This window comes from Pelmatolapia mariae, linkage group LG8 (genome assembly GCF_036321145.2).
Source record: "Pelmatolapia mariae isolate MD_Pm_ZW linkage group LG8, Pm_UMD_F_2, whole genome shotgun sequence".
Lineage (NCBI taxonomy): Eukaryota > Metazoa > Chordata > Actinopteri > Cichliformes > Cichlidae > Pelmatolapia > Pelmatolapia mariae.
In genome coordinates this window covers 6,466,687-6,538,775 of record NC_086234.1, presented here as the reverse complement: position 1 = coordinate 6,538,775, position 72,089 = coordinate 6,466,687, and the positions used below count along the sequence as shown (strand labels likewise).

General features: G+C 40.4%; 1 protein-coding gene across 2 annotated transcripts; it reads left to right on the top strand.

The window, feature by feature from the left end:
* The first annotated feature begins 34,638 nt into the window (after positions 1-34,638).
* Positions 34,639-71,310, top strand: etv4 (ETS variant transcription factor 4). 2 transcript variants are annotated; one of them, XM_063482606.1, is made up of 12 exons: positions 34,639-34,818; positions 35,432-35,522; positions 35,666-35,713; positions 42,504-42,557; positions 58,816-58,945; positions 60,384-60,566; positions 60,663-61,087; positions 65,237-65,305; positions 65,902-65,949; positions 67,378-67,550; positions 70,052-70,153; positions 70,817-71,310. In XM_063482606.1, exons 1-12 carry the CDS (start codon positions 34,762-34,764, stop codon positions 71,042-71,044), a joined length of 1,608 nt encoding a protein of 535 aa, XP_063338676.1. In that variant the 5' UTR covers positions 34,639-34,761; the 3' UTR covers positions 71,045-71,310. The 2 variants fall into 2 exon arrangements, with proteins under 2 accessions (XP_063338676.1, XP_063338679.1); XM_063482609.1 differs by lacking the exons at positions 34,639-34,818; positions 35,432-35,522; positions 35,666-35,713; positions 42,504-42,557 and adding an exon at positions 56,035-56,159.
* Positions 71,311-72,089: the final 779 nt, after the last annotated feature.

Sequence of the window (72,089 nt, the reverse complement as noted above, 5' to 3'; positions counted from 1 at the left end):
AAGGTCAGCGATTCACTCTTACATGTGGATGAGTGAATCGCTGTGGGCAGTGGGCAAGATGAAAGCGAAATTCCCCCCGATTCATCCATCAGCACATTAAAGCACTGTGTGAATGAGTGAATGTAGCCTGTAGGTAAAGGTTATCAAAGAACACTGCAAAAAAAAAGTCACACACTCTAATAGTTCGTTACAAAAGTCTTTCGCTTTGATGAAAGCACACATTTGCTAAGCTTTTACAATGTAACAATGTTTATTTCCATTCAGAGTTGCATGGATTTTTTTTTTTTTGCCAAGATTTTGTTTTGGTGATTGGAAGGTCAGACCACTCTGTAAATTCTTCTCCACACATCCCAAAGGTTCCCAGGGAGGTTAAAGTCTACACTCGATCATGAGGATGCTCTCTGAACCACTCCTTTACAACTTACGCCCAATGAATCCACTGATTAAAAAACCTGCTTTTTCAGTACACTCACATAACGAGCTGACCTCATTATTTGGGCACATGATAATAATATGTTGCTCAACCTAGACTTCCACTTCAGTGGACAGCTCTTAACTTTTTGCTAAAGTTAAATCCAGGTGCTGACTTTTCTTTTTTTTTTTTGGCTGGACAGTACACTATGGCAGCTTGTTTCCATATTACGCTATCCCAAAAAATAAGTTAATTAATTAAAAAGTTATTTATTGACTTAAAAAAAATTTAATGATGGAAATAAGCTTTCATAGTGCAAGAACCAGTCCATCCATCATGTTAAGCATGGACAATGTTTTAAGTAATAATTCTTGGCTCTGTAAAGCGTCAAACATAGAAGATAATATAATCATTACTCAAGCCCCACCCACCTGCCATTCAAACTTTCTGTTTGTTATTTTTATTGTTTTTATAAGCTATGAATCATGCAAACCTGCTCCAACAGGCTCCAAACATAATGATACTGAGCTGGAAATTCAATTAAGTTGTATTTATATAGCACCGGTTCACAACAGTCGCCGCAAAGGTGAAGATACTACAGTATTAGGGTGAAAAGGGAGTTCTTCTGCTATGAGAAGCAATTGGGGAGGAAGCACTCCCTTTTAACAGGAAGAGGCCTTTGGCAGACTTTGTTGGAGGTGATGGGGGGAAAAAGAACATACACAGCACACCACAAACAACAAATAAGACTAAACTAAAAATGAGCATAACAGGCCCCCTTTAAAGTCGGGCTTTTGAACATGGGAGTGAGTGTGGACTGGCTTCCTGTGTTAGCCACCCTCAAGTGGCTATTCAAATTCGTGGAAATGTACTTTTTGGTACTTCTGCGTTGCCACTTTGCTTTTTTTGCATCATCTAGTGCAGGATATGAGTAAAAGCTCCCATCTAAGACTGGTTTCTTGATTTTCTGCAATCATCAGAACAATATGTTTTCAATGCATGAACACAATCTGTACAAAAGTAATACTGGGGTTTGGCACCTGTATCCCCACTCCTTCTATTGCTATACAATATTAATATGTTTACATCAATCTGTCTGCTTAGCAATGACTGCTGTGATACAAAGCATGAGGTCTGTTTTATTTATTAATGGTAAAATCTGGGTTCCAAAGCTCTAACCACAAATATTGAGCTTTCTTGATATGAATAAAATATTCTCTCCACCGTTCCCCGCTAACTTGACTCTGTTGGCTCGAATCCCGCCAGATCTTTCCTTCTCAAACCTTTTCTTACTTCTCCACTTTCTCATTAGGAGAAAAGAATACTTGAATACTTGCATTCAACTTTAAGAAAAAGGCAGAGAGAAATAGTGCTTCTGTCAATCTGTCATGAGGACGAGACACAAGGTCACAGTACTGTGTTATTCTACACCCACAGGCTCTGAGACTGGAAAAAGAGGGACCTTGGTGAAACCTGCTCCAGCTACAGTCTGTTCCAAAAAATCCACTATTATTACCTGATTCTCCTCTCTTTGGCCTCTATGCTTCCCTCCAGACCTCTTTCTAACAACCTCTGTTTATCAGAGGAGGCAAGATTTCACTCATCTCCTGGACAATATTTCATCAGTCTGAAGGAAAGAGGCAGACCAATCAGTTTGAGAGACCTGACAAATGCAATAAGCCAAAGGTTTATTTCAGTGTTCCTTCTAAATGGGTTTTAAGATATTGTATTACTCTGTTTATATAAGTCTATTTCTTAATGATATCGAATATGTAGATACGTACATGTGTGTGAGTGTTTATGTACGTCAGTCTGCGCCCCCGTGCACGTGTCCTTGCGTTGGACACTAATTGTTCTTGATAGGCTCGGAAAAGTGACATCATTACCAGATTGTCTGGATTTCCCGCAGAGGTCAAACGAGTGGGCAAGACTGAAACACTGCTCCATGATGTGGTGAATGAAAGAGATATGAGGTAAAAAAAAAAATATATATATATATATATATATATATATATATATATATATATATATATATATATATATATATATATATATATATATAGGCTCTGCAGCACTACCATGATAACTTCATCAGTGGTGAATGTAACCAAGTCAGACACTGTCGATGATGGAATATTTCTGTTGACCTCAGACAGGGTTTGGAGTGTGCTACACCTCTTCAGGTAATATTGTCTCCAAAATAAAAATATTATCCAAAGCATCTAAAAGACAAGAAACAGAGGGAGAAAGAGGCAACAATTAGACGCCGTGCAACCTCAGCTTCTGTTTCTGATCTCCTGCTCTAATCACAGACTGTGTAAACTCTGCATGTAGCCGCTATGATCTCACTTACTGGTTTCTGTACTCTATATATTTAGTTTTGGACGTTGCTGTGTCTGTTCTTTGAGGGTGGAGTACAAAGTTATCAGCATTTGTGATGGTCTGTACCACACACATATATTATTAGTCAGATAATTCTACTGAAACGCTCCAAAAGACATCAACAGCACAAGTTCAAGAGACATTAAAGGAGGCCAAGAAGGACTGTCTTCTCCCATCTGTCACTCAATGCAGCCACACTGCTGATAATGAAAACTTAACAAAATCCAAATGGATGAGTTATTCAAATCCTCCCACATACAGTTGTTGTAGAAAGCCAGATATTTTAAGATGTTCATATTCATGGCTGAAGCTGAGGAGGGTAATATTGGAGTCTATGAGGATTGCCAGCCTCAAGTGGCCAGAGGAACCTTTGGCTCCAGAGGTTTCAGTTAGGATATTATGTGTCATATGAAATATAAAACATCCAGAAAAGAGAGACAGTTTCAGGAAAAAGTTAGTGAATTACCAGAAATTACCAGGATTCCTGCACTGATTACTCAACTAGAGAAACACCATGACTACGCTAATAACAAGTACAAGTTGTACCTTTCATGTCACAGCGAGTGGACACATTTTAGGCTGGAAAAGTAACTGATCTTCTGTGCTAATGATTTATTTCCAGGCTAACTGGATTTCCAATTAAGGATCAGTGTGGAGGCGTATAAATGAAAGCATGCAAAGTGTAGAAACTGAAAAAGTCTGATCTTCTCAAGAAAGAAAACAACTTTTAAAGACCCTCGGTGAAAGCATTATGGAGATGCAGGAGGCTACAAAAGCACTTCTTAACGTTGAGCAATACATATTAAGATATATTGTCTATAATTTCAAAATCATCACTACTTTCCCAAGTAATGATATGAAGAGCATAACATTCAGTAATGAAAAAAATAATAATCACAGAGGCAAAAATGAAAAGCTAACAGCAACACACCTGCAGAAATCACTTGCTAAAAAAAATTCACTCTTAAGAAAAACACTGAGTATGAATGGTGTTAATGAAAGGACACCACAAAGGAAACCACTGGTCTCCAAAAAGGGGGAAAAAGTGCAGCAGCTTTCAATTTTGCAAAAGACCACCTGGAAGTTTAACTACACTTCTGAGGTGATGTTCTGTAAGTACAAACCCTCAACAACACAAAAATACCAGCGAACCAAAACCTCATGATGAGAGGTGGAGACTGTAAAAGGTTCTCTAGCTCCTCAAAAACTGAAGAACCTTTTTGTTTTGACGATGGCTTTTTGTACAGTTTATGTGGGTCTTTAAATAAGAAAGCCTTTGACAAATTACTGTTTTAATCATCAATTATTCTAAAAAAAAATAGTTTCGGATTTCATTGAGTGGCCTCTGAAAAATATTTTAAAAGCCTGTTACAATTTACCAATTTCTGAGCTGACAACTTTAAATATGTTCTTAAGTTGTTGATTAATCTGATTTTTTAAATCAATCAATCCTTGGATCAAAACATGAAATAGTAACCTACTTCTCTAAAATGTCTGAGATAAATGGCTGTGGAACCACATATAAAGTATGACATAGATAATATGAATATACCAAATATCAAGCATGGATTATGACCTGTGGTTGGAAGTTATTAGTGTAATATCAGTTCATGTGTGAACACATGCAGGTACATCAGTGCATCAGTGACTAACACTAACTGAAATGAGTTTTATACACTCTTAAAATCCACAACTTGGACGCTTGAGAAAAGCCAAGAAAAACTTGACTTTTACTTGGCTTGTACTGTTGATTTATTTGTATTATTTGATTTATTTGTATTATTATTTATATATTATTGTTTGTTTTTTATTGTTAGTAATATGCGAATTCTTACCTTTTTTTCTAGTTACTTTTTTTTTAACTACAAATACATTTGCGGCATGTTTCTTGTGCGATAATCATATTTTAGTTTGGATAAATATTTCAAAAGTAATAGAATAAAACCAACATTCAAACCATCTCAGTGGGGAACTCAGTTTAAACTCAGTTTTGAGATAGTACTGACCAAAAACTACTTTTACTTTTAGAATTTATTTCAATTTCATGGAAGAAAAACAGTACAAGTAAAACATTAAACAGCTGAAGCAGCAAGGTTCATCTTCACCCGTGCACTACTGTCATCTAAAGGGGAAAAACATAAACACAGGTGCAGTTTGCTGTAATATGCCGTGTAAGGCAGGGCTCTTATTTCTGGAAAAATAATTCACTGACTCCACCTTGTGGTCAGTCACATCAGTCTTTGTTTCTTTGATTGGATACAAAACCAAATACATAGGGGACCACTGCTTCACAGATGCCTGTAGGATAATTTAAGCTGTCGTTAATTATTAGTTAGCATATTGACTTAGAAATTACAATGCACTCTATGAGGAATAAATAAAGAGAAATGAGAAATATTAGGTGCAAGTAACATTACAAAAAGCTTCTTTTGAGACAGACATTCTGATTGAGGTGCAGAAAGCATTAAGGCCCTGCATAACTTCACAGGTTTTCTCAGGCTGGAGTTTTGTTGGTATCTGCATGAAAAAATAAGCTAGGTGGAACAGCAGTGGATTAGTTAGCAAGAAGATTTGAACTTCCTTCTTGGATGAGCTGGTTGTGCAGAGTTTACACGATCTATCTATATCTGTACGAGCTTCCTCCAGCTACTCCAGCCTCTTACAATCCAAACACGTAGGTTAAGTGATGATTTGATATTAGATGTGAATGGAGGGGATGTGCAAGTGAGTTGCTGTCTTTCTTACTGTCCCAAATGTACCTTGTTCCAACTTGATGATGCTATAAAAACCTATGATGCTGATAAAACGTCTAAAACCAGTGGAAAAAATGTCAGGCATAGTAAAAAAGCTTCAAAGAAAATCGTCTTTCGAGGCCTCGCAGGTTTAACACTGATTACATGTATACTTTTTCATTTCAATCACTTCTTTATTGATCTGCTTTTATGTGATTCCTTTGCAGATCATTGTTTTAAAATCTTATGCTTGTTGTCCTTTAGCTGTCTTGCTTATTGCCTGCCTCCAGTCGTTCATTTATTTATTTGTATATTTTATTTTTGAGTGTGTGTACTTGTGTGATTTTAATGTTTGGCTTTCTGTTTAAGTCTACCTTTGAGTACCCTCAAAAGCAACCTGAGAGACACTTTCAATCCTTCACTTATGAGAGCTTGCCCACAGCTTTTAAATCCATGTAGGTACTTTGGGCTGCTCCCATCTTTCCCAACGGTCCCCACCAGATGGGATCAAAATGTTTGATTTGGTAGGGACTTTACACCAGATGTCCTTCCTTTGGCTGGGTTTTGTGTCTCCTCCTGGTCTCAGAATGGGGATATTTCATGTATAAAGCAAATTTGTTATTACCAATACCTCAAGGAACCACCAAGCTTTTAATGTCCATGCATGTATACTGATTTTTTTATTACCTTACTGTTACCCCTAACTAAACGTTTTGTTAATGTGGGACACTCTATCTATCTATGCTAAATTAACAGCTTTTTAAATGTATCTAATAGAGTTCATAAAGTTAGGGAGGGATAAAACACAAACTCCTGCTTTTATTAAAATATACTACAAAATGCATGTTATAGTACTTACTAGATTTGTTTGCTTCTCTCCTCTTTGTCTTCTTCAAAGCACGAGTTCAATTTTTCCATGTAACAGCCAGACATTGGTTTATAGGTAACTGACAAAAAAAAGGTTTTAGGAACACATTATGACTTGTTGGTTTAACTAAACTGAGCGATAAAACACTGAGACACAAATATACACAGTGCACAAATAGTTTCTTTATGTTAATAAATTATGTAGCTTCAAATACTTTGGATGAAAACAAATGAAAACGATACAACGACAAACAGGACAGATAATAAGCCACACACACACACACACACACACACACCGGCGCCATGTTGTCTTGATGCAAAACATGTAGTTAGCTTCTTTCAGTTATGAGTGATCGAAAAGGTGAAGCCCTTTCTGTCTTTTTTCTGGCCTTGATTTCATACTGCGTGGACTATTGCAATAGACTTTATGACAGATTGGCCGACTGCAGTTGGTCCAAAATGCTGCAGCTCGACTTTTAACTGGCACATGCAGGCAAGACTACATTACTCCCATCATACTGGCTTCTTCTTCACTGGTTAACTGTGCGGTTTAGAATTGATTTTAAATGGACTGGCACCCCACTATCTCAGTGATCTGTTAACTATACACACACCAGCTAGATCACTAAGGTCTGCTGACAGTATCTTCTTGTCGTTCCCAGATCCAGGCTGAAACACAGAGGGCTTTTGCAGTAGCTGCTCCGAAACTGTGAAATAAACTGACCCTGCATATTAGAACCTGTCCTGCCTTTTAAAAGCTCATTTAAAACCCCATTTTTATTCACTGGTTTTTAAACCTCCCTGCCTGTGATGTCATTCTTTTGATATTCTACAAAAGAATGACACAGCGCTTTGGTCAGCTCTCGTTGTTTTTAAATGTGCTTTATCAATAAAATTGACTTGACTTCAAATATTTTGAGATTGATTGTTATCTCAGCTGGTTCATATAAAAAAGACGAGTAAATAATGAAAAAAAGTGGTAATTCATAATTGATATAGATTTTTCATAATGTAGCCCAGTTTTAATTCCACTGTTATCTTGGATTTAAGTGTATGTGGATATCTTTTATGTTGTGTCTGAGTAGTAGGTGACTCATACTGCATAAACATTCATGTGCAAGCCTGCAGGAAAATCATGCTCTACTATAAGTAGCCTCACGGTGGCGCCTCTGACTACAATTTGACCTGCACTGACTGAATAACCGTTCAGGTCATCGGCCCCTGTTTCTTTTGAAAGGCTTATTACTGGAAACAGCCAGCAAACAATAACCAGACCAACATCATAGAGATGCTGAACATGTTCCACAATCATTAACATGAATATGACAGACTGCTCACGCAGTTACCACCATCCATCCTCCAAAAATATTTACTCAAACCAAACATGGCACCAGCAGTTTATCTCTCACACACTGTGTTGCCGGGGGATGTCACCAATAAACCTTATCGTCTTCTCTCAGTTGATCACCTCTGCCATCTGCTCTTGCTCACATTTTGCATTGCCAGTCACTTGCTCAGGTAGCTACATGGTGTTAAAGTGGATTTAAGTAATCACTGTGTTGTTTTATTCCAGTCTTTTTTCCATTTCTTTGGCACTTTATGTTGTGTTGACCTAGAAGCTGCACTGATAACAAGAAAGGAAAACACAAAGACTGCACGTCCACTTCTTCCTTTATATTAAAAGTAAAATGCAGTACTGTGCAAAAGTCTTGGGACAAATTCTCATTTATTTATATTTTGCTACCAAGAAGCCAGATTTTACTTTTATATTTTAAAATGATCTTGAGCAGTAATTCTTAAGGCTTCAAAGTTTTCCTTTGGACATTATGGCTCAAACAGTGACCTGTAGATTATTTCAGCATAAAAAGAAACCTAACTCCTGGAATGAACCAGTGTTGTTTCTACATAGAAAAAGTAAAGAGCTGATTTTTAAATCATTTTGTAAGCATTTTATTACTAGTAGCATGTGACATAAAACATTATTTCTTACTTTTCTTTAAAATAATATATAAAAAATTTTCAAGGAAAGAAAAGTTTGACAGTAGATAAATGATAGTATTTTTTTCCACCAGTACAGTACAGGAATCTGTAAAACACGTTGTAGGTCATGGTTTGAAGATCTTGTTGATGAATTTATGAACTATGGAATTACGAACTGTCAGATTTCCATCTGCCATGTAATACCACCTGGAAAGCATCTAATTGGCAGCGGCTTAATTTTGTTTTAGTATGACAATGATCACACTGTGGACAAGCATACCTAGATAGAAAAACAGGCACGGACTGACCTCCCCGGGGCCTGGATCTCAACATTATTGAAGTGTTTATCAAATGCAAGGTGGTCTTAGCAAATATTAACATTCAAGCTTTTTGCCTAATGTCTGTATGTTTCAATAAACCACTGCACCCTTTTCTCATTTTCCTAACAAAGTATAAAGAAATGAGAGATTGCTCAAAGACTTACAGTAGGGTAATGTATTAAAAAATACTTGAGATCAAGGAAAAGATAAGTTTATGTTACTTATAGGTAAATAATGTTATACGTATCTTATACCATAGCCAGCTATCATATTTTATCTTTGAAATCAAATCTTTGTATTTGAGTTTTGTTTTTAATTTTAAATAACAGCACTTATAAAGGGGTATACCTGATGCTTGCTAGCTCACCCACAGACATCACAGTGATATAACTGTGTAGTTATTTTAGTACTTGGGGCAATGGAAATACTTCTGGACCAGCACTGACTCACATTTTCGGCTGATAGCAGCAGCATTACCATTTATTTGGAGTCGTGTGTCTATCCACAGGCAAATAAAAGTCTAATCTTGTTTACGCTCTTCTGTTCTCCATTAACTCTCGAAGGAAAAGTCAGGTTTAGCTGCTCAGTTTTTAGCGACTCAGTTCTCCCGCACAGTCCAACAGTCTTCCAGCCGATGATTTGGACTCACTGCTTTGATGTAGGCCAAGTTTCTTTTAGCATTATCAAACATCTCCTAACATATGACACACAAAGGGGAGTTGACATCCCCTGTCCAGCTAAAGCCAAAATAAAGGTGGCTGTCGCAAATGTTTTCATCAGCTTTTTTTCAACCTATAAACGTACTTACTCTCTTTGCTATCAGTTTTTAATTCATCTGTGACAAACCCAACCCCAACCCTACTTCTACCTATGACCCTAGGCAATCATAATAAATCATTGTTGTTTTTATTAAATAGTTCTTCCAAGTCTTGGCAATCAGGGAACAGAAAATATCATTCTGACACACATCAAACACTAGATCAGTTTTTTCCAAAAAAGTCAGTTTTGCCTTTCTCCGAAGTACAGGCTTAAGGTTGGGAGCCTGGGATTAAACAAGCCTAATCCCCAGAAATACCTCAAACTGATATATTTGTTAATATCTCAGGAAAGTATGAGGTGCTTTTTTTGTTTTTCAGTTCTAGTTCTCTTTAAAAATGACTCTAGGCTATAACGTGTAGTTAAATTTCTGTAGCTGTGATGCTGTTGAATATAAAGCTTACTGACTCAAGTCAATCAGTCTTTCTATCTTTATCACACAATCAATTCCCATGTGAAACTGGACTCCAAGCCAGATCAATCGGCACGGCTGTCAAAACAGATCCTCTGAAGATCTTAAATAACAAGTGCCTGAATAACTCATTTAGAATCACTTGTGATTATGCAATGTTATGTGTAACCGAATAGCACAGGGAAAATGTTTTCACTGAACTAGACCCTCCCGTATCAGGTGTACTATGTGTCATAATATGGCGTTATTAGTTTAAGGGATAATGGAAGTTTGTTGTTTTTCACATGTCGTACAGTGGTAGGTCAGAAAGAGAGGTCACTTAGCAGCTATAAAGGCTCAGTGTGAGGCACAGTCCCACAGGTTCATCCAATGGTGACTATGAATATCTAGGACTGTCTACAATGACAAGTTACTTCAGTTTGAATCAAAATAATGACTGGTACTGGTATCCATAAAGCTAGACAGTCAGCGCAGGGTACAAAATGTAGTATAACTTAAGTATAAATCAGAAATGAATAAAAGTATATGTTTGAAATAATGGGTTGAGCATTCTTTGTCTCTGTTTACTTATTAGCTGCATCGCCCATGAGAAACTAACGTGAAAGATATATGATACACCTGCACTTGGATTATGCGTATATGTTAGGAATGTGTGGGAAAGGCTGTGAACAATACAACCAAATGTATGGTTTAGCTGAAAAGGAGGAACTTAAGTTGTTATTATAGCCATTTTCAGTGTACATCCTATTCACAGTGGCTCAATAAAATATCACTGAAGATATTAGGATTCATCCGCTGGGGACTAGGAATATCTGTAGCCAACAAATGTCATGGCAGTTCATTTAATATTTGAGAGATTTTGAAGTGAACTGGGTAAAAGCTTGGGTAAAATGTTCCTATTCAAAAACTAAAGATCATAACTCAACTTCCAAAGTAGAAATAAAAGCAGGGTTTGACTCGTCTGTCTTGAAACGTCAACTGCATCTCCCATGTGAAAGTAGCTCAAAGGACACATGATACACCTGCACTTGTATTATACATATATGACAGGAATGCGTGGGAAACACTAACAAACCATAAGCAATACAGGCTGTGAACAAAACAACCAGCAAATGTGTAGATTACCTGCCAGAAAATAAACAGGTTTGAAAATGTTATCCATAAATTTTGACTCATAAGCTTGTCAAAAAAAAAAACATCTTCTGCAATATCCTTAAAGCAAAGGTTCAATTTGTGAATAGTTGTGCTCGGTAACAATGAGTGGGATCCCAGTAAAATCCCTCTCCAGTGTTGCCAGTAAGGTGATTATGGAGTATCATTTCCTCTAGCTGTGGAAACCCATTTTCTGGGTCAGTGGACCCCACCAAAGGACTGATTGAGTCTTAATAGGGGCTCCCTCAAGCATACATTTGCTCTCCTTGTATCTGAGACAATGGGCCCAACGCACCAGTTGAGCAACAACACCCTTACTGAGAAATGCTGTAACATCAGAAGAATAGAGCACTTAAGCCAACAACGCAGCAATCTCATACAGCCTCAGCTGGATTTAAATGTTTACATTTTAAAGTGAATTAATGGAAGATTTTCAATTAAAAAAAAACCCTGAATAACCAAATAATACGTTATTTCGAGCATTTTGCTGAATGGTTCAAATGTCTACCTCCAGGTGGCAGTCAGTGTGATATTACCATATGGAGGTTGCTCCTAGAACAATATCATAGTTGCTCCAGAAGCATCAGAGCTTCTGGTCAGCGGCTCAAACTCATTTAGTCAACATAATTTAATTTTAAAGTAAAGATGCTTTTAAGGTTAGATAAAGAGTTCAGGATAAGGTGAAGGCAAGGGTGAGAATGGGTTTAGGTTAAGGCAGGGTTTCTCAAGAGGTTAGAGCCTCTGCAGGTGTGGCGTGAAGGAACAGAAGGAGTGAAACTGAGCTGAAAATATTTTTTAACCTCCAGTATAAGCAAAAAAAAGTTTATCAGCATTTATTTCCCTAAAATAAGCCTTCTTTATTGTTCATTTGTGATTTAAAGTAAAGAGGGGGAACGTGAACTTCATCACTTCTTAAAAATTGTCAATGCATTAGGAATTCATTTGAGAGCCATGCAGGGAGCAGATTGTGAAAAACAAAGAGTAATACTGACTTTACATACTTTTTGACTTTTAGTTTACATTTTTTGTATACTTACTGTATAGTTGGATTAGGTTTAGGGCTCACTAGGTAAAACTGGGACACATTTTTCTCTAGTGAAGTTGCCACAAGGTCACCAAGCCTTAGGAAACTCAACTATTGGTTGGGTTTAGAAAGCAATCGTGAACTTTTATGGCTCCAGTGACGGAGCAGGTCAGTTCTCCCATTTACTCTGAAGTGTCCAAAACACTAAAATCAGTGTTGTTCCTGCCATCCATGGCAGACCAGTGCCATGGATGGCGGTTCCACAGTGTGACTGGGTGCATTGGGAACACATTGTAAAGTGCAGACCAGTTACGGTAATGGTTTGGACTGAAATTGACCATTTCACAGCTTTAAATATGTTTTAGAAACCCTTGGAGGCAAATATCCCACATGTGCTTTTTCTCCACAACTCACAAATTTATAACATCAAATGACCAGCATGGGTTTCTGCTGGATGTCCTATGTAGAGCTTTACAGACCATTATCTTCATGTTGCAGCTATCTATCAGCAGTAATAGTGTTCAAAATATGTGGCTCAGCTGGTCAGTGGGCTTCTCTTGATGGTGTTTGCGGTGCTATTGGTACTATAGCTTAGCTTAGCTGCAAAGAAGACCAAAGTGAGAATACAGGAAAAGGATATAATTTCTTTTTCACCTCAAAATTAAACACACAATTTTGCTTGAAATGTTTACAAATTTATTAAAAATCAAAACTAAAATATAACATGTACATAAGTATTCACAGCTCAGTTCTTTGTTGAAGCAATTACAGCCTCAAGTGTTTTTGAGTATGATACTACATGCTTGGCACACCTATTTTAGGGCAGTTTCTCTCAGTCTTCTTTGCAGAACATCTCAAACACCATCAGCTAGGATAGGGAATATCAGTACAAGGCATTTTCTAATCTCTCCAGAAATGTTCAATCTGGACCAACACCCAAAATTATCTGTGTAACAAAATATCTAAGCAAACAGACACAGACATGCTATAATAAATGTCATGATGTTGTAGGCAAGAAAACCATGATGAACTATCAATTCTAGAGCAGAGGTTAGATGATAGCAAACGTCATTTAAATATAAGATGTATAAGATGCTACAGTAATTAAAAAATTCAGATAAAAATAATAAGAAAGTCAAAAATAAAACATGGTGCTTCTTCAGAAAAAGTCAAAAGACCACATCCCAAAAGCATTACAGCAAATTATTCAAGGTCTGGCTTTATGTCAGTGTGGCGAAGACTGCGCTTGACCTCTTTATTTTCTTCTCCATCTACTCATGATTTGCCCTCAGAAGCACTCACGCATGGCATCAGCAGTGGAGGAGGGAGAAGAGGGAGGAGGAGGAAGAAGGGAGGGATCCGTTGCTCCCTCTGTAACGAGATTCCCAGCTAATCAGTGACTTTCCTACCTTATCTTTGCTATCAGGACACTCGGGAGGCCGAGTAACCCAGGATGAGCTGATGTCATGCCGAGATGGGTACAGAGGGGGAGGAGTGTGTGTGTGTGTGTGTGTGTGTGTGTGTGTGTGTGTGTGTGTGTGTGTGTGTGTGTGTGTGTGTGTGTGTGTTGGTGTGTGTGTGTGTGCGCGCGCAACCCATCCATTTGTGTGTGCCAAGGCCATGTTTCAGACATAGTTTGTGTCTGTGTGTGTGTGTGTTTCTCTGAGATCAGGAGATGAGGTTAAGTCATATGACTAACGGTGCCCCTATGGACCTCATGATGTAACACAGGCAGACCTGGTGAAATGCGTGTGTGCGCATATGGTTCAAACCACTGTGAGGACATTGCTACCACGTGGGGACACTTTGGCTGGTCGACACAACGTCAGTGAGTGTCCTTTCAACAAAAGAAGCAGTGTGTGTGTGTGTGTGTGTGGCCAACACTGTAAGGGTTTTGTTTCATTTTGTGTGCTGCAGTGTGCTCTCAGAGGTGTACTGTAAATGTACAGCCAGACTGTGCCTGTTAAAGTATGTCAGTAACTATACTTGTCCTCAGTTTACTTTCAAAAGTAACTTGTTAATTCAGTTCAATTCAATTTTATTTATACAGCGCCAAGAGAAGGAAGACAGGATAAAAGACATGCTGTGGAAGAGAGCCAGAGATTAATAACAAGTATGATTCAATGCAGAGACGTCTATTAACACATAGTGAGTGGAAAAGCCGACTGAAGAACACAAACCAAACCATTCGATATTTGTAAAATTTCAATGATAAAATCACATGTACATAAGTAACAAGTAACAGCACAAATCTCAAAAACCAAAACTTAATAGGAAACTTTAGATAGAGCTGCTCTCATTTCTAGATGTTTGACTAATTTATTAAATACCCCAAATCATGACTGTCCAGAGTTGGGACCAGGAAGCAGGGTAGCAGTCATACATGCTGCTCTGCAGCTGCTCTTTGGATGTCCCCATCCCCATTGGATGTCCCCATCCCCATACAGACTGTTTCTGCTCCCATGAAACCAAAAACCAGCAAAAGTAAAAGTAATAATAATTAAAAATTCACAAAGAACAATATGACATCCTCAATCCCCCAAAGGGTAAATCAGTTACGTGTACACTATTATTCATACATTCGATCTCTCTCTTCTAAGTCCTTCAGAGTTTCTATCTGATTTCTGACTTTAATCACATTTCATGCTCGGTTCTGATAAATTAATTGTGATTTTATGTACAGGTTGAAAATGACAGTCTTAACATTGCATTTAATTATTTATTAAACTCAACAAGCTACTCTCAAAATGTATCCGATCCCATTCATTGTTTTAATCATACTCTGGATCTTGTTTAGATATACGACATAGAACAACCTGAAATCCAGTACAGTAGATGTCTTTCTGAAAGTGCTGTAACTAAATTAATGGAAGTGACTCCTCCGCTGTTATCTTCTTCAATGCCATGCACACAATGCGGAGCAGTTATCTAAACTCTAAAACCACAGAGGTGGAATATCTTGTTAATAGAGTTACATCCTCACTGGATACAATTCTGTTTAGTGTAGTTCCTTGAAAAAGAAGGCAACAAATCAGAGACACTTGACTCCCTGATATAATGCTCAAACGTGAACATTAAAGCAGATACGACGTAAGCTGAAGAGGAATTGGTTGAAAGATCTTCATTCAGCCTAAAAAAAGAGTGTTTTGCGCTGTAAAAACATTTTTCTTAAAGCTAGGACATCTGACTATTCCTCACTGATTGAAGAAAATAGGTTTCTTTACAGCACTGTAGCTAGGCTGACAAAGACCTTCTGTTGAGCAAAGTATTCCTTTAACCTTAACTAGGAAAGACTTCATGAATTTCTTCCCAAGAAAATGTAACCATTAGAGAAAAGAATATTCACAGCCTTCACTTAGATGTATCCTTAAGTACAGAAATTTTAATAATGGCTTTACTTTGAGTCTTTCTATCCTATTGAGTTTTCTCATGTATCTTCAATAATTTCCTCCTCTAAACCATCAATGTGTCTTTTAGACCCCCATCCTAAAGACTGAAGTTTTATTATTAATTAATGCTTCAGTTTTAAATATGACTTTGATCTTTATGAAAAGGCTATGTACAAGGTGGCAGCAATTAAACGATTACTTGAAAAACCTTACTTCATCAAGCTTAGCTAATAACAAATTAGTTTCTAACCTTCTTTTTACATCAGCAATTCTTGTAAGAGTAGTTGCACAGGAACTGCACTAGTGAAGGTTTAACATTACCTTCTTGTGGCCTCTGATAACACCTGCTTGTCTCTGACATCCCTGCTTGTCCTGCTAGACCTTAGAGCGGCGTTCGATACCCTTGACCAGAATATCTTACTACAGACATTAAAACACATGGTTGGTATTAAAGGAAATGTGCTGCAGCTCTTGGAATCATATCTATTTGGACATAAATGGAAAGTTTTCTTTACACACAAAAGTTAGTCACCAAGTTCCACAGAATTCTGTGTTGGGACCATTACTTTTTTTTTTTTATACAAGCTTCTCTTAGGCAGCATGATTACAAAACACTGTATATGTTTTCATTCCTATGCAGATGATACCTACATTTATTTATCCAGGAACACATATAGACAGAATTCAACTAGTTAAAATACAGACATCTTGAAGACATAAATACCTCGATGATCTCTAATTTCCTGCTTTAACTTCAGATAAAACTCAGGTTAGTGTACTCGGTTCTAAATATCATGTCTAACCAGATACTTTAGATGGCATTACCTTGGCCTCCAAAAACACTGTGAGGAATTTCGGAGTTTGGAGAAAGTTTCTTTGTTTTGTTTTGTTTTTAACCAGGCTCTGTCTTTCAGTGAGCACATCAAACAAATATGTAGGACTGACTTCATTTGCGCAATATTTCTAAAATTAGAAACATCATGTCTCAGAGCGATCCTAAGAAGCTAGTTTGTGCATTTATTACTTTTAGGTTGAACTGTTGTAATTCATTATTATTATGTTGATTTTAAAGTTATCTGAAAAGCCATCAGTTGATTTAAAATGCTACAGCGAGAGTACTGACCGAGACTAAAAAGCGGAACCATATGGGAGGCAGAGGCTTTCGCTTCCAGGCCCCTCTTCTTTGGAACCAGCTCCTACTTTGAATTCAGGAGACAGACATCCTCCCTACTTTTCAGATTAGGCTTAAAACTTTCATTTTTAGAAGTTCTAAAATCTTTTTCCTACTTTCAGTTAAAGTAGAATAGCTGTTACCCTAGCTCAGCTCAGTCAGCTCAGTTTCACTCAGCACTGGATTTACAGTGTAGACACACGGATTTAATACAGTACAATGGTATCAAGTCTAAGTTCATATTTACATATCTAATCATATTTACAATTTCAAGAGTGAACTTAAAACCATATTTCTTATTTGTTTTTGTGTTGTTTTGTATCTTTTTTGGTATCTCTGTAGGTTCTCTTTGTTAGATCATAGAGCATGCAGTACATACAGTATGTGCTTTCATTGAATTACCTCAGGCATTAGGTATTTTAAGGTCCACAGTGTATGTCGAATGATACGCCCACAAAGACCATTATACAAAGAAAAAGAGAAACTAAAACCATGACCTGCATCGGATACACTCCTCGTGTCTTTGGAAAGAACTGAAAAAGAGTTACTTTCAGGCAGACAGCTGCAAGCAGACAGGCAGGTAAGTAGAAAGGCAGGTAGACAGGCAGGTCGATAGAGAGACAAACAGGCAGACGAGCAACATCTCCCTGATTGCCACAAGAGGTGTCCCTTACATTGCCCCACTCTCCAGTCAATGGAAAAATGATCTCACTCCTTCAAACGCCTCTGACTTCATACCCTGATGTTAGACTGAGAAAGGGCTGACATCAGTGCAGCTTTACCTGAGCAGAGCAAATAAATAATAATGACATGAGTAGGGAGTGGCCACTTCAAACCAGGCCAAGTTTTCTCAGGGGAATATTGTTTTTATTGCATCATGTTGCATGGTGTTATACATGCAAACATGGGCTGGGGAACAATTACAATAAGGTGGCATGAAACATGAAACTGCTCAAAAACTGTTTCAAATGCACGTTTCTTAAATACACGGCTAGGCAATCTTTAAACAGGGACTCTGGGAAAATCTGGTATTATAGTCTTAAGTGGTTCTTATTTATTTTTTGTTTCGATTTCAATTAACTTTCAAGCATGTGCTCCAAGTGCTGGTTGTATTAATACATTCAACCAAGATGACAAATACTAACTCTAAAGACATTAACTGTGGGCTTTTATTTTCTCGTGTCTTTGATTTCTTTTCACTCCAACAGAACTCCAAACAAACCAAAGTGCGTCACCGCAAACAGTGTGAGAACGTTAGTCTGTTTATTGGCCAGATACGTCTGTGGCGGGAGCAACAAAAGTAAATACAGGAAGAAGATGCTCTGTTCTGGATTTACTCCCAGCATTTATATTTATCTGGCAGTGCGTACTCTTCATGTCTATGGTCTGTTGCATCCCACAATTCAAAGCATCTTCAGTTACAGTAAGGTGTTTAGCTGAAATTTGAGGTATTTACCTAGTAGTGGGGTCAGCTCTAGGTTACATTCTCACCATAAAAAATATTTTTTGAAGTAGACCAAGACCAATTCCTCCCAGGGGTCTCTGTGAGGTTGTTTGGGTCCACACCCAGACCCCGAGTACATTTACTATATTCAGATTTGCACAAATGAACCACACTGAGCAGAAAAATGGACCGGAGTTTAAACAAACTGAACAGCAGAGATGTGAAAGCACCTTTAATTTTATAAGGGCTGTAGCAGATTTCTTGTTTTAAGCTTTTATTTTATTTCAGGATAAAATAATCTTGTGGATCTTTTGTGCAAGCTATTTAGGGTACCTGTTAGCAGCAGCTGAGTAGACTGATGCGAAACGTGTGCAGGTGTTGTCCCATATTGATGTGGCAGAACTCGGAAAACTGGAGGTCTAAGATTCAAGGTTACTAATAAATATTTCTACTTAAACCGTCTCTTCTAGCCTTAACCAAGCACAAAACATTAGCTTCCTAGCTAAAAGACAAGTGTGCACCTTTCAAACACTGCATTCTTCCCTCTTTTAAAGTGTAAATACTCGTAAATGTAATTTACAATCTTAAAAATATTAGGAGCAAAACAACAGATATGACGGTTTAGATGAAAGTCTTGAGAGAATTTGGTCTATTTCACTTTTTACTTTTGCTTTAGCTTCCAAATATGTTTAACTAACTATGTCACTTTAATAATTATTATTATCATGAATTTGTCCGTCTATCTAATCAGTTGCAGTCCACATGAAATCCAATCAAATATGATGTCGGGGATAGACAGATGTGTCCTGATAAATGGCAAACCCTGATTAGAATTGAACATGCATAATGTCACATAGAGCTCTATTTTTAGAGAAACTGTTTATAAGTTGCGCACTTACTTCTGGGGACAAACTGTTTTACTTCACTTGGAATTTATTATATCAGGAAACCCGATAAGTAAACAGTATATGTTTATTGGTTACACTGGCTAAGCACATTTTCAGTATCAGGTCAAAGTCCCAAAGTCTACATTCATACAGCCCCTCCTATCAAGTCTCAGATGGCTCAAGACTATCCTGTGAAATCAGCAGGAGCTTAAATGCTTCTTAACCAGTTATAAACATTGCATAGGTTCATAGAAGACAGAAGTTAAAAGTTGGCATTGATGGACCCCAAGTTATTAATACCTACGTACGTCTGCAAGCATTCGTTTTAACAAGGCTTTATTAGCTTAATATCGATTTAAGCTGATTTGACACATGCATTGCAGACCTGAACTTTTTTTGTGCATGATCCAACTGAGCTGCATGGGAGAATGCAAAAGCCTGATTCAGTTAGATCTAACATAAAATGGTCTTAAATGAACTTAGTACCCAAAGGCTGTGTCATGTTAGACTTTTGTAATCTAAGAATAGAGCAGGGAACTGTCGTCTATTCTTACATGGCCAGTAAATTCACAGCGAGCATGTAGGGCATCCTGTTTCCTCCCTCCTGCATGCTCCACTGATGCAGCACCCTCACCAAACTCAAATGAAATATTACCAGTAATATTAGTATTGCATTTAATTCATTTTTGTGATGACTACTTTGTGGTCATTTCAACACTTTTCCTAAATTTTGCTCAGTGTCTTGCGACACTAACAGCCTAAAATAGAAGCCCCCAACTACTACAAATTCATTTTTATTGTTACTGACAGGCATCCAGCATGTGTTAAAGAATATTTTTCATTGATGCAAGATTGTAGAATCTCCACTCCCAAGGACAAAGCTTATGTCAAAGGCCCTTAAACCACATCCTCGCTGCTCCTGGACAATCAGACCTACATATAGTGCATACTCCTCTATCAAGGGCAGTCATTCACATTCCTGCTCTGGTGATGGCCCAGATGGCACAGGATGGCGTGGGTGCTAGTCTGACATAGCCTGGTGGAGAACTTCAAAGACAGTGTGGCGTGCCAGGCATTTCATACATGTGGAGCATTAGCTGATTCTTACAGGTGCAAAAGGTCACCTTGTGTCTTTGGACTTCCTGTGACAGTTGTTTGCAGGGTGTGTGTGAATGTGTGTTTGAAGAGGGGCATCTCTGTAGTGATGGTAGGGATGTCTCATGTGATTTACTTTTTAACTATAGCTGCAACTTCCATGTTTACAAATATTTAATATCCAATAATACTTTATTTTTCATTGTTTGAAAATAAAGGCAACATTTGATCTAGAAACATTATGGAAGGGTTTTAGATAAAGAACATCACTTGAGTTGGTGGGTCAGCCAGAGTGAAATATCTCGACAACTACTGAATGGATTGGGATGAAAATTTATAAACACGTTATGGTCTCCAAATAATAAATCCCAACTACTAGAAGGCTGAGAGAGAGGATTTGGCTATGTTCACATATTTCACGCATGTTTCACGCATAAACTCAAGAAATTGTTGGGAGAATTAGAACGGGAAATTTCTTTTGCTTGAATGTAGCTTACAAGGGGAAAGAAATATTTCAGGATCATCTGCCTCCATCTCACATGTCCTTCTTTCCTACATCCACAAATCTTCTCTGCGGTCTCGCTTCCTCCTGTCAGGCAGCTCCATGTTCAGCATCCCATGTATTTAGATACTTAAAAGTCATGGTTGTACACTGTTTATTTACCATACACCTTCTAAATGAAATATTATTGTAAAATGTGAATAAAAATTTTGATGTTTTTGACAGGACACAGGCTGAAATGTTGAAAAGTGTGGTTGCCGAGTACACTACCAACCTATGAGGTATAATGTTAGTTGCATTATGTTAGCTTGAGCATTTATAGAATGTTAGCAGACACTGACAGCAATTTATCCTATGAAGCATTGTTGATTAGGACGGACCATCATCCACTTGCAACATTTGCAGAGGATAGACGAGGACATTTACAGGCGAACCATAAATTGTAGTTCCGCCGAAAAAAAAGATTGGTGCTGTCATAAAACTCGTTACTTATTTCCAACTATCCTTTACATTACAGTCATATTGTAGCAGCAGTTTGCTATTGTCACTAAAAGCACCGCTTGCCACTGTACTTACTGAAACTGTAGCAGGCTCCAATTTACAGGTGTGTCCATCCACCAGTAACAATGACTTGTGCTTATTTTTAGCGGTGTGCATTGTGGATCAACCTCTTTTCAAAGTAAACTAATGGGAGACCAGCGTGCGAGGGAAGCTGTCACTGGTTCTACTTTCACTTCTCCGAGATTAGTTATGATCTGCGCTTTGTTTCAAAACCCAGTTAGCTTAGCAAATAAATGAGCGTCAGTGATTTAGCATTGCAACAGATGAGTTTCCTCTTGATAACCACATTGGGCAACATGTGTGATGTAGAGGAGATCGAGTAATAAAACTACTTTAGTACATCATCAAGGAAATCTCTGACAATGATAACAACAGCTAAGTCGACCGGGCTCAGCAGCACTTTTAGATTAGCATCTGTGAGAAATCACTTGGTTTATAAACACTCCCCCGCCAGTGTTCACCGTCACTCCCTTGTAGATATTGACAGTCACACACTGTGTAATATGGATGATTTTTTAAATTAATATATTTTATTTTATTTTATTTTTAAAATCAAGATTTAGGCTTGTGTTTCAGAGGTCATGAACAACTGTTTTGTTGTTTTTATTTTTCTGTATTTTGTGTGGAAAAAAAATCTACACAGACAACAAAGAATATACAGAATCATATAGAAACTTTAAGAAATTCCTTGGGATAGTTTTCCCTGACCCTCACATCCTATTAAACTCACAATCACCCATAGTAGGACATCTGCGGTCAAGCTGCGTTATCAGGTCTCCTAGTACCGGATAAACCCAAACTAAACACAACCACCCACTTGTTCAGGCCTCCAAACAGGCTTGTGTGTTGTTTTGGTGGAAAGATCTGGAGGCATTGTTTACACCACAGAGTTAACAAGGATTGAGAGTCATTACAAGCAGGAATCCAAGAAAATTAGACAGGCCCCCTTGTGAAAACAGCACAATACAGGATTGCAAAACCATGAAACCCCAGCAGAAAATGTGGAGCACAGCTCAGGAAAGCTAAAATAACTTGTTATTAATCTGGTTTTGTTCTTTCGTTCTCAATGCCAGGCATCCCATAACAGACATCTTTATCATCAGTATGCCAAACAGTCCTACCATCTACATGTCCTGCCTTTGATTTAACAGAGGAGGTTTTGATGAAGGGGAGCCCATGCCCCGAGGCCAGCCCCACTGGTTTTCCCCTTGTATGGATAGATAAACCAGCTGCAGCCCTATAAATGACATAACATGGGATTTTTTTGTCTCCTGAAATTAGCATGGAAATGAAGTGGAAAATGGGATATAAATGGAAATGTGGGTGAAGAGGGGGCTGGTGGCAACAATAAGAGGGTTTACTCAAAACCAGCCCGATGTGAGCAGTGGGAGAGTCAGAGAAAGAGACATAACAAGGCTCTCTGTGTCTTCTCAAAGCTATCCTGCTTTTAGGACAAAACAGCGTCTCCCACAACTGACTTTGGTCTCCATGATGGATGTCTGGCTAGTAATAGAAGCCCAGTTTTATGGTGTCAGTATGTCAACCATGGATAAAAACGCATTTGAATGTATCTTTAACAGTCTATAAATGACCGGATGCAATTGCAAGTGGTTTATGTTGCGAATAATAAGTAAAAATATCCTCCTTCTTTAAAGAATAATTAGTTGTGATAATCTTTTGTATGTCTTTGCCATAATATAAAGAGTGTAGACTCGGTCATCATCGTACTTAAAAACTCAAAACACTAGATTAATTTAATCTACTTTACTTTCTTCCTTTTGCATAAATGACTGAATCTGAATATCACAGTTCTTTCAACATTTTATTAACTTTTTCTTCTTCTTTTATTTATTTACTTTTGATTTTGGTATGACACCGTGTAAAAATAACATGCACACTATCATCCATGATGAGGAATGTGCATTTGGGAGCATGTTTGGTTTAGTTGACCACCCCTTTCAGTTGGCTGTCTGCAGGCAAATACCACTGCAAACAGACCCGACTGTGGTAGTATAAATTAAGCATTAGGAGTACGAATGCGCTGGAGCTTTATCTCTGAACCGTACCTCCATAGACTGGCCCTTAAAAAAAGTTGATATCACCCAGCTGTTTAAGTACTGCTTGGCATAAGTCATTATCTGCCATGCAGCGGTTAGCACTGTACACCTCACAGCAAGAGGGCAGAGTCGATTTGAATCCAATCTGGGGCCTTTCTGTGTGCATTTGGCCTGTTCTTCTTAAGTCTGCGTGGATTCTCTCTGGTCTCACCAGCTTCCTCCCACAGTCCAAAGATGTGCGTGGGGTTAGGTTAAGTGGTGATTGTAAAGGATTGTAAGGACATAGAGGGGGAAAACACAAATAAAATCAAATAACCAATAAATACGGGATACATTACATTTATGTTTATGATATATTTTCTCCCATTTCAAAGCATTAAAATTGGTATTTTCCAGTGTGTATGTATGTATGTGTGTGAGTGGGAGTATCTCTGTGGGGGAGACTTTAGAGTCAGCTTTGTGTTTGTGTTCCTGGCAGCTCAGCTGGGACGGTGCAGCTGCATGGCAGCCACTTACAGGGCCACCAGTCAAAAACAACCCTATAAATGCTATTGTGCTCACCTGATTGATCTTTCACAAGCTCAGGGCAGGCCAGACAGGCTGACTTTGGAGAGGAATGGCAGGGAATGGTTGGTGAACAAACAAGCGAGCCAGTGTCTGCAGCAGTGGAGGTTGGGCCGCAGGTGGCGAGGAGGCACGCTTGGGTTGGCGCACTAGCCTTCGTCAGATGCCAACAGTGACATTTCCTGACTATGGCTATACACAAGCAGGCATCCCAGCAACGGTGCAGCGTCCTGGGGGGAATGAAGAAAAGGACTTTGGGTGGATTTTACAGCACACATGGGCTAAGGAGGAGGGGGAGTGCACATACATGGTAGTATGCATTAAACATGAAACAGACACTTCCTCATAAACACACAACCTCTTTTAACCTCTCTCTTTTCACAGACGCACCTCCGATGAAGCTCATCTGCTGCAGCTGAGGCGAGTGAAGCCTGTCTTTGGTGCTGACTGCACATCACTGCCAGGAATTCCACAGGGTGGTGCACGGGTGGGAAATCACTTGGTATGTCTCTGTGGTCTAAAACCCAGCAGGCAGTAACAATCCTCTGCACATTGCCAAAAGGCGTAAATCAAAATCCTGGAACCAGCCTCAGAGTTAAGAACCAAACATGTCAAGCAAAGTGAATCACAAATCAGCTCTCAGCTTTCTTGTACATACAGGCTCAAATGCAGCATGATCACCATCAGTTTGTCAAAGCGTAGCAACGTGATATACAGTCTTTTAACGCCTTAAACAATAGGATCTTTTCAGGAAGGTTCCAAGTTTCAATAATCCCGCATGACCTTTGGAGGAAGTGTCCTGTAAAATCATACAGCAAACATAGCTGGCTCTATTTTGTCTAGAGTTATTTTCAGGTATGTATTGTTTGCAAAGGAAATTGTCCTGGATGTAAATCAGGCACCTTGGGTTTTGCACAGGCAGGACACGAGGCAGCCCTGGGAGGTCTAGATTTGGCAACATGGCATACTAAGGATGTGAGATAGTTGGGAACGGAGGTGGAGCTGATATTATTTTTGGTCACCTTGGGGGGAAAAAAACTGGAAAAGGTGTTTTGCGTGTTGCAAGGACATGTAGGACATGCACACAGGCAGTACACACAGTTGTTCTTGTTTGCATTATGAATGATTTTCCAGTTGGCATGGCATGTCAGAGAGGCTGCTCTTCCTTGCAAGCCTATTCCATATTCCAAACAAACCGAGCTCCCAGCGTCCAGCCTCAGAGTGTTTGTTTTAACAGTCCACTGTCCGTGAAGACATCTGATGTATGCTTCAAAATATATAGAAGAAATGGCTATTTTATTTCTGTTTTGCACTAGAAAGTTTGAGTTTGGGTCATTCAGAAGATTAGAATGTACAAACACCAGAAGGATTATGAAATACACTTTTCTACTGCCAGGTTGGACCGTTTTACCTTCAGAACTGCCTTAACTGTTCACGGCACAGATTCAACAAGGTGCTGGAAACATTCCTCAGTCATTTTGGTAATACTGACAAAAGTGCAGCAGATTTGTTGGCTGCATACCAATAATGGGAACCAAATAACGCTTGGGTGCATAAGCAATGCTCAAATGGTACTGAGGAGCCTAAAGTGTGCCCAGAAAATATCCCTCACACCATTGACTCATCATGTCCAGCCTGAACCTGACCTTTCCATCCAAATGCATCAGCATAAATCGATCAGGCAACACTTTTCTAGTCTTCTGTTGTCCAATTTTGGTGAGCATGTGTGAACTGTAGTCTCAGTTTCCTGTTCTTATGTGATAGGAGTGGCACTCGGTGTGGTCTTCTTCTGCTTTTCTCTGTTTTTTTCCCAGTAGATCAGCAGTTTCTGAAATACTCAAACAACCCGTAAGTTTTTCATTCCGTCATGTTTACATATATTTAAATATTTAGTACTGATTAAATATTTAAACGTTTACATAAATATTTACTTAAGTAGCACTTAATCACAACAATAAGGCTTTTGTGGACCAAAGAAATCTTTTCATTGTTCCAATATTTCTTGGAGAAAGTCTTCGCTTCCTTGTGTATCGTCACTTCACACAATTCCTTAGAAGCCCATTTTTCTTTTCATGTTCTGACTCCAGTGACTAATGTTGGTGGGATGGGACTGGTCTAGACATAAGCAAACATTATTGCAGTGTCGGCATATCTGAAAAAAAATCCATGTAAACATGAGCTGAGCAAGTAACACTAAGGAGAAATGGACCAACAAGGAAGGCTTCACAAAGCAATTTTTACTCAAAGTGTACATTTTTACTCACATTTCTTCTTAATTTGCAATCTTTGGTGCTCACACACAAAGTGAGCACAAGAGAGAAAATTAGGAAACTGAGAGTTCAGTCTTCATTCCTGTTGGTAATATATGCAATTCTTGCAGCTCGTTTTCTTTTTCACTGCCACTTTCCCATGCTATAAAGATTTACATGAATATTGTGCTCCAATTATATACCTGCATGTGTTTTCTGAGCCTCTACTCTGCTTCCTTTAAAGTCACTGTGTTCTGTCACTGTCCCTTTCAGGCCCTCTTCCTCCCACTCTCCAAGTCATTCAGATTGTCCAGAAAAATATCCACTTACTCAGCTCTACCACCAGTGGGTTATAGTCACTATCGCCTAACTTCATCTGGGATAATGCTCTATGGTGTTGCATCTCATGGGAGTCAAACCACCACATTTTGCATACCTGGCTAAAACACTACTTTTACAAGTCCATTGTCAGCATGGAAGCCACAAAAGACAACAAACACATGTGGTTGTTGCTATGCTAACCTCCAGCTCCACCTTAGCATCCCTGTTCTCAGTAGAATCAGAAGAATTACTAAAGAAGACACCGTGTTACCCTCACTTAGACCTGTTTGATTTGAAAGCACCCTCAGCCATTTGAAAACACTTTACATTTTGAGAACCTTACAACGCTATAGATAGAAACTCTATGATCCAGTGATTCACTACGGGCAAGAACTTGGTGACAGTAGAGAGGAAAAGCTCACTTTTAATAGGAAGGTATCTGCAGTAAGGAGCATGGCCAAATGGGTCTTGTTAGAGAAATAAGAAGAGACAAAAGAGGAAGACAGAGAGACGACTAAAAGGACAAAGCACACACTGGGGGAGAGTGAAGGCCGACTGGTTGAAATAGACATGGCATACTAGCATATAAATGCATGGGGAGGGAAAGAAAGGAGCATAGAGGAGAGATCCTCAGGGGAGGGCTCTCAGCAGGATAACTAAAGGGTGATTTAGGGTCGTCTGATCCAGCCTTAAGCTTTCTCAAGAAGAAAAGTTTAAAGCCTGATCCTAAAAGTAGAGAGGGTGTCTACCCCCTGAACCCAGAGTGGTTACAGAGGGTATCTATCCCCTGAAAACAAACTGAGCGAGGAGCCTGACATAATCTATTTTAACTAAAGTGAGTGAATACAGTAAAAAGAATGAACAAATAAACATAGTTTTATTTGCAGGGAAGATTTGCAAGCATAGATTGAACCCATATGTTTTAGTTTTGGATTCCCCTTAACAACCACTGCCCAGCAAAGCAGAACAATAGCTGTTATGGGGAATCTATTACATTCCCAGTAAAGCTGCAGCTGCTGCATGCAAACTGTCGACAAATGCTTGGTGGAAATGGGCAGCTTTGTGAAATAAACTGACAATGAAGGTTGCTAGCAAACCCACATATATACACAGGATATGTTGAATTCATATTACTCAAGTAATGGAGACCAGGGTCAGAGTGTTTTTGTCAGAGAATGACTAATGGTTTGCAAGTGCTCAGGGTGGCGGCTCATCACATAACATTAGGAAGTAGAGTTAATATTTAAATCACTTCATCTTCATTTACAGCATAGAAGACAAGTCAACAAATACCATATCAACAACAAACTGCTTTAAATTTTAAAAAGGTGCTCTCTATTTAAATTTCATTGCAAATGTTTTGAGAGACAAGAGACAATTCTATTCTATTCTATCCTAGTATATCAGAATAAATAAATCTATGTTTTTTGTTTTTTATTCCCAAGTTAATGTTTTCCTACTAAGTCACAGGCTTTCAACAACTACCCTTTCACCTTCCCCTAATATGCTACATATACCCCATAACTGTTAAACCCACTCGTTGGAGTGTACTAGGTTGGACTTCAGAATTGCCTCACTTCTTTTTGGCATAGATTCAACAAGGTGCTGGAAACGTTCCTCGGAGATTTTGGTTCATATTGACATGATAGCATCAGAGTTGCATTAGACAGTTGCTGCAGATTTGTTGGCTGCTCATTCATGGTGTGAATCTCATGTTCAAACACATTCCAAAGGTGTTCTATTGGATCGTGGTCTGTGACTGTGGATGCCATTTAAGTACAATAAACTCATTGTTATGTTCAATAAACCGGTTTGAGATCATCTGAGCTTTGGAACACGTCATCAGACAATAAGCAGCCATCGGGAGATTGGTACACTGTGGTCATAAAGGGATGGACACGTCAGCCATAATACTCAGGTAGGCTCTCACATATGAATGATGCTCAACTGGTTCTAAGGAGCCTAAAATGTGTGAAGTTTCCCACATCATTATACCACCACAGCCTGAACCACTGATACGAGGCAGAATGGAACCATATTTCTATGTCGCTCACAGCAAATTCTGACCCTGCTATCTGAATGTTGCAACAGAAATAAAGACTCATCAGACCAGGCAACATTTTTCCAATCTTCAATTGTCCAATTTTGGTGATCCTGTGTAAACTTTCACTTTCCTGCTAATAGCTATGGCACCCAGTGTGGTCTTCTGCTATTACAGCCCATCTGCTTTAAGGTTTGACATGTTAGAAGCTCTTCTCTTGGTGGGAACCACTGGTTATTTGAGTTACTGTCAGCTCAAACGAGTCTGACCATTCTCCTTTGACCTCTGACATCAACGATGTATTTTCTCCCAGAGAACTCTTTGGATATGTTCTCTTTTTTTTGGACATTCTCTCTAAACTCAGGAGATGGTTGTGTCTGAAAATCAAAGTAGATCATCAGTTTCTGAAATGCTCACAGCAGCCCATCTGGCACCAACAACCATGCCATGTTCAAAGTCACCTAAGTCACCTTTCTTCCTCAACCCCATACTCGGGTTTGAACTTGAGCAGGTTGTTTTGACCATGTTTACATGCACAAAAACACAGAGCTACTGCTGTGTGACTGGCTGATTAGATACTTGCAGTTGAACACATGCACCTCAAAAATTGGCAGTGAGGGTGCGTCCATTTAAAAAAACATAAATAAATGTTGAACGCTTATACCTGCATGTGGTGCATTTATGCTAACATCGACCAAAAATCTTTAAAGTTTTCAGAAATAATCTAAAATTTGCACAACAACATGACAAGAAATCTTCATGTGCTGATAAAGCTCAAATACAACAAACACTCAAACTTGCTCTGTAAAGTAGTTATTCTGGGTTTTTGCTCTTGTTATTTCCTGTGTTTAAAAAATACAATTAGGTTAAAATGCCTGAAAGCAACATCATTTTAATACATTAATACATGCATAAGAGTTGGTGAGGGAAACTCTGTAGTATGGGAGTGATTGTTTTGATTATGCATCGTGATTCCAGTAAATCCTCGTGTGATGTTGCCCTTGTTTTATCAGAGTTCATTTTATGTTTATCAGTCACCATCAGCCTTATCAGGAGCGAGGGAGGAGAGAGGAAAGACAGAGAGGTGTTGTCGACGGCCCTTCCACACACCCCCTTCCCCCCACAGACGCCTTCTGCCCCCTCGTCTCCCTCTCCCTCTGCATCAGTTTGTCATTCCCGTCATGCATTTATGCTTTGATTTCGTTCTTTATTGAAAGCATTTCACTCTTTTGGAAAAATTTCTGCCCATCTTTCCTCCATTTCAACACACCTCACTTTTTCTCTCCCCATAGCGGCAACAGCTAAAGCTATAATAACATTTCATCCATCCATCAAGCACAGCCAGCTTTGATCAATAAGCACTTTGAGTCCACTCTGCAGCACCGCACTGAACTTAAAATGTCTCCCCTCTGTCTCTGTTAGTACTTATCTCTCTGCTGACAAAGCTATATTAGACTGAAGGGTGGATGACTATTACAATAGATTTCACAATGCTTTTCAGCACTATGCGTGTGTATGTGTGTTCTGTAAATGAAATAGATGGGAGGTGATCTATAGCCACTGCCCATGTGCTTCACTTCTCCATTCATCCTAAAGGACCTAAAGAAGTTGTAAATCTTGCATAAGCTGTAGCAACAGAACTGTATCAGCACAACGCTAAATGTAGGTGTATCACTGTGTAGGTACTTAACGCGGCTGTTTCTGCTCCTTTCTCCTCTTTTATCCAATTTGAGGAAGTCGAATTAAAAACATGTGTGCTTTCCGAGCACGTGCCACATCTCCAAAGTCAACTTTTTTTTTTTCCATGGTGCATTGTCTGGAAGCACATGTGACAGTTCCCACTTTAGATGTAAAAATGTTGACTCGTGGGTGAAAAGTAACAGTAAGCCAAAGAGAGAGGGGATTTCCATGTGAGGATTTTGAAATAACAGCGTCGTTTTTCACATCTGAAAAGTTCATTTTGCATAAAGAAAGAGATCATTTACAAACACAAAGATCGTCTTTTTCACAGGGAAAATGGGGAATTTTCACATGTCTTCCTGTCACATGTGGATTGTCACATCTGACTTATTTTTGCAGGTATTTGCCAATACTCTGTGGTAACGGCCCCATAATGTTGAGTCTTGCTTTAATAAAGCGCAGTGTAGTGCAACCATCAGCAAAAAATCTTTGTTTTTTTCCAACCGGTCACTGGAAAAGAGCTGGTTATGTAAAGCCTGGGCTTTTTGGGTTGTGACTTCTCTGGGGAACACTGGTGACTTTTCTATGTTGGGTTTGACTCATACATTTGCGGCCTGTTTTTGCTTTTTTTGTTGTTGTTGCTGGGGGGGTTGTTTTGTGTGTGTTTCAAACATTGCTTTTAATACTGACATGAACAATTAAATCAAAAGATTTTAGATGTTTTAAAATATAGGCAATGTTAGAGTCTATGGGTTTCGTTGTGGGTTTCTCTCATTTTTAAGCATTTTCAGTTTGAGCTTCTTTGCTATTGAGAAGCTCCAGGTTTTTGATTAGTAGTTGTATCGAGTCAATTGCTGTTTGTTTCTGTATTTTTTCCTATTTTTCTAGTTTAGTGTTTATGAAGCTTGTCATTTGAGATTTGTTCCTTATATTTTGGTATAATGTTTTTGTCTCCCCAGCATCCTTCGCTCAGTGAGTTTTCTTAGGAAATAACTGGAGGTTTAAACTATTTTACTTTATCAGTTAGTCTCTTGGATCGAAATCTGAGTTTGACTGCCTTACCCATGATTGTCTTAATTGCCTTCACCTGTGTCCCCTTGCCCCTGCTGTCTGCACTTCCCCAATTACTCCATGTGTATAAATAGTCCAGACCGTTCCCTTAAATTTTGTATCTGGAGAAGGGTGGTGTACTGAGAATTTGAAGGGTTTTACAGTAGGCTCCTGGACAACAATGTAATACCAGATGTGCAGAAGTTGGACTATAACATGCAAATCTTAACTCACTACAAGATCTTCTTACATTTTTGCTTTATGCAGGTAATATAAAAGAGGACAGCCTGTGAAAAACATCCATTTATTATAAAGTTTGGAAATTAAAAAACAACAGTAACACACACACACACACACACACACACACACACACACACACACACACACACACACACACACACACACACACACACATTTATTAGGTGTGTGTCTGTGCACCCGCTTTAGACTCTAGATCAACCTGAATAAAAAGTTTGCTTCATTTTCAGTTACATCTACCTGCTCTTGTGACCACAGGTGCAAGATTCATGGTTTAGCAAGCTGTATCAAGATGGAAATCAGAGTTTTGTTGTCACAAAAGTGGCTGGCCTTCTACCTGGCTACATCACCGTGATAAACTACTGAGTACTTAACCTGGTCACAAGCAAGTTATCGTCAGGTTCAAAATCAACTGACACTGACTGTTATATTCACAGCATATTTTCAGTGCATTGTCATTGTTTTATAGGTGCAAGTTCTAAGTATTATTCTCATAGTGTTTGTAAAATAGTTGCATTTTACTGTCATGTTTTTATGTTCTTTATAGATTTTTCATCATCGACCACTGATCGGAGTAGGTGGCACTCATTGGGATCATTTTGTGCAGAAGAGTCATATGATGGCCATTTTTATTTAAGTGCATACGGACCCTGAAGCAGAAAGCCCTGCTTAAAAAAATAGAGAGCTAACAATCATCACCATGATACCCATTATTGCCAACTGGAGTTTCATGTTTTGTTGAGCTAGTGAAGGCAAAGAAGCCCTGGCTATGTTGAACATCATTTGCAGTATAGCCCTCTGCATTTGGGTTCTTTATCCTGTGAACTTGACAAATACAATGACATTTGTATACCACAAGTTTACCCTCAGTTTTTTGCATATTAGCGTTCTTACTGACACTAGACACAAGCAGGATTGTCTAAAGCGATAAGGTTAGCTAAGTGATAACCAATGTACCAAATATTCTAGCGAACAAGTGCTTAGTACACGTTATCAGAAACCACAAAAGCCACCCTTGAAGTGGTGCTAGAGAAAAGGTCAGAGGATAACAATGTCAGACAGATCCATCCTCTTTAGCCCACAACTTAACGTATAGAACGTCTTGAGATATTTCACTGGATATGTCAAAATGTGGAGTAACCAGTAGAGGTATATGAAACAAATGACAAAATTTGTTTGGGATCATAAATCTTGGTTGAGTATTTAGCTGCAGTGCATATAACTGTTGGTACATATTGACCCAAATGGCCTGATATGTTGAAATGACTTGTATTTATGGATAAACGGCACACCCATTTTCATAACTCACACTGTGTGTTATCACAATTCATTTTTGAGTTTTATGTTTTATTTGACGATATACACCATGGACAAATGACTAATGAGAGCCTACGCCTGTCTAAGCTGTAGTCTTTTGACCTATTTAAGGTCATACACTGACACACAAAGTTGAAAATCCATCAAAACAACACGTAAACCATCCCTGAAGCTGTGTGCTTTTATAGGCAAATCCAAAATGGATGCAGAATATCAACCTCCCCTAGTTTATGCAGTTTGAGATCCAACAAAGATTGTAAAGGTATGCTGTGTCTTACGCAAAAGAAAAACAAAATTGTGTAACTTGATGTTTTTTTTCACCACTTTTACTTTCATCTTCCAGCCTTTTGAGGGGTATCAAACCCTGACTTGAGACCCACTGTACCATCTTATAGAAGAGCATTGAGTGGCTTAAATTCAATTAAATTATCATAATCTTTTCTAATTTCCTTGAGTCTGTGTTCCTGCTCTGTAGTGAAACTGCTCAGTGCTACTGTAGCAGTACAGAGCAGAGCTGATGCAATATTTATAGCCTGTTGTGTACATCTAAATGTGCATCTAAATATCATTAAGCAGGAAATAACCTGTACAGTATCCCTTGTTATGGAGACTGAATATCAACAGAGGAGAAATGAGGACGAGGAGGGTGCACATGCTCTTATAAGGCTCATTGCTGTATCTCTGAATCTCGTTCACCACTGAAACTAAACGCAAATCCCTTTAGGACTTGATTTCCTGTCTCTTGACTGGGCTCTCTCTGTTTTTTCAAACTGTTTCTGTGGCTTTAATTTGGCAAAATAGTTTCATAAGCAGTGAGCACTTCCCCATTCTCTCAGCCTCGAAGAGCTTTAAATCCTGTGGTTATCATGTGGCGTAGAGTTAAAACCACAAAAACGTAAGAATCCTTAATCCTGAATTCATTTGCGTCACTTTTTTAAAGCTTATTTTGATCTATGTAACTCCTGCAGGGCTAGTTCCACTTTTTCCTGGCCTGGCTGTGATCTCTTGTTATAAATATGGGGGGGAGACATGAAATGAGGTAAACAACATGAGGTTCTTTGAGTTTGTCTGGGCAGAAAAGAAAAACATGTCAGGACTTTCGTGCCAGGGCAGGTTTTTATGAATGGACTTTTTTTTTTTCCTCTCTCTTTTTTGTGAATGAAAAACAACTGGAAAATCCAGTATAAAAGCCAACAGCCTGCCGAGAGATGATTGGCTGCTAAGACCCAAACTCCACCTACGGTTGCTAGGATCCTGACTACCAGGCCTCTGATTGGCTAATATAGGGGACCGAGACTTCATTCATAAGCCAGTGTATTCATCCGGACAAAGGCAAGAAATTCGAGCTCTTGAAGAGGAAATCCACCAATCACGAGTCTCTCTGGACCGAGCCAGAAAAGCACGTCTCCATATTACCCCCAAATCATCTATGCTGGAGAAGTGACAGCACAGCTGGCGTTCAAAAGTCACCACACTTCGGTATAAACTTTATCTAAGAGCGCGCGTCAATCAAATCGGGTTTAGTTTAGTTGTTGCCTCTCGACAACACATGCTCACAAAAAACCCAACATCTGTTTTCCCCTCGCAGTTTCCTACAAAAAAGTGGAGCCTGGCATTCTGGGCAGACGTGGCAAAAAGCCCAAGAAAAGTCTCAAATACACACATCTCATATGTTGTGCGCTTTTCTAAACATCCGAAGTGTTTTTGAACCAGAAAACGCAACTTCTTGCGCACAGAAACTAACAAAACTGCATCCTTCTGCAAATACTGTTTTTTTTTTTGTTGTTGTTTGTTTGTTTGTTTTTTTAGCTTTACTTTTAACTTGCAATCTGTCTGTCACACACACACACACACACACACACACACACACACACACACGCAAAAAGGAGATTTGTAAAGAGGGCTGCAGCCCGCTGGGTAATCACTCGCCATCGCTTCCCCTCGGCATTTTTTGTGAATGGAGCTCATTATGCATGCAGCCTCCACGCAGCTCCATTCACAAGCAGCGCTCCCTCCTCTCTCTGCAGGCTGCGTGGATCTCACTCAACTCAGCCTAAATGACCACAAACGGTTAACGGATGGATTATAAGATGGATGGATATCTGGACCAGCAAGTGCCTTACACTTTAGCAAATGTACGTATATTCGGATTAACTCTCCACTTCTCTTTTGTCTGGTTTTTTACATGTTTCTGCTACCGGGTTTTGTTTTGTTGTTTTTTTTACATATCTCTCGGCGTCGCGTCTGCACGAGTTTTGGCTGGAGCAGCTGTGTGTGCGTGCGCGCGATAGGAAACTGTTTGTCAAGCCGCTTAAAACTATGGGAAAAAAACCCCACTCAAAGTAAAGGATATAATGTGGCGCATTTAATGTTTGTCAGCGGGGTTTCTTACGTGAGAGAGTTTGTTTGGAGAACGTGTCAATGTGTGCCAAATGGTCACGTCGTTCAGACGCATACGGCGCGTTTGTTTTTCCAAGATTGCCTCCACAACTGGGAAATCAGTTGTTTTCAGTGGAGCTTGACGCTCACCAACTGCAGTAGGCTCTCATTTATAATCCATGACATTGTTATCATTATTATTATTATCATCATCATCAGTCCAAGTGGTAGCTTTTGCATCACTTCATGCCATTTTCCCTGGCCGTAGTAAAGAGCTGTTAACTGCTTTGACACTGATGTGCTTAAAATGCCCTGTTGGGAGTCCATTTCTCACTTCTTTTCCTCTCTTAACCTCTATGGCTTTTGCAGAAGTCGCAAGGAAATGGGCCCCTAAATAGACTGTTGATGGCAGCGAAAAGGAAATACATGGACACAGAATTGCCCCCTCAGGAATCTGAAGGTAAAGTAAAAGAGTAGAAGTTTTGTCCTCTGGTCTTTTTACATGTTATACCTCATGATCTATGGTTAGTGTCAGTCAGTCTGTGTCATAGCTACTGTGTGTCAATGAATATTCACTCTTTGTTTTTCTGTCTTTCTGTTCAGACCTCTTCCAGGATTTAAGCCAGCTCCAAGAGACGTGGCTCACAGAAGGTGAGACTTGACTCACTCTTAATGTGTAATTTCTGTGATGTGACTTTGACAGCCGTGGGGATTGATGCTACGTGTGTCTGGACAGATCTGTAACCACTGAAACCACAAAGAATCATTTTATTTGATCCTCCATACTAAGATTTGCTTGACAAATTCTGAGACTACTATAGATATGCATGGCTTCCTATTTTTTTGTGCTTATGCCACAACATTTTGCACTTTTATTGAACTGCTTTCAAACTTCATGAAAAAGCTAATCAGCTTAGTTTTGCTGCCATACAGGATCTCGATTTTTCTGACTCAACACACATGCTCATATAGTGCTCAGAATCCCCCCCACCTCCAAAAAGTGAACACAGACGGGACATTATTAGCTTTGAGCATACCCTATTTTGGCCATGTTGGCATGTAGTATGCGTGCGAGTTAGGGGCCAATGCAAACAAACAGGCTGTTTGGCTTGTGTCACTCAAAGGCGCATAGCGATGAAATGAGGCCCAGTCAGAGGTGATTGTCAGCTAGTAGACTTAATAAGTGCACTGATGACGTGAGCTGTAATGGAGTAATTATACTGTATGTCAAGAGGGGGAAAACAACACAACCAGTGAGTCATTGAGTGGGTTTTTTTTTTTTTTTTTTGTGGTAACCTGGAGCACAGCAGTGGCAGGACAGTGAGTTTAAATTTGCATAAAAGCTGCAAGTAAATTGAGAAGTTCATCACGGGGTGTGAATTTTGTTGTGTCAGTTGCTTTGATGGGGAAGATTAATAAAATATGCTGTTCACTCCAATGTAAGCCAGAACAACCTGATAAACACTGCTTAAGGTCATTTTCTACTCTGTTTGCTTACTTGAATGTTTGAGCTTCACCATGCAGAATGAATGTGCAGACGATTAAACTTGGGCGCTTTTTTTAATGTTTGTCTGCTGATTGTGCTCACCTTTAAATCTGAGTTTAAAGCTTGCATATGCACAAAACTAAGGGTGGTCTAATATGCAGCTTTAATATGAGTGGTGTGAAAATATGGAACAGTGAGAGGGAACTTGAAGTTGGACCTGTGTTGTATTCCTCAGATAAATTTGGGAAATGAAAAATATTCATGTGTTCATGGGCTGAAGATTGTTTCATGCACTGTGCTTTGAATTTTGGGAAAAGTCATGCACAAATTATTGTTCCGAGCAGTGTTTTTTAGTGTCTTTGGTTTCTTTCTAAACTATGGTTCTCAAAGGTTTGACGGCCAAAGCCAAAGGGTCAATTTATTTATAAGTACGTTTAAAAAAACAGGGATTTACTAAGGTGCTATATAGGTAAAAATTAAAATAACATTAAAAAAAAAACTGGATATCAGTCAGGTCTAAAAGCCAGTGAATGAAAATAGAATATACAAATAAAGGCAGTTTGGCCACACTTTCGGATCAGCTCCTGTTAATTTAGTTTGCCATCAGTGGAAAACTCATGATGTATCATTAAAACATTTATTCATATATATATATATATATATATATATATATATATATATATATATATATATATATATATACACATACACACACACACACACATACATATATAGTGTCCATCACGTCATCTTTGGGCCAATAGAAAGCTTTGATACATTATCCTATAAAGAAGTTATATCAATACTTTCTTTCTGACAAAGTTGTATTTTTACTCAGTTGTATAAAGCATCTGTATTCTATTTATTCTACTGTATATAGTATTTTATTTTATTCTATTCTGTACAGTTGTGTACAGTATTTTATTCTTATTGTATTCTAATTTTTGCTATATAACTTTTGCACTGTCCACTTTCTGCTGTGACAAAACAAATTTCCCACGTGTGGGACTAATAAAGGTGATCTTATCTTATCTTAAGTTGATCACTTTTCTCAAAGAGCAATAAACCTTCCTGTTGCCATGTAGATTAATTAGCTAGCTCATTTCGACACTATGGACTCAACCTAAGCCACAGGACAAAAGGCCCTACTAGGGGATGTTTTCATCTCCGTTGTGTTTCCCGATGCACATAAAGTGGCAATAGTTGTTTTAAATTTTTTGTTTTTGTTTTGTTTTTTAAAAAATATTACTTAGTCATGTACAACTGTAAAATAAGCCAAAGCAAAGGGGGATATGAATAATACTGCTGGTGTAACTCGGTCAAATAAGGCAGACAAAATTATATTTTAGTCATCATTTCATGGAAAGTGGTAGCTAGCAACTCCTTCTTAACAACATTGTGCATGCAGTGAAAGAGTGATCGGGGAGTAGCGCGCAGTCTGTCATGTTTCTTAGTCACAAAAAATGCTTCTTTCTTCCATGTTCCCCCCCAAAAAATGTAAAATCTCCTGTAAACATATTTGTGGTGGAACCTGAATGTGATGAATGTGTGTCTTTTGACTTTAGTATGGAGCGTAGGATTACTTTTAACACTCAAATGGGACCCATTCTGAGTCATCTGTAGTACACAGGAGATAGAAAAATAAGGGAGGTGAAGCAACTTTAATCTGAGACCTTGTGGAAGCGCTTGTGTCTGCCCAAACAGCAGACGGATATTTAAATAGATCCTGCTTCTGAGCCAGCTACTGTTTACAGCAAACAATGTCGTTTCCACATTAGCTTCCACACCTTTTCACATGCGGCGTCAAATACCTGCAGTTTCTCTTCACACCAGCGGCTCGCTTTAACAAAAAGACAAGACCCCAAACCAATAAAGTGCAACAATGGAAGTCACTTCAAAGCTGAGGCCCTATTTGTATTCACACATTTGGCTATTAAAGGCCACACTTAAATGCACCTTCTCCACTTACCTCCAGTGGTGTTAAGCCATTTAGGCGGAAAGAGAGGTTTTTTTTGTTTGTTTTTTGGTGGTGTGTTAGATATCTTTCCCAACAACTTTACTACATAGAAGGTAAATTAAGTTCAGTTTGTGGCGCTCACAGTCTTGAAATGTTGCTTCCCAGATACAGTGTTGTGGTTACGCTGACTAATTCACAGGGCCTTTTTAGCTGGCAGAGCAACTTCCTACCAGAGAAACGGTCCCTTTGAAATCTGATAACGGACGTTTGACTGTTTCAATCTCAGTTTTTCAGACATTTAAGTCACTTGTAGTTTTCTCTAGAAATCCCGTAACAATAAAACCTAAAACTGTCTGCATGGCTAAATACCACAGAAAGCAACATTTAAAGTGAAAAGTAGGCCCTTTCTATAATTAGATAAACCAGGCGTTTAAAGGAATTTAAAACATTGTTTGGCAGCTTATTGTTGAGTCACAGAGAGTGAAGGAGGGGGTGGGGGAAAGACCAAACAAAGTGTGTAAGTGTAACTTTATCAAAGTGTTATTTAACCCTAAGTATGGGGCTTGTTTTTAGCTTTCAGCTAAGACCTCTCCTTTCCTGTTGCATTAATTAAAGACCTTATCATGAGTGATTGCAGTTGTGAGGGATTCACCGAGGTTGTAAAAGCTGGTTTGCTGGAGGGATTTTTTTTTTTTCTACCAAAGGAGAGCGGAAGCAGGAGTGAGACAAAAAGGGTGAAGCGCTGAATGGCAAGAGTTCAGGAGCTTGTCACATCTTGTCTGATTTCTGGGCCTTTAGGTTTGTATGTCTGTAGCTGTTTAGCTCCTCCCAGGATCTCCCACTGTGAGAAGAAAGGGAAAAAAAAGTCATTCAAGGTGCCTGGAAGCGTCGAGGAGAACATGCGTCTGTGCCCGAATAAACACACTTTCCTTCTTGTGCTGACTTGCATCTCAAAGTCCCTGATGAGGTGTTCCTGGAAACAAATCAGATACACGTGCAAGCGCTCATACGCACACAGGAAAGTGTGCAGACACAAACACACACACAAACACACAGGATGATGCCTGATGCTCATCATTTGTTTTCCCTCTCCCGCGTCTCTACGAGGTCCAGCATGTTCCGCTTTGGACATGTTGAAACTAGTGGAAATGATTGATTGTTGGATGTGCAGAACTAAATATTGGCCCCTGCTCTGTCTCATACGGCAGCTTTATTCCTCCCCCCTGAGGGCAAAAGACTGAAAAGTTAAAAGGGGGTAATATTATTATGGTATAGTAAACCACAGGATGCGGCGTTATATAAGAAATCGATGTCATTTATCAGAACATGCTCCAAAACGGAGTCATCCGGTTTCCTCTGCACAGGAAGGAGGAGTGTGACAACAAGAAAGTGGATTTGAATTTCTTATTTCCTCTTTTTGTCCTCTGCCTCTGCTGCTCGCTCGCTCACTGTCTGAGTTTTGTTGTCTCCGCTGATGAAGTGAGAGAGCGAGCGATGAGGCCACTGAGGTCGAACGCTGGGTCAGATTGTGGTTCTTGGGTGAGGTTACAATCATAGGTCCTGTTGCAGAGTTGCAGTGCCATCTGCAAATGTCTTTTTGTAAGGTAAAAAAAAAGTTGCTCTTTATCTAAAAAGTATCTACTTTTTAGATAAAAGCCTCTTTTTAGTGGGTAAATGATGCTTAAGTACCCACAGTGTGTTTTTTGTAGCTCATTACACCCCTGATTGGGTTCATGATATTTAATGATACCCATCAAATTTTCCTTACCAGTTAGGTTGTACCATGACGTAAGTTTGAGTCTCAAGCAATGGAAACACTTAAAGTCCACACTCTTGTGTAGCTGGAGCATTGCCAGATTAAAAAGGTTGCGAGCCTTGCGCTGCGCTACGATTAGGGTTAGGTCATTAACCCGAGGGTTGGCAAAAGAAATGCCAGTGCGTGTATCTGACCTCTTCACCCTTAGTAGGGTGTTGGCAGTCAAACGATTTAGGCTTTTCAACTGTGTTTGTGTGACTCAAAGTCCAAAGCTCCAAAAGGATAATTGTGAATGGGTTTGGAAAGAGTAGCACAATAGCGTCTGTCTAGCTCTGCTGCACCTGGGCTTGGCGTCGCTGGCTCTGCTTATTCAGTTAGATCCTAGATGAGATTCATTATGAGAGAGTGCCTAATCAGGCCCACTGAAAATGTACACCACTGCAAGTCATTACAGATCAGATGGAGATATCACATATCACCGTATTGACTCGTCTATTTTTACAAATCAGTGTAAGTTGGGTGTATTTTGTTTCTTAGATGCAAACTTCTCTATCACTGAAAGGTAACTGAATATGATTTGGGTTAATATATTACTCGCATTAAATAGTATTCACTCTCACATATGGAGGGCACTTTACTAAAGTCATATATCCATTGTCTCTAATGCCTTTTATCAATCTACACAATATTTTGGGGATTTAAATCACATCATTTAGCTTTTAATGGGACTGAAACTTGGCTGAAATTTGGGGATTTATGCTTGCTGATTCATTTTTATTTTAATTACTCACTGGCCACTTTAAGTATAACTGCTGGTCTACTGGAATTTTTGCACACTACCATTTCAAGGGTTTACAGTGAACGGTGCAAAAAGCAAAAATAACCAACGAGCGGCTGTTCTCTGGGCAAAAATTCTTTGTTGATGTTAAAGGGACGAGATTGTTTTGAGGAAGGCAACAGTAACTCAAATAACCAGGCATGCAAAAGAGCATCTCTTAACGCGCAACATGCAAAACCTTCAAGTAGAAGACCACACTAGGTGCCACTCCTGTCAGCTAGAAACGGGAAACCGAGGCTACAATTTGCAATAGCTCAAAAAAATGGGACAACAGAAAATTGTACAAACATCATCAGGTATGAGTTTCTGCTGTGACATTTAGATGGTGAGGTCAGAACTTGGTGTAAACATCATGAAAGCGTGGTTGCATCCTGCTTTATTACCAACTGAGCATTGTTTCAGTATCACGTCATATGGACCAAAGTCTCTGAGGAATGTTTCCATCACCTTGTTGAATTTATGCCATGAGGAATGCAGTCCTGAAAGCAAAATGGGCTCCAACCCAGTGCTAGCAAAGTATACTCAATAAAGCGGTCAGTCAATGTAGCTCTATTATATTCAAGAGAATACAGCCAATATGGCACACCAAAACAATCTAGATAATTGATAACCCTACAAGCAAAAAGAAAAATATCTAGACTTGATTTTGTGGGGAACTATTCACGTAATCTTCACTTGCTCTTGTTTCGCTCTTCCACTTCTTCTTTTTGCTTTTAGTTTCCTTGTTTTCTCTCTACTTCTATTTTAAGCCAGTCGCCGTCTCTGCAGAAGATGAAATCCAGACTGCTTTTAGATTGTTAGACAAAAGTCCCCAACTCTTTGGAAACAAATCCAAAAAGAAAAGAGCTGGTTTGTCACACCATGTGACAGATCTCTTCACTCGTTTGGCCAGAGCGGCTTGTATTGTCTGTTGGGATTTCGAGTAGAAACTAGATAACACCTGCCTGTTAGTGTAGGGATGTCTGATGAGTTTGAGTTGAGTGTTTTTAAAGAGGCGGAGGGAACTTTCACTTATAGACAAAAACATTGTGAAATCGAGGCGGGCAGGCTGGGTGGGGGAGTGGGGGGCTGAAGGACTTTATTTCCTCCATATAATAGTCTCAAAGCAAGGACAAAGAAAAATTTGTATTTTTGCTTATTTTTTCCGACTTGGTGTGACTGCTACAAATGCTACACAAAACCAGTTTGGCAGGTTAACATCTACAGTGTATCCATGTTGTTGTTTTATTGATTTATCGATGAGTAAACTGCTGGCATGCTATACACACAAATCATGAAGGTCACCTGAATGAGCACGACTCGGATTTCAAAGAAGAGAAGAAAGTTACACCATCAGGGATGAAAGAAAGGTAGAGAAATATTAGATTCTTGTCTAAAACACAATCTGTTTCTTCTTACTTTCAGCTCAGGTTCCTGACAGTGATGAGCAATTTGTTCCTGATTTCCATTCTGAGAACTGTGAGTACATTCAGTTTTTATGTCCTTTAAACGAATGTCTGGAAATGCACTCTGTGTCAATTTCATAGAAAACAAAACTCTGACCTCCTAACCACACTTTGTCACAAAATTTCTAATTCAATCAGGTATTGAGTCATGTAACACACAGTGCTCTACGTGCCCGTCTGACCCCATCTTTCTGCTTTGGCATTTAGCCTGTTCATATAAGTCCCGTTGAATTTTGCATGTTATGAGAAAGACGAGATGAAAGCAGCAGTCAGATTTGGGCTGTGAAGCCACCAGAGGCTTACGTGGGGATACTGTAACTCACTGATGTTACAGTAATCTCTTTGGGAGGCAAAGCTATGCACAAACAGAGGGGCTAATGACCCAGTCAACATGAAGTGAGTTTGGATCCCGGCGTTATGTGCTGCCGCCATCCATTTGCATGCCTTTGAAAAGTTGAATGGAGACGGCCCAGGAAACCAGTAAAAAAATTATTCAGGGCCCAGGTACAAAGATGGCCTTTTGTCCATATCGGAAGGTGTAAAATAGAAAAGCAAATTCCTGGGCTGCACAACTGAGCGCCTATTTGAATGAGTTTCCCTTTCTTGTTGTGTGTTTTAACAATGGCGATTCAGGATATGGGTGGGAGTACGTGTTGCTCTACAAACAGTTTTTTGTTTTTTTCTGCCCCATTCAGCACATTGAAGGCTTCTCCATCTTAAGCAATGACACCGAAATGGCTGGCAACTTAAAGGAATCTTAAAGGGAACTTCTAGAATTAATCCCACCCCCTAAGTAAAACTGGCAGCTTTGGTTCCCGGTCAAAGGCGCTTCCTCCATGTGCCTTTTGTGTGCAAACATCATGTGATTTAACCAGCTCCGTGTCACCACTGTTCAGCCCCTCGGTGACACATGCCCTGCGCAATATTGTCACTGTGTCGGCCGACAATGTGGAGGAGGATGTGCGGATGATCCCGGGGCCACACAGAGGTCATGTCTACTTAACCCCCTGCACTGTCAGCCAATCAGCTGTCAGGCCTCCACTAAGGGCTGACCTGGGTATGATTTGCAGGGTCAGCGGGGCTTCAATTTGACAGGCAGCTCACTTATACGCAGCAGAGACACTCCTGCGTTGACAGACAGTGTCCCTGCTGATCACGGTCAATAGTCGCTGAGTCCACTTAGAGCATCTCTATTCAGCTCTGACTGGTGGAAAACTGAAGCTGACAAGCGACTTTAAATATTTGCACTTGTTCTGTTCCCATGCTGAACTGAAAAGGCGTTCTCAGCAAGTGTTTAAAAAAGAAAGAGGTGACTCACCTGTGTTGGAAACTCAAAAACATTGAAAAAAAAAAAAAAAAAGCATAAAGGAAAGCCTTAATCCCAGGTGACCGGAATATAATTGAGGCCTTCACTGAATAAGCGTCCTAGTAAAAAATTAAACATTGTTGTTTACCGAGTCAAGTTGTTACCTGCATGGGTGTGGTGCTGACGAAGGGAGGAAATGTGGAGCGAGTGAAATGGCAAAAGAGAGGCAAAAACATTGGAACATGTTGGAATGCTAGATTAGAGAAGAGGAGGGGGCAAAGCAGGGATTGTGCAATACCTGCACATCTGGTAAATCTATCTCATCTGGTCCATTCTCCCTCAGTTCACAGCTAACAAGCATGCTCTGTCTGCAGGCCGCCACTGAGGGAAGGTTATGCAAACATGCAACTTTTATGTACTTGCTGACCTGCCTGTGTGTGCTTAAAGGTAATTGAGCCATTGGTGATAACAGTGCACCCTATTTTTTTTCCATCGACTTCATGTGATTGCCCGTGAGGATTAATGCTTGTTTTTCTGTGGTGACAGCACCTTCAAGGGGTTAGGCTGACGCTACTCTGTCAGACAGATTACTTTGTCTGTTTACTGCCTTCGGGGGAGAAACACATGGAGGTGTCAGTCAAATTTACAGTGCGCAAACGTAATTAAAATAGTTTAGACGCGTCACTAGTTTCGCACTAAAAGGCCACAGTCGGAGGGTTTGCCGAGGCTTTGCCTGCACTGAGAGCTTGTTCTTTGTTCAAGTATGTTGTTTACACTTGGAGCAGCTCGAGAGATGTGACCCATTCATAAATTTTCTTCCCTGTGTGCGTAAAAGGAAGTGTGCCTCTCCCTCCCCCCTCTTTCTCTCGCTCTCTCTCTCTCCCTTGCGCTTTCTCCCTCTCTCAGTCCTCTCCTTCAGTCTTCATTCATAAAAAAGCCCTACAGTACTACAGACCCCCCCCCCCCTTTCTGACGCCCCCCCTGCTCTTCAAGTGGATACTCCAAACTCCTCCCTCCCTTCCTGTGTCTGTACAAACTAAGTCAAATTTAAAAATCTGGACTCCCCTCCCTCCCCTTTCCCTTTTCTCTCTACCTCTCTCTGTCTTTCTCTCCAAACACACACATTCATGCACACACTGAGTGTTCCAAGATGTGAACTAATCCAGTGATTTTAAGAGTTGTGTGGGACGATTGTTTAGTTTTGTGCCTTGCAGTAATTATATAGGAAGTTGTGGCTATAGAATGCTGTTACAGTTCTTCTCAGCGAGCAAGTTTACCAAGGGAGAGAAAGCAAAATGACAAAGTATGAGAGTTTCTGAGGGCAAAGGGGGAAGAAAAGAAAAAGAGATTAACACATGAAACTGAAAATCAACTAATTTTTACCTTTCCTCCTTCTGGGGTCCTTAGAATATTGTCTACATGCAGCTGTTTTTCCATTTTATGCTTTGCAACCTTTTCTTTAATTGTAGCACACCATGCTACGAAATAGGGCTGCATGATCCGTGTCTATAGACTGTCCAGAAAGTGTCAAAAGGTGTCTGAAAAGCCCAAAGCCATCATTGTCAGATTGCTTGTTTTGTCTGACCGACATTAAAAGGCTGAAGTTATGCAAGATATAATCACAAACTGTGTATAAAACATAGACATAGCCACCGCAGTGGCACCTGTTTGTTTTGCGAACTCTTATTCTGAAGCCTCGGTTTTAGCATTGTGGCTATCTTGGTGTTTGGAAGCCAGGAGAGGCTTTATTTTGGCAAGCAGGTGGAGTGTTGGGTTATCTGGAATAGCTGAGGAAGCTTGGTTAGCACACCGCATCTGTAGACTGTATCCATGCATTGCATATGCATTGCACAGACACCTGCAAATCTGTGCATTAAATTCTAGACATGAATTTATATGGTAGTTGGCACTAAATCTTGAGCAGAAGAGGATGCTGGCTAAAGCTACCTCTCACCACCTGTTAAGGTAGCCCAGCCTCTAATGATACATAACCTTTTAAAGAATTTATACTGGCAATGCATTGCAATCAATCCCAGTCAGTTTGTGGCACTGAGCACAGCTCGTCTGCCACCCATCTCTTTGCAATGGTTGACTGTAGTTGACTGGAGGAATTTCTGAATTTTGTTTCAGATTAGAGGCTCTGTCTAGTAATAGAAAGAATAGTAGACGGATTCCACCTTGCTGTCTTTTTGATCAGTCTTTGACAGAATCAGAATAGGTTTGACGCGTTTGCCTAAAAATATAACGATTTAAACTATTACTAAAAGTTGCTGATTCTCTTTATAAAGAAAGGAAAGAAGGTAGGAAAAAGAAGAAAAGGTTCCAGTAACCCAGCTCTAACTAAATCCTCCCAGCAGCGTGTCTCTCTGGCTCCGTGTTCTGCTTTGTCATGAATTCACAGCGTTCCTCTTGTTTGGGTTGTTTTTCTGGATCCGAACTGGCCCAATCAGGCCCTATTTGGAGCGTGGGGCGATGGGTGAATCGAACCCATCCCCACCCCCTTTCCCTGCTCCCTCTTTCCCCAAAAGAGAAACATGCAGCTCTGTGTTCTCCACTTTCCAAAATACAGCTGCTATGCAACAAAGTGTGCAAAAACAGCCAGGTGCCTGCCAGACAAGCACAGATACCGCTCGCCTTCTCGCTCTGGGGGAGGCGAGCCTTCCTCAACGACTGTGTTTGTTGCGGCATTTTGTTTTGTTTATGAGTAAAACACTTGATTTCTCTAACGTGAACATATGATTTCTTTTGACAGCTTCTCCTCCACTTACTCACGCATGTACATAAACACACTTGGGCTGGTATACGTTTTGTTTTTTTATACACAGGCTTCAGCCCTGCAGTTTTATGAATGGGTTGGTTGTGAAAGACTGGCTGAGGCAGCACATTGAGTTAGGGGGAGTAAACCTTCATTCATGACATTAACATGAGTTATTCCTCCACCAAAACACCTATAGAAGTACAGGCTTTTTTTCTGCCAGCCTTTCACTGACTACAGTGATACAGAGAGTTTGTTTTGTTAGGTCTTTATTTGTATTTTCTCGATTTGGTGGAGTTATAGCCACATGTTTGGTTTAAATGTCCTAAATTCAGTTAAGATGGGACCTTTTAAATATACATAAAAGTTACTTTAGGTTTACAACATCTTTTAGTCATGTTGTAGGCAATCAAATCCACTGAAAAGGAGTTTGTAATGTCTACAATGTAGAGGAAAAGGCGTTTAATAACTTCCAGTGGGGAAGTTAAAGCTGAACTCCTGTGTTGATTCAGAACAGCCCTGTAAAAGCCAGGGGGCCATGGGGGATTTGAGCCAGGCAGCACAGCCCGCATGTCAGCAGCATAGTTCTGTGAATGGACAGCAGTATGTGTTTTATTACAGGAGAGTGATGGGAGGTGTATGTGCAAGGAAAAAAGCGTTGATGGGATGCTCATATGCATGCCTGTCTCTTTCTGCGTTATTTACATGGACAGCTCCTCTTTCTGCAGCTGGAATGTTTTCTCTTTTAAAGGAGAGCACAGACCAAAGTGGGGAACAGATGCCGCGGAAGAGAGAGGGTGAGGCCATAAAAACAACAGTAGCTTAACTTGATTGAATAATAATAGGAAGAAGCAGCAATTGCAATGACAAAGGCCAGTTTGAACATGTTGGCTGTTATGATAATCAGTGTTTATTACAACTTTAGTGTCAGTTTGGATTTGACAATTAGGCATCTCTTTTAAGTACACGTTACACGTTCCATAAAAGCTAAAAATAAGTCGGTGCTTACTTTTGGCTTCACACGAGACTCTGTTACTTCCCCTCATTCCCTGGACCTTTAGAGGGGAACGTAACAAGGCGTATGATTCTTGCTTCGGGTGCGAGAGGTCCCGGACGAGCCCCCACTTGTTACGTTCTCCCCTAAAGGTCCTGGGGATGAGGGGAAGTAACAAAAAGTGTCCGGATTGAAAAAGGAGAGAAACAGGCAAGCTGGTTTAATTAAAAGGCTTTATTAACGTTTCAACAATACTAATTCAAAGAGACGGTCAAGCCGCTATCACTTTTTTAAAGGGAAACACAACAAAACTCAGTAGTTGGTCAAAGCCCTGGAAAGTAAGTAAAACAAAATGTTAATCACCAAACACACTCCTCTCCACAGAGCAGGAGTAATCGAGCAGGATGCGCACACACACAGTTCACCAGCTGCAGCGCCACAAGGCTCTCTGGCCTAGAGCTCACCTTTCTCTGGCTTTAAGTACCTCTAACTACTGATTGGAGTCAGCTGTACCCAACGGACGGCACCTAGGCAGAAGAGACCACACCCACACCAGGGCAATTTCAACAGACTCGAACCCCATTCACCGTGGTGGAAGTCATCTGAAGACTTTACTCACCCAATCCCTATGAAAAGACCTGTGATTGGCCCGAAAACGGAACCCAGGGCAGGTGCAGGAGTCTAGTTTACCTTCAGTCCACTTCAATCACAATATCATGAAAGTTTATAGGGTTTTGCTCCAGTTAGGCATAAAAACAAGTTGTAAGACACTTTTTAAAATCAGAGAGAACTGGTAAAATGACCATCTACAGTACATATACAGTTGTCCAGTATAATTACAATTATTCCCAACATTTTCATTCCACTTCTTCCCCCTCTTCTTCAACCCTTTCTGAAGTCATAATCAAGAGGGATACTTTAAGTTTTGTAACTTTCCCAAACAGAAGTTCGTGATTGTCCATGACAGAACTCAGACTTTAGCACTGTTTATACTTTACTTAACCCAACCCCATCTAAACCATTATTTGGTTTTGTCCCTTGTATGGTGGCCATCTTCTCATGTGTACTGCAGCGCTCAACATTTTTAGACATTACCCAGCTTAGCTGCTTGAGAGAACACAAAGCTCCAACACAGTCAGTTGAGGCGTTAAAGAGTCTTTAACCTGCCGGCTTGTTAGCACAAAGTACTTGTTATGCCTAACTGAGCCCATGTGAGAATAACTTGGACAGTAAAAGTCTGGTGAATTCCCAGTAAGCAAGTGGAAATCATGTGCTCCCTTCTGCACAGGCTACCCAGACAGCACCGTCGTCTAAGAGACAAAGTCTGACACTATGTGCTAGAACTGAGAGGGGGCAACTTCAGCTTTCACAGCTCATACAAGAAAATGACTTGGATATTTCGCAATTTTGCAAACTAGATTTTTCTTTAGAACCACCTGTGTTGTCATTCCTTTCTAATTTTTTTTTTCTTGTACCAATGCTGCTGCCTTTCCATCAGTTTTACGATAAAACAAAGAAATTAGTAGATGGAGCATGGCCAACCAGACAGTTCAGCATACACAGTTATCAACACACCAAACACGTCCAGCTTCTGAGCAGAGGAGGTCAATGCATAGTAACCTGCTGACACACAGCAGAAGGTGTGTAGCGTGAGCTGAGAGCTGGCGTACGCTGATATTGATCCTCGCTAGTCCAGGAGAGGAACAGGAGGAGACGGAGAGGGTTGATGGATGACTTGATAAAGATAAAGCAGAGATAAATCAGTCTGAAGGAGAGGGAGGGGAAAGTAGAGGGCTAGGAGCGGGTCAAACGTGCCACGAAGCATTACGGTCAAGATCACTATCGAGAGGGCTGGGGGTGGGGGCTTTCTGAGAAGTGCGGGAAGAGCTGTGGATGTGGCATGCTCACTGATAATTTCAAGCAAGGTGTCCCGGCCTTTCAGTGTGTTATCTCCTCCTCCTGATGAGGCAGATTTCACCTCCAAATACGTAAAGGCATGCATTCTCGCAAACACGTGAACGACTGCACACTCACATCCACGAGATGCCCCCGGTGGGCAGCTCATTATATCATTTCAGTAACCGTGTGAGGGGATGGATCGATCGCTACATTAAACATTAAGAGGGGACAGCTATATTGGGGGCCGAGGGATTGAGAGTCGAGAGTCAATATTGTTCCAGATTAATTACATCCACTTCTCGCCTGTGACGGGATGTCCCTCTCATGGCACGTCCCAAGACAGGAATGTATTGTATCTCCTGCACTAAACAGCAATAAGGCTCCAAGATTTATGGCTGTTCAATGGCCATTTATAAAAAGCCAGTGCTGCACAATTGAAAGTGAAGTGGACAATAGGGAAAACATATGATTTCAGAAGATTTACCAATTAAATTCTGATCCCCTGATACTTTTTCTCTCCCTCGTACTCAGTTTTTCCCATTTCTCTTATAACGAGAGCAATATCAATACAAATTGATGCAGTTCACTGAGGATTCAAGGTCGTACTGCAGGAAGAATTCTGGGGGAAGAAATCTAAGTTTAGTTGTTAAGACAACAATTACACCCCTTTCAAAAAATATTGTTTCGATTTCAAAAAATGGGAAGTGATACTATGATGCTTGCAAAACTGTAGCGTCACTGCTGTTCCCATGTTTAGTGTCATTTAGATCTACATCCTGTTAGCCAATGCAACATAGTGCACCAGAGGCGTTTCAACGGCCAACAAAGTCCAGAAAACATTTGTCAGAAGTGCCACTCTGCTATCCAAAAAAATCATCTCTCCGCCCTACTGATACTATTGTACTTTCCATCAATCTCGTTAGGCTTGTTTGGCAGCTATCTGACAATCGTTCTTTAAATATTCAAGTAGCCTGAACCATTATCAGATGAGAGAAGATGATCTGTAAATCTGATAAAGCAGACACTAATGGAGCCAACACTCCTGGGCCTCCCCCGAGCAGACAGACAGTGAAGCCACTCCTGAGCCCGTTGGCTCCCAGAGACGAGGGTGAGTTCGTCTTCCTGATTGTGCAGCGGCCTTAAAAGCATGCACACATGCCCAACACATGTTTCCATGCACCAGTGGACAGGCTCGAAACGGTCTGGATCACATTGGTTCTCCTAGCCTCGCTCACTCTCTTGTTGCTCTCACTCTTGCACATTTTCACACATAAGTAGAAACTTGGCCAAAGTCAGTACCACATTGTGACCAGATTTTGACTTTTTAAACTTCTTTTTTTTCCCCCCCCCCCCTTTAAGGTTTTTGGCGTGCACTAGATAAAGACAAGTAATTTGTGCAGTCAAATGTTACAATCTTGTGTTCTTAAATACATGTGGAAGACACTAATTTTAGCTGTAGTTATAGCTTATCTTTGATAAATGAGATTTAGGTGATTTTTAAGATTTGCCCTTGGTGCTCTATTTCACCATTACTGGGCACCTTTGACTCTTAAAATGCACATGTAAAATGCAGCCCTAAACTGGGAAAAATGAACCGGGAAAAAATTTGAAATTCATAATATATTTAAGTGTGTGATGTAATGCATGATACAGTGTGTGTTCTATACTATCAATATGGAAGCTAATATTTCTTTAACACATAAGATGCATATATTTTCTACAAAAAGATGTATTTTAATTTTTAAATATCATTACAAAATTTAGTTTAGTGAAACGGTAAGGAAGACAATTAAACAAGGTTCCTGCAATTGTTACTAATATGATTGCTTATAATATGGCACCCATGATTAAAAATTCATTTCAATTCATTCTTCTGAACTTTACACAGAAGCAAACTACTTCTGTTCTATTTGTCCAAAAAGTGAATTTCTTACCTCAAATTAGTTTTGCCTTTGAATTTCTGCAGAAAGAAAGTAACACAGCATTTCCACAAGCAGAGAGGGAATCCTAATGAGCGAGCATGTGCAATCACTCTAGCTCGTTTTTGGATTGAGGAATTGCATGTTAGCGCTATCCCTGGTCTCCATATGTACATCGACTTGACCGGTTTTTGACCATGACAAATGGTGTAAAAATTGAAAGAAGTAATGCAAAAAAGCATTTGTTTCTCTGTTTACTAGGCCAAAACATTCACTTCAACATGCGGTATTAGTCATTTAATATGAAGCTCAAAAATCAGGTACACAGCTGCGATCTATTTATTTTTATCTGTTTAGTGTTTAAAAAAGAGAACCCATACAAAACAAACTATATAAACTTAGAATTAGACCATAAGCTTGGTCTCACAAAGTAAAATCCACCAGTCTGTGCAAAACTTTAAAAGCATTTAAAGTGTAGGTTACATCAAACCTATAATGCATGTGTTGACAGTCAGATTCTTTTATACTGTGCCAGGCATTCTCCTATTATGTCTCCACCACAATGTATTCACTAAGCAAATAACGTGATTCACAGCCTCTGCAAATCAATAACTTCCTTTTTAACCTTTAAAACCATCGTGGCATAATTGGCATCCTTGTTATTATTGATCACTCACCACAAGAGATCAATTGGAAAGAGTGGGAGACCAGGTGTAGGCCATATTTGCGGCTTGCTTTTAACGTGGCTGTGCAGCACGCTGAGGCCACGTGTCATTCGTTCTGCACATGTACAGCACATTTCATGTGAGACGGGAACCAGATCTCCAGATAACCCCGAGAAGATCCCTCCAAGAGTCCGACTTGAATCTTATTTGTATGATTGGACGCATTAAGTGTGTATTTACGTTACGCTTCACAAGTTCCTCGCTTTAGCAAGATCCAGTCACCCTGTTTGACACCGAGGCTGATGTCCAATGAGTTATTGTGAGCGAGGCTGTCGTGTGCTGCAGACTTCCAGAGGCTTAGCACTTGGCCAAGCAGCGTATAAACATCCAACGTAAGACTCTCCAGATGCACTCCTGTCTTCAGATTGGATTTCCCTACACTAGAGCCTTTAATGGTAGGAAATAATCTGTCCAAAATAAGATGGAAGAGTTCATAGCCAGGTCTCGTCAACTGCACGCAGCAGCTCCTTCACTTAAGTTATTAAAATATTTTTGACTGATACAGTTCATGAAAGTTTAATCCCATCATTCTTTCTCTTTCAAGCTAGGCAATCGTAGAGATTTTTGCAAAAACTGGTTTAAAATATCAGTCGGTGTCAGTACTATTTGTGTTTTTGTGTGGAACCCCAATAGTGTTTCCTGACATTTTCTCCCCAACTCCATATGGCTCAGCTGAGGAGACCATTGTGTAGTGAAGAGTCTGTGTGTGGGGATCGTGCTTGCTTATGCCATTTGTTTGTGATAGGTGTCTGTTGAATGGAAACCTACCCAATGTAATTATCCCTCTACTTCCTAAAGCACTCAACCATGACCATCACCTTTCACCCTGCATCCTCCCCCTCTAAGAGCCAACATTTACATATGTAAGAGCCCATCTCCACCCTGTCTTTAGCTGGGGGTTATCCCTTTACATAGGGCTCAAAAAAGGGTGCAAATGGCAAAGAATACCACAAAATAAGGAAGGAGGAGATGAGATGTGTTTGGATTGAGGAAGAGCCCTTTGTGACCTTAAGAGGTGGTGGGAATATAACAGACGTTGCACACATTTCATACACTCCTGTGCATGAAATGTGGAAAGGCATACACATAAATACACTCACATACATTTATTTTACTGTATATACTTCTGTGTTATCTCAAAATTGTCTGATTTACAACGCAAAAGCTGTTGTGTACTGTATCTGTCTCTTGACTTCTAAACACCTTTCAGTTTCCTCCGTGATCCATGTTTAAGTTCACAAACTGTCCCTCCCCCTAAAACCATGAAATATGAGGGTCTCTGTGATGATGTAACATTTAACAAAGCAGTTAGAGGAGGTTATACTGCCCCAAATAAAAGCAGGAAGAGAAGTGAACGTGGAAGAACATAACTCTCCCTGGATCCGTTTACAAGACTGCCAGCACCGTATAAACTTTAGCTGCAAATTTGACATCATTTGGACAGAGAGATTTACTGTGATATACCAGAGAGTTTGTAATAGTTGGGGGAGACCAGAGTTTGTTTTAATGACTATTCCTGGAGCTGGATGTTACACTTATTCCCAGATTATGTTTTTAGATACACCAGCGGCTTGGCTTTAAAGATGGCAATGTCCCAACATTTTTTTTTTTTTTATAGTGGCAATCCCCAATTTTTCATTCTAGCTCTAATATATCAAAGTTTTACTGTGTCAAGAAGAAGATTTTCTGCATGCACACGTGCACCTTAAACAATATACACTACCTGGGCAAAAAAAAAAATCCCCACTTGGATTTAACTAAGCAAACAGGTAAGAGCCTTCCACTGGATAATTACTGCAGTGAATAATATGTTTCAGCTGGCAACAGGTTATTTAACCCCAACTGATGCACTCAATAGCTTATTTCTTAAAGCACCATGTAGGAAGACATATCCCGTGTTCGTGGAAAAGATGTTATTCCACGTCTGAAGAGTTAGTCATTGGTGGCCCGCATCAAGCGAAGAAAAAAAACTACGAAAATCTGCTGAAACAAGTAAAACTGAGTTAATATTGCTGTCCATTAAACCTGGAAGGACATAGTGGTGAATAATAGTCATCTATGAGAAATAAATGCAGTCAGAAACTGGAGGTTCATTAAACACTTGGTGAAATAAAATCATTAAAATCAGCAATAAAACTCTTGTGTTTAACAGTGAAATTAAGAACATTTCCACACTCACAATGTAAAAAGAACTCGAGGGATTGTGACTAAACAGCTGTGTAGCCTTAAGAAAACCACTTATCAGCGAGGCTAATCAAAATTAAAGGCTTTAGTTTGCTTGGGAAGCATAAACGTTGGACTCTGGAGCAATGGTAAAGAAAACACTGTATGGTCTGAATCCAGATTTGCCCTGCTCCAGATCAATGGATGCATCTGGGTAAGAAGAGAAAAGGTGAAGTGACGCTCCCATCACGCCTCGTGGCTACCGTACAAGCCAGTAGGGGCAGTCTTATGTGATGTTAATTCACTTGGTGAGATCAGAAATGAGGTCGGAAATGACCAGGTTTTTCCATTTTAAATGGAGTTTTCTTTTGTATTCACTGCTGGCACAGGCATATTCCAGGATTCGTTCAACTCAAACAGTGAAGAAGTGGTTCAGGGAGCATTTTCACTCATGGGTTTGATACTACAGATACCAGACTTTAACCCCAATTGAGAAACAGGGATGTGCTGGAGAAGCCGTTTTTAGCTCCAGTCAGCCCAGTGGACCACTTTGTTATCTAATGCAAGTTAATATGTTAAAGACTTAACTGGTCTTAAGGGTTAATTACAAAAACCCACCCTTTTCCAATTACGTAAGTACACATGTGAAAACTGTTAGAAGTGATACATTTGGCTCATTGTATGATGTCTGAAGCATCAGCCCGTGGGGGTATTTCTTTTGGGGAAGAAAAAACAAAAAGAACTTTCTTTGTACAAGAACTCTATGACAAGTTTCATGAGAAATTCAAAGCAACAAAATATCCACAAACTGAAACAATACAACTTTGTGTGCTTCCTTAGCAGAAAGATACAAAGTGGCCCTAACCAGAAAAAAAGAGAGGCCATCAGAGCCTTACAGGTCCTAAAACTGACGTCATGGTACTCTTAAGAACTAGATTGTAATGTTTGGGGAGTAGCACACATTTTAGCATAGCTGAAAGAATTAAAAAATGTAAGATGATAAATTTGAGTAATGGAGTGCAATCTGCCCCAGGGCACAGGAGATTTGGCTGCTTAAAATAGGCCTCTGAACACTTATGTATAGTAAACAGTCCCCAGATTTCATAAATCATTGTCACTTGTTAGTGTAGATAAACACTAACAATAGATAGTGTAGATGGATCCATGTTTCTAAGGGACCCAGCATGTTTAAGCCATTGTCAGCACAGTGCTTTTCCAAATCACACGTTATCATTCATTGCAAGTGGGATTGTGTTCCTTTAGTGAAAATGACTGCAGATTCTCTCAGAAATTGCTGTATTCATGTTTAACCAACTCTGTGTGTGTGTCTAATTGAAGTCCCCATGCGACAGCAGTCACACTCGCAGGCAAATTACACAAACACAGAAATCTGCATGGTGCTCATTTACCAGATTAATTAATATTCCAGAAAGGTCACACACAAATAACTCAAACACATACCCAGACCCTTCTGAGTACAGGTGACACCGTTACCCGGCCGGTCTCTTTGAAATGGAACATCATCATGAACTGAAAGCCACATCAAGGGCAATATTCCTGCCAATCGCATTAGTGGCTCTACTTGGCCGAGCTGTGAGTGGACACTCTCTGAGGATTGTCTGCAGTTCATGACCAAGACAGAGAAAGATGGGGATGTCAACAGACAAACACTGCTGTATTATTAGAGCAGCGGTCATGTGCCACCCTCTGTGTGCTAGCAGACAAACTGTCGGAGACTTAGAGGAGGCTGGAATCCCATCGCGTCTGTCTGGGAAATCTGGGTAAATGCTCTCTAATCCTGTTGATCCTCCACTAAAGCCAACACTTCCTCACCTGCCTGCCTGCCATGGGAGAGTAAGTACAGACCAAAAATAGGAAGGATATGATGATGGGCAGCGCTCTGAAATCACATAATTTATCATTTAATGTGTTTGCTTTCTCAAAGGCATTCAGGTTAAAGTAAAACAAACACTCGAACAGGAATTGCAACTTTGAATCCACAGCAGTTGGCAGAGGATTTTGGATATGCGTAGGTGTTATTGGAAATGTTTAAAAAGGGTATCTGTGACACATGCTTAGAGAGGGAAAATAATTCAAGGGCAGGGCAAGGTATATTGGACAGCAGTTGATGTCACACCCTGTAGTATATTTTTGTTTTGTTGCTTATTTTACTGTAAATGGGACCATATATAAAATGTCCTGCTGTGTGTGAAACTAGTGAGTGAGATTGCACTTATCGGAAAAAGTTACTCTGTACTCAAGAAGCAAAAAACTCGGGTGAATTGTTGGCATTTCCAACTTTTTTTATCAACTAAATATTCTTATTATTACTTTAGAGATAGCGTTGTGTAAAGGTATTACAGTTGTACAGTCCTGCAAAACTAAGTACATCCCATTATTCAGTAACTTGTAAAAACCACCTTTAGCAGCAATGTTTTCAGGTAATTGTTTTCTATATGATTTCATCAGTTTCTCAGGTCACTGTGGAGGGATTTTAGCCCTCTTTTCTTTACAATGTACATGAGTTCATCAAGGCTTGCAGACATTTGTTTATATCAGTTCCAATCAGGTTTAGGTGTGGATTGCACCACTGCATCCATCTCATAGGTTTTTCAGCCATTCTGTTGTAGATTTGCTGCTGTGCTTGGGATGACACTCTTGTATGTCTTTGTTTGGCCCAAGCTTTAGCTGAAGGGCAGATGGTCTCAATGACTGCAAAACAAGCCCAAATCATCATATATTGTATATTGTACCCAGACATCTCTACTTTGGTCTTATCAGTCCAAAGGACACTGTTCCAGAAGTGTCGTGGTTTGTGCAGTTGTAACTATGCAAACTTGAGCTCTGCCACCAAGAGGTCTTCGCCTGGCAACCCTTCCAAATAATCTGTCTTTTTCTAATTATACTCTCATGAACGTTAACATTTAACATGAGGCCTGTAGAATCTGAGATGTAGCTCTTGACTTTTTTTTGGCAGTTTGTTAAGCATTGAATGGTAGGACTATGGGGTGGAATTGTGTTAGCACACACCTGAAAGCTTCAGACCAACAAACTGACAAAGCTTCTGAACAGAGTCCTGCAAAATAAAAACTCTTTTCATGTGACTACATATGTTTGTTGACCGAGTGTACAACCATTTAATGAAAACTACTTTAATGTTGCCATTTTATTTCTTTTTTAAGAAGTAATACTTCTAAATTTGAGCATCCTGACTTCCATCTTAACAGCAGATCCCTGAGGCAGTTTGTGGTTTATGTCACTGTAATGTTGTGTCAGTTTCCATTTTGTTTCACTTTCTACCTCCTGCTTTAGTGAGACAGTCATTTTGGGCTTCATTCAGTAGAGCCAGACTTTTTTTTCTTCCTCTTTTTGTGAATGGACGAGCTATATAATTACCTGGGTTGAGCTTTCAGTGTGGTCTGCTCCGTCAGCTCCACACCCACTGAACACACACCCACACACAAAAGGGATACACACTTTTATGCACGCAGCCCACTTAGAGACTAGCCGAGATTGCTAATACACACGCGCGCTCCTGCACACATGCGCACACTTAAATACATGCCTCCCCAGCTGGAAGTGCGCAGCTGCTGCTGTTTACCCTGTCGGGACCAGAAAAACATCCTGTACAGTTCTCTGGGTGAAAACCTCCCCTCACATAATAAACACAAGCCCTCGGCACATTTTGAAGCTCCACTTTGGGTGGTTTCTGTGGCCGTCGAGGCAAAGGTCCCCTCCAGCAGTCTGGCTTGATGGACAGTTTGGTGTGTTAAAGATTGAGTAGATTCCTTTGGGGGATCATCATATGGAAAAAACATTTAGTTAAAAAAAAAAGAAGAAGAAGCTGAAACTTTTTTTTTGTAACACATTGACACATTATCAGGTTATCTGTTATCGCTGTCTGTGCTTTCTTTTTTATCTCGCCATCAAATGCAAAAAAAAGAAAAAAGAAAAAGAAGGATACAAGCAAAGGCTGACATCTGGATACCAAATCGGAAAGAATGCTGAGTGTATATGCCGTTCTAACAGAGCTGTGACATTTGCTTTCATCGCTCCATAGACATCTCTCTGGCCCGTACAGTTGTTTAACTTGAAGTTTAACATGAAGCTTAACTTTGAAAGAGGAAGTTTTGACTGCTGTTGTGTCTGGAAGAGCGAAGAAAAGTGGGCGAGGACACTCTGGGCTTTCAAATGACTGCTGGAATGTGGTCGTGTGCGAGCATGTGTGCTTTTGTGTGCCTGTCCCTGTCAGTGTTTATGTAAGTGTGTGTGTGTGTATGTGTGTTTATACGTGTCTATCTGCTGCCCTGTGTTTTGCAGTTGACAGTCACTAAAGCATCTTGGCTGGCATGTAAAAGAGATTCCTGTGCAGACAGAAGAATTTGTTTTTGCCGTTTTTGCCTTTGAGCTTAATAGCAGTAGTATCAGGGCAGGGCTGGATGACAAAAGAATATACAAAAGTTGTCCTGTGTGTGCGCCAAGTTTCATCTCTGTTTACTGTCTCTTGTAGCGGTGGCATTTCACAGCCCTCCAGTCACCATCAAGAAGGAACCGCAGAGCCCGGGCTCCGACCCCAGCCAGTCTTGTAGCCACAAACCGAGCTTCAGCTACCCCAGTGGAGAGCAGTGCCTTTATGCCAGGTATTTACTGTAGTGCATGTTTAGTCAAGGATGACTTCACCCAAATAAAAACTGTGTATTCCCTTATCTTTATCTCACTATGAAGATAAATTCTTGGTTAAATCTGTCAAACTTTTAATATTTTATCTCTGGGATTTCTTCATCAACAGTGCCATCAAACATCAAAATTACCTTCATGATTATTCAAGACAATCCAGAAAAAAACTGTCTTGTTTCTTCAATATAGGATAGTTTCAAAGTAAGTTTTTTGTACAGCACCTTTAAAAAAAACAAAAAACAATGGCGATCACAAAAGTAATAATGCAAAAAATAAAACGTCAATTAAAGTAAAGAAAATAGGATGACATGTCACGAACTTAAGTCTGTAAGTGTTTTGAAGCTTTATATACAGGAAATCACTGCAAGCCTCATCCCCCTCGGGCAAACTGTTCAAAAGCTGAAGGGCAAAAGCACCGTCACCACCGTCGCCTCTAAATTTAAGCCTCGGCACGCAACAGCACAAACAAAAGCAATGTCACCACTACTCGTGCACAGTGAGCTTTGGTGTTGTTTTTGGCTTATGGTTGACACATTAGAGACTGCTCTCGCTTGACGTGCGCTCGACTCGCTGCAGTCTAATCCTGGTAGTAAACCTGAAAAACACTGGAATAAGGATACAAGAAGTCAAAACAGGGAGGAAAAAAAGTTTGAAGATGGTGAAATTCTTCTGCAAACTTTCCAACTGTAGCAACAACTTCTCTGTGATGGTGTTATCTGTATCGGAGAGATGTTTGTGGAGGGGAATCAGCAGGCTGGCACAGACTTGTGCCACGTTGCACAAAATGGGAGACAGCACCAAAGTGTGCGGTATACCAGCAGTCATTGCATCACTTTTGTAAACGCTGCCATGCATGATGATGAAAATGGCAAGTCTTAAACTGCCTTTATCACACCTCCCAATTTTGTGAACTTGCCCGCTCAATGGGGCCAGTGTGGCTGACCTGGAATCAAAAGTGTGCAACCAAGTCCGCGGCTATAAGCATTTTTTCTGCTAAATGATGGGCAATGAGTAAGCACACCTCATGCAAGCAATGAGTATTTGTGGCAACCGCAACGACTTATTTCTGCTGTATGAAAGTGGGGGAGGAACTCTGAAGTGACACAAAAGGATGATTAATTGCCTCCTCAGATATTTAGACATCCACTCTTACCAAAGACAAAATAAATGCTTATTTTACTTTTTCTCTCAACAAAAGTGTACAATGACCAAGCCCAAGTTGGTCAACCCATATGTAAACTCTTATCACACGTTATTGACTGAATCCCTGCACATGAACTCCTTCTGTTTGCTTTGTTTGTTGTATTCATTGAAGAAACAGCTCACCCCTGTTGTGACATGTGTAGTCATGCATGATGTTTTTTTGTCATGAGTGTATTCATGTGTTATTTGACTTCACAGTGCCTATGAGCAGAAAAGGGCTGCAGGAGGAGCAAAGAGCTCCTGCCCAGGGACCCCCATGTCTCCCATGCAGCAGCATTACTCCCCTAAACCTGCCACGGCCGGACGGCCCGATGCTGGTTACATGAACCCAGCTGCCACCTCCCAGCCACTTCCCAGCAACAGTTACCCCATGAACGCCAGGTGACATGGCACTGAAATCTTACCACTGGGAATTCTGGATATTATGTTGATTTCTCCTGACGAATGTATCCTAAACTGCCTTATTTCATTTCCCAGTTCCAGGTTTCAGGGACCTTCAGGAGACCCCATGTGCCCTCAGTTCTCCCAACCAGCGCAGGCCTTTCAGCGCATGCCATCTGCCCCAGCTGGCCACTGCACCACTGGTGGAGGTGGGGGTGGCGGTGGGGGGCCAGGGGGCGGAGGGGGTGGTGGTGGTGTTGGCTACCACCGGCAGCACTCTGACCCCTGCATGCCTTACCTGCAGCAAAGCTTTAAGCAAGAATACATGGACCCGCTGTATGAGCGGGCAGCCCATATGGCAGGGCCGGGTCATGTGAGTGGACAGGGACACGGGCATGGACACGGACACGGACACAACCATGGCCATGGACCACACCCACAGTTACACTCGCACCCACATCGGTTCCCACCAGCCCACATGATGGTCAAGCAGGAGCCCACAGACTACACCTATGAACCAGGTGAGCAATAAAGACATTCATCTGTCTGAAACGCATCGTTTTAGCTCCTGTCCAAGGACCACCAGTAAAGACAAATCTGCTCTGATTGGTCAGGTGGCATTGCAAAAACAGGACAACACTGTTTAAGCACTTGCTCTGCTAACAAAAACATTTTAGCAACACTAAGACATTCTGACATCTCCAACTTTTCCTCTAAGTGATTCAAGTAATCAACACCCAATTACTGGGTGTTGATTAGAGATGTCAATGTTCAGGACTTAAGCAGTGTCATGGACTGAAAAATGACTTGAAAGTAACAGCTGCTTTAGTCAGATTTGTTCGACTGTTTAACAAATTCAACTGAAAAATATGTAAAAGAAGAGAAAAGCTTTATTGGGACTTCATCCATCTTGAAATGCAGTGGATGTGACCACAGAGATTAGGAGAGAAGGAAACAGATGGGAAAGTGAGACACATTGTGCCAGTATGTTACATAGTGATGGAGATAAGGACTGTATAAAAAGCATTCTTTGCAAACAAGGCATTGCAGGCACAATGATACAGTGTTTTGTTTTGTTTTTTGTTTGGGGGTTTTTTTTGGTTTTTTTTAATGGGAGATTATAACTCTGTTTGGCATGGACACAACTGTGTTTTCTTTTTCTGTGCATGTAAAGGTTTTGCACAAGAGCCAAAAGACACAATTGAAGAGTATGTTAAAATTCTTTTACTCTATTAATTTCCAAGACCTGGGTGGCATGTCCTAAATCTTTTTTGTCTTTTGGTCCAGAAAATAGTTCACAACCAGTTAATGGTCATATTAGAGGAAAAAAAGCATTTGAGAGACTCAAAATGGCAAATATAGAGCATTTCTCCTTGTTAGACTGCTTGCAAATCAATGGGTTGAAAACCCTCCCCTGTGTACATTGCTTACTCTAGAACAAAATGTCCAAAAGGCAAACAAACTTCTTCACTGTATCTGCACTCCTACTCAACTCCCTCTTAGCCTCCAAAACTCCTCCTTTCAACCCTCTGACACTTTGCAGTGAAAAGGGAGAAAAAAAATGTTTTTTTCTGCTGTAGCTACACCCCTCCCTCCCTCCCTCCTTCCTTATCCTGCTCCCTCCCTTCACCGCTCTCTGTGAGAGAGAGGCAGAGGAATTTCATTGAGAAAATGGAGGGCACTGGAAAGACTAGAGTCCCCGGTGGAGTGCTCCAGGGTTTCATGTTGCACCAGCGGCTTCCTTTTTCTGCAGGCAGATGAACTCATAATGGAAAAATGAGCGTGGCCACAGTAACTCGAACCTCTCACTGGCCGGGCTTTGGGAGTGGGTGAGGGGAGGGAGTGGAAGGGTAATGGGGGGAGGTAAGGGGTGGGGTAGCCAGCTCAGGCACTTTAACAACAAGCACTACCAGCAGCAAGTATACAAAGTAGCTCTTCTGTTGGCTTCTCCCTGAATCTAAAATAAGCGAGAAATGTAACACTCAGCATCCTCGTTCACCTGTATTAAAATGGCTAAAGGGCTGACAGCGGTCCACATGTGCACATGTGCTGAAAACGGCTGAAATCCAAAGAAAACAGAATTTATGACTGTTTTGACTTGTCATTGTTACTGTAAAAAAAGCAAGAGTCACACAACCTTGAGAAAGAAATGGGGGAAAGTACCAAAGGATGTTTTTCTGTGGATAACTGCTAGGTGGAGGACCAAGTTTTATTTGGTGGGGTTTCCTTAAAAGACTCTCTCTGATATGGGTTTGAACCAATCCAGAGGCTGATCTGACATGAAAGATCAAAGTTTATCTTTATTTTTGTAGACGATTATACAACAAGTGACTGGACTGTGCACAGGATAATAGTGAGTGACAGGGGCCTAAAACTTGGATGTGATTACCAGTAAATTTTCTGCACTCAAGAACATGTACTCTCTCTCTTACTGAGCAGTGTTTCACATCTGTATTGAAAAGTCAGTCACTGGATCTCAGGTGGTCTAAAACAGCGGTCCCCAACCCCCGGGCCACGGATCGGTACCGGGCCGTGAGAGTTGTGGCTCAGGTGTGAAATTTATGGTTTTCAGTTTTTTTTGTAGTTAACTTGGTTTCCCTGGGTCTTTTCCCGTGTTGTAGTTGTGTGTCTTATTTTGAAAGAAATATTTACGCGTTACCATAGCGACCATAGAGCATTAAGGGGCAGAGAGGAGGATGTTACTTTCAATGTTGTTGGCGCACTTCAGGAGGATGCTCCTAATAAAGTTACACAATTACACAGCGAATTCACGTTTATTATTATATTTACAAAATACCACAGTTTTTGTCTTGGTCGTATCATTTTATTTTGTTGTATTTATCCGCGACACCTTAAAAGTCGGTCTGTGAAAATACTGTTTGTCATTAAACCTGTCCATGGCTCAAAAAAGGTTTGGGACTGCTGGTCTAAAAGAACCTTTTTTTTTAACATGTCAATAAAAATCCAAACATTTAAATGGAAAATGATGTTTCTTTTAGGCAGCTGACCAATAATCTGTATTGGAGTCTTCACGTATGGTTAATAGCATCCATTTACCTGATAGAAACCACATCCCAAAAATGTCCTAAGCAATGATTGAGGACAGTTGTTATTGCCTTTTCTTTTTTTTAAGTGATCAAGTAGTACATACTACATACTTGTAGATCAATCTCCTTGAGCTTCTTGATGTGCAGCATACAAAAACCAGCAGCCTGCCAAAGGGTTCAATTCGGCCGAACGTATGGCTGTGCTCTGTGTAAAATTCACCTTAGCCTTAGAGGTCTACTTTGGTCACCTCTTTTGGTTGTATTGTGAGCCATCTGTGGCACTGAGGTTGCTTGTACTCACTGCAGTAGTCTCCTATACAACATGTCCTCCCATATAATCAGGGAATCTTTGAGCTTCTGCACTGATAAATCAACAAAATGCCGTTGAAAGGCAACTTGATCATATACTGAGGTTTTCAACCCAACCATGCCAGCCGCAACATCTGCAAGGTTGCATACATACAGGCAGTTCTGAAGACATACTTTCCTTCAGTTATTTGTTATTTTCTGTTGATTTACAGTGTCACTGTAAGAAATTCTATCCCAAAATTTTGATGTCAGAAGCACGTAATGGAAAGAGAGTAATAAAAAACACCATCAGTGTTTTCTTTCACTCTGCACAATGTGAACAATGACAGTCAAATGCCGCAAGTATACAGTCTCATTTTAAAAGCCGGGTAGATAATGAGACTTGTAGTTTCACATACAAATTGGCATTCCATCGCTTAATCACTGCTATTGTGTTGAATCAAAGACGCAGAATGGTCATGCCACGGAGCAGACAATTAACCCCAGTGCTCTCACACCCAGTCTACCCATCAATCCCTGGTGAGAGCCTGCCATCTCTGGCAGACATATTATTTACAGTATGATCGAGCGCTGCTGCCCTGGAATGGAGGTTTGATTTTCCCCAGTGGCATCTTATCACAGTCACAGAGCTGCAGCTGCATTCCCCAGGAGTGAGTCACGGTCAGAGCCAGAGGCAAAGAGCTGCACCTTTCAGTTTTATGCACTTGCTTGGCTCATTGATACAGTTGACAGACTGTAAAAACAGACAAACAAGCTCTTATAATAGGCAATGAGTCACCTTTTTTTGTATGCTTAGCCAAAGAAAGAGAAAAACACACAGACAAAGGTTAGTGGCTCGGTCACAGGAACTGGAAAACAATATTCTCACATTACATGTGAAATGCACTTTACAACTGTCCCAACTTGCAGAGAATTTTGCTGGAAGGTTTATGAGGAGCAGTGTAAAATCTATATCGGTGAATTCTGCTATTTGAGCAAGCCAACGATGTGCCCAGACAAAGTGCAGACACTGTATACTGTACCACTTTTCTGGTCTGGTGGAGGTGCTTGCTCATGGCCTAAAAATACCACCAGGGACAAGAGAAGTGATATGATAAATGCAGCATTTGCCCTTGCAGGTTCACAATGATCCCACTAAATCCATCTAATACACCCACTTTTCTCAAACAGGTAGTGCTTAGGAAAGCACATTAGCAGCCATCCTTGCATTTTAATTTGACTTGACACCTTACAGGGATTTCTAAATGACACCTTATGCCATAATCTAAATGTCGGTTCATTTTGTTAACCTGTAGCTCGGTGTTTCTGTTACAGATGTGCCTGGATGTCCCTCTATTTACCACCACAATGAGGGCTACCCAAACCCCCAGCATGGCAATGAAGGTAATGTGAATGTTTTGCATTCTACTGCAATAATGCCCTTTAAAGGCCTCCAATAAATGTTATTATGGAGTTAAAGGAATTAAAGTGATGTCAGTATACAGAAATTGCATGTACCCAATCTGCCCTGTCTCAAAAGCTTTATCTACTCTGGTTAGAGGTCTGCGGTCATTGGCTAACCGGCCTAGAGTGTGCGTGCCTCCATTGGCCAACCAGTGGTGTGTCTGTTTCCATTGGCAGAGGCTCTCGCCTCACCCCTGCCTCAAGAATCCCTGAATAAACATAAGTCCTAGAAAAAGCACACCCCAGCAAAAAGGAAAACAAGCCCTCCCTTCTTTACCATTGTTTGCAAGACCATTTTCGGCAATTTGAAATCTCATTCAGATGCACTCAGCATATAAGATATCACAGGTCTTGCCCTGGTGAAATGGTCCCCCTGTTAAACAAGTAATATAGTATACTAAAAGGGCATTAATGTTGTGAGTTATTTTGGTTGAACAATATTTAAAGCTTGCCACTGGTTCGAGATGAACAACCTTGTTGTGCCAGGATGAAGGCCATTTGAAATACTGACACAATTCTCCCCCCTTCTCTCTTAGGCTATCTGTTTGAAAATGACTCCCGTGTGGTTCCAGAAAAGTTCGAAGGTGAGCCTGCTTACCACATATCCCCTCTGCATGCACACACAACTTCAAATGCACAGCACACAGGTGTTACTTAGTGACAACAGGAAGAAAAGAAAATCACAGGAAACACAGTCACCTACTTCAATCTCTTACATGACTGATTCTCTGCCAGAAGTAAAAGTACCCCAAGGGTATCACTACAGTTGCTGTGGGGGGACATGAAAGGATTAACTCGACTTACAATTTTAGTGGACCTTAACAAGTTTGAGCAGAAAGGTTAATGGTTTATTTAAAAAAAACAAAAAAAAAAGTAAATGGCTAAGCAGAAGAAAAAGAAATGTGTTTAATGATGGTCAAAAAGCAAGAAAGTGGTATACATTTGCAATTTGCTGCAGAAAGTGAATTGCACTTTAGAATCGAAGTGAACAGAGCAGCAATAATTATTATTTACACATGTCATTTTAATGTTCACAGTATACTGACAGTATGGAGTAAAACAACATCTAGTTTTACTTACACAGAAGCCAATTTTTCCCATTTTATCTGCATGCTAATTGGTTAATGTGGGGTCATGGTGGTTGCAGAAAATGAAACTGCTGGAAACCGAGGTACATCATAGTACGAAGAAAAAAAAAAAGTTGGGAACTACTGCCTTACTGTCTATCATATTATACACACATCAGAAGGATCCCGGTGTCATCAGAAACTGAGTTAGTGGGTTTGGTTTCCTTGCACCCTCCAGGCAGGGCTCCTCTGTCACAGAAACAAGCTTTTCCCATGGTGTTGTTGGTTATTGATGCTAAGGGAGCTTGAGTGAAGAGCCTGAGGCCGTCAGCACTCGTTGAACCAGTGAAGTGTGCAAGTTCTCTGACAGACGACAGCAGTAACTTAGCTGTGCATCTCGTGTTCCAACACCTGTGTACAACATATCAAGTACCTGGTAAACAACCGAGAACCAAACACCAATCAGTGTCCATTTACCTTACTAAGTAGTAAGCTTGATTTCTTTCTTTTTGCCCTGTACTGCCCCTTACTTTTATCTCTATTTGCCTCTAGTTCAACATGCTCTGGCTTTTTTAGCTGCAAGCTGACATTTACGGGGATTTGGGTTTACGTCAGTATGCAAACATGGGGGGGGAAAAAAAAATCAAGATTAGATGACCTACGGATGTACTTATCCTACTAGAATTAAGCCACTTTTAGGCTGTTAGGGGTCAAACGTTTCTTGTTTGCACAGCACGAAGTACTTTAGACCATAATTTAGTGATTGAATCTTAATGGTCGGATGCATTAATGTGCTGAAAATATATCAACTATCACATTAACTGGCTGGAGATAAACCACAGTGCACATAGGGCAACAAATCTCTAAATTCCTGGTTCCATGTAATAGATGGAAAGCATTTTGACGCCTATAAACATACTGAGTACCTCTGTGTTCCTCGTCCAGGTGAGGTGAAGCAGGAAGGGGGTGGTCTTTTCCGTGAGGGTACACCTTACCAGCGCCGTGGCTCTTTGCAGCTCTGGCAGTTCCTGGTGGCCCTTCTGGATGACCCAGGCAATGCCCACTTCATCGCCTGGACAGGCCGTGGCATGGAATTCAAACTAATTGAACCAGAAGAGGTAAGTCTGAACTGTAAACTACCTTTTTTTTTTTTCTTCAATCAAAGATGGTGGGGAAATGTTGTCTGTAGGCGCTATAATCGACCAGGCTAGCCATCATGATGTCACCCACTGGTCTTGCTATTTTAAACAGATTTGACAACAAAGGGATGAATCAGACTGTGAAACCACACACTCATTGGCTAATGATTTGTAACTGAAACGGCATTATCTACTCTGGTTAGAGTCCGAATTATCATCCTTTCTAACTATTAGAATGACCATAAATTGCAAACCAACTTAAGGGTCTTCCACACCGAAAGCGATTCGCTCATTTCCCGTTTTTCCTGTTTTGTGCTTGACAGTTGATTATAGCCAGCAGACAGGATCTGGCTGCTTAGAAAAGTGTAGTGTAGTGTAGTAATAGACATCACATGTCTATTACCAGTATTCTTCACCATCACTGGTAGTCACATGGATTTAAACTAACGACTAAGCCCATAAAATCCTCAGGAAAGAGTTCGCTGGCAGCCCAGTTAAAGTGAGTCAATGGTTGTTTCCAAGACTTCAATACAAAATGAAATTCTTTGAAACCAGAAGAGCCGCCCCCTGCTGGCCATTACGAAGAACAAAGGTTTAAGGCACAGCCATGCTTGCTAAACTTTTTAAGGTCCAGTAGTCACGTCCATCTTTTACACTTTTGTTTACAGAAGTACAGGGGCAACCCTTCAGAAGCTCATTCGATCACTGCTGCAGGTCTCTTCCTGTTAAACAGCAGTTCTTCCTTCCCACAGTCACCTAGTGCTTGTTCAGAGGGGATTGTCTGATTCCTGGGATTCTCTCTCAAATGTTGTAGGGTCTTTACCTTAAAGCACCCTGAGGCATAAGATGTTGCGCAGCACTACATAAATAAACTAGATTTAATGCATCTTTGAAAATGGCCATACACAGATGCAGAGGCTGTCTAGCTCTTAAGAGAGACATCTTTATGTTTCAGTTTGCTAAGTCCCTTAGCAAGTAAATTCAGACTTGTAGCCAGAGAGTAAACTTTGTAAAATGTTGGGTAAATCAAGTCAGGAACATGCAGCACACAACAGGAGTCCAGTTCAGAAGCATTCTCACTACTAGAAATCACCTTTGGTTTAAAGCAAGGGTGCTTGCTGGGGTATAGCTTGCTGGAAGCCAGAAACAAGATGTCCATTGACTTGCTGTGGATTCAGTGGTCCATAACCTGCAGAGTCTTTGTACTAGAGACTTTAATATCCAGTGAGTGTCAGACATTTGTGATCTCACATCTCACTTTGTTGGGTAACTTAAAAAAAAAGTTCTAGTTTAACTGGAGCTTTGTCTGCAGTAACAATATCACTTTAAATGTTTGAAAAAAAGACTACTGCGATATAAAATGCATTATTTTTAACACATTACTGTGTGGCCTTGTCCACTGATAGCACTGATAATGATTGTGACATTAATATGATAAGATTACTCTTTAAATAAATTTAGTGAGGGTTTGAAGGTGCTACCTAGATTACAGCAATGAGAAGTGGGATTTGGCCACTTTCCTCATAGGCCTATTTTCTGATCCATCTTCCATTAGGCCCCCATACATTATTCAGCACGTACTGGATTGATAAATGAAGGACAAGCACTATCACAGAAACATCCAACACCCCTGTTCTCTCTCACCTCCTCACATTTCTTAAGTCCAGACATTTTTGCAATGTTTAAGTCTGCAGTTTGATTGGATATCAGAGCGCCTCCATTTAGGTGGGCCCTAATACAGACAGGCCTATATTGTGTTTTCCATTATCTTTTTACTGTACATTAAAAATGAATGGGGTAAGAGTTTTACAAGTGCAATTAGAGCTGAGAGCGCACTCAGAGATCAAACGGGGCTGCTGGGCCACTGTGGGATACAACCTGTCTTCCTGACTCATGAATATCAATGCCCCCCCCAATCCCATCCCAAGCTTTACGGTTTCTTCCTACATCCAAGGTGTTTGTCAACAGAAAATTTATCCACTGTTGCACAACTCCTTGATTTATTTCCCCTTGTGTGTGTGTGTGTGTGTGTGTGTGGGGGGGGGGGGGGGGGGGGGGGTGTTAATGTGAGGCATTCATTTTCTATAAGAGGGAGAGCTGCTTTATCAGCCCAGGGTTCAAATCTTGGGCTGTGTTTTATGGCCTGCCCCCGACAACCCGCCCTGACTCCTGTTTCACTGCAAACACTGTGGGACTCTGGTTGCATTCAAGTGGTAATGGTTACATAAAAAGGAAGTGAATCCACATGTGAGGACTCGCCCTGGTCTTGGCATGTTGACACTGTCAAATTTAATAGCAGAAGGAAGTTTGGCTTGCTACTGAGGACCTCTAGTGGGCAACCTGTGGAATTAACTACCTGTGTCCAACTATTAGGGCAAAAAGACTCGATCTTCTTGAAATGTAATTTGAGGAAGGTTATGTTTTACACTATTTAAAAGCATGCAAACACATTTTTAACTGATTTATTTCTTCTTTCTCAGGTTGCCAGGCTGTGGGGAATGCAGAAGAACCGTCCAGCCATGAACTATGACAAGCTCAGCCGTTCTCTGCGCTACTACTACGAGAAGGGAATCATGCAAAAGGTACAAAACGCAGCCAGCACTAAATCTACTGGGAACCAAAGTAATCCCAAATAGCTTTTCAGTACAGCACCTCCAGTTGTCAGAGGGCAGTCAAAGATGCACAAAAATGCCCTTAATGTCAGTGCCTGATGCACTGGCAAGTTATTAAAAAATAGACCTCTTGCAACTTGTCACGTATGAATGTTTGCAAAGGAACCCCTGGATCCATGTCTAAGTACACTAAATACACTGATTTGCTTTGTTTTCACTCAGTAAAAGGCTGGAGAGGTGCTGGTTTTGAGATGTGCCCTTTGTCTAAATTTCACCACACTGGATCCTCCATTAAAACAGGAACATAAACTCTCACACCCAATATTCCGAAAAGGCATCTTGTGCATTTGTCTGTGACAACTTAAGACAGAAAGGAAGTATCTGACGCCCTGGAATAGGAATGTGCTTGTGCACTCGTCTTGCTGGATAGCTAAAGAAAAGGAAACAGTTTGGTGTTCTCGGTCAAAGTGGACATAACACATTTCCTTTTATATTTATATACATCTCCCAATTTTCTCTTATACTGGGTGCTTGGTCTCTGCCACCCTTAGAGGCTACAGAAACTGTGAAATATTAGTTTACAAATGCATTCGTATTTCATTTTAAATAATCCCCCCCTCTCTCTCTCTCTAGGTGGCTGGGGAGCGCTACGTTTACAAGTTCGTGTGTGAGCCCGAGGCTCTAATCTCCCTGGCCTTCCCCGACAATCAGCGACCCAGCCTGAAGGCCGAGTTCGAGCGCTACGTCAACGAGGAGGACACAGTGCCTCTGTCGCACCTGGACGAGGGGGTGCCTTACACCCCGGAACAAGCCCCTCAAAACATGGGCCCTCAGCCCTACTCCAAAGGCTACATGTACTAAAGCCAGCCCCAACACGCCCTCCTTTCTACCCCACCTTCAGAGATGTTCCCATTGTACCAACCCACCATCATACATGCCCCACAAAACCCCATGCACCTCTTGCACATGCCCACCCCATCCTCTTGTATATAAGGATATGGTGTTTTTATTTTAAATTAATCGCATTAGGGATTTTTTTTTGTTTTTGTTTTATTTTTAAGAGCTGTATTCCTCTCACATTCGAGGCCTATTCAATCCATAAACCTGACTGTGGTTGAAGAGATTGCTTAATAAATACTCATAATAATATTCAAACTGAAGTCCTGAGAATTCTTTAACACAGCTGAAAGAAATGTTACTGAATAGTGATGAGAATTTTAATCAAGTGTTTCTTAATTCAAATTAGACTGACCCGTTGTAGCCAGGTACTATTCGTCATTCAGGAGGGCAGTTTAAGGGATAGCTGGAAGGGTGAAGCTACACCATCTGCTGGTAAAACTGTTTATGGTACCAACCAAGGTATGGCCGCATACCTTTGAGCTTTAAAAGACCCTCTTGCAGATAACACGGTGATAATGGTGAGCCAAAATAGACGGACTCCAGAGGAGCTCACCATCTGAATGACAGAGATGAGTGTAAACAAATACAGTGTGCATAAGGTATTGCATTAATACACAGAGAGCTAGAGCAGTAGTTGCCCACCAGTGTACCTTTGGATATTGTGTCACCTTAAGATCACAACTGTAACTGCATAAAAATGCAATTATTCAAATTTTAAAGATGATATTTTAGCATAACTGAAATATTCTGGTTCATAGTGGGGAGGATAACATTTGTGAGGTGGTAAAACCTTTTCGTTTGGAGACAGCAACACAAAACCACAAAGATGAGGGGGAAAAAAACTCGGGAGAAACAACTGCAAAAGCTACCTGTTACAAGTTGAGTTGTAAAATGTCAACAGCCTTCTGGCTAAATGCATCATTTGGAGTTATCTAGCACTAAAATGATGCAAAGTCTCTACAGACACACTTTAAAACCCAAAGAGCTTTTAACTGGAGGTAGCAAT

Coding starts and splice junctions, on each gene's coding strand:
- etv4 (XM_063482606.1), top strand. CDS start 34,762: ATGGATTATAAGATGGATGGATATCTGGACCAGCAAGTGCCTTACACT. Junction 34,819..35,431: donor TGCCTTACACTTTAGCAAAT/GTACGTATATTC, acceptor TGGCTTTTGCAG/AAGTCGCAAGGAAATGGGCC. Junction 65,950..67,377: donor GGTTCCAGAAAAGTTCGAAG/GTGAGCCTGCTT, acceptor TTCCTCGTCCAG/GTGAGGTGAAGCAGGAAGGG.